This window comes from Aythya ferina (assembly GCF_964211825.1).
Source record: "Aythya ferina genome assembly, contig: HAP1_SCAFFOLD_225, whole genome shotgun sequence".
Taxonomy (NCBI): domain Eukaryota; kingdom Metazoa; phylum Chordata; class Aves; order Anseriformes; family Anatidae; genus Aythya; species Aythya ferina.
Window position 1 is genome coordinate 61,760 of NW_028181311.1, and position 60,741 is coordinate 122,500.

The following is a 60,741-nucleotide window of genomic DNA, read 5'->3' on the forward strand; positions in this document are numbered from 1 at the left end:
GTGTTGGAAAAAGGTGCCTTTGGTGGTCAGGAGCACAACAGCTCTGGTGAGGTGTTATTTAAGTGTGTTCTTACATCTGAGTTTCCTCATAGCAGTATGTAGCTGAGGGGGTCCAGGTTTCCCAGGTAAGATTGATGGTTTTTCTCCTACCAAGCACCAGCTCAGTATACAAAGCTCTGTTAATAACACCCAAGCGTGTAGATGTTAAACTGAAACTGCTTTTAAACCTATTTGTTGTTACGAAAATAGCTTAATACACCATCTTCACAGGGTAAAAATTCACATGGAAGGACAAAAAAACCCAGAAGCGCTTCCTGAGCTTCAGTTTACCAACAGCACCATCGGATTTAGATCCTGGCCTGGCAGCCAGGATGCAGGGTCTGTAAGCATTGCTGCGATGTGCAAGTGCCAAGGCAGGTTTCTGGCCTGCCCTGAATAAAATACCTTTTTTTTTTAATACAAACAGCGTGCCAGGTATGCTGTAATGCCAATGTGCCAGCTCAATAGAGGATGTCAAACAACAGAGGCGTTTATCCTAATTTCTGGCATGAAAACACTTTTAACAGCATTCTTTTCATGAAGAAAACCCTCTCTATCTTCTCCAATGCTCCAGGATCTGCTGCAGCTGCAGCAGCCGCGCTGGTACAACCCACATCTTTGCCAAATCTTTTCAATAATTGTGCTTTACCTCGGCAATGTTGAGGTCACTCCTCTTCCTCCTCCAGCTGAGCAAGCAGCTCGCTGGCTCTGCCACACCGCAGGTGCGGAAGCGAAAGCTGGGAACACAGGAGTCAAACTCTCAGTGCTCACGAAGCCACCAGGGCAGAGGGCTGACACAGAGGCACCCCGGATCCGCTCTCCCTCCCCGCTGCGAGGCTCGCAGCAGCCCCAACCCGAAGCACACACAATGCTTCGCATGGTGATGTCACCGCTGATTCTGAGTCCCCACGTGAGGATCTGCTTCACCACTCTCAACGCTGGTGTTGGTTTTTGATTTTTTTTTTTTTTTTTTCTTTTAAACATTCTCAGCTTATGGGAAACCATCAGGTAAACCACAGATCGCTAGGGAAGAAGGCCCACACGAGGGAAGTCCGTGCTTTTCTTCCAGGCAGTGGCACGTGCTTTAACACGCCGCGTTCGACAAAGCAGCTCTCCCCGTTTTGCTCAGTGGCAACAGGCACGACTGCAACGCACACAGGTGTAGGCAGCACCTGCAGGTCCCAAACCCTTAACCCGTTTTTAGAGAGCACCAATTTTTTAAGTAGTGCTTTTCCCTTAATCCATGACCCCTTCTTTCCTTTATTTCTATCGGGTGGCTCTCCTCCATTTTCCTCCTCAGTGTCTGAGCAGACACTGGGAATCGTTTCCGGAGGAAGGGCACTGCTGAAGCTCCTCCATCTACTCTCCGAGAAAAGAGAGTAGGTTAAAGAATACATCTTTCCTTTCTTTTCCCCTTTTTAAATACAATTTCTGAAATCAACGCTGCGGCCTGGCAGCAAATACCTACGGGACTAAAGATGATTCCTCATCCTCACTGTAACGTTGTAGTTAACCTCCCAACGAACCCATCTCCCCAGGAAGCGGCCATTTGAGATGGGAAGGGGCAGAGCAAGAGGAAGCTCTCCTTAGCCTAGCTCTTCCCCCAACACCACCTCGCCACCCAGCACCAAATTCAACTCACCTGCTCCGCCTGATCACTCGAACGGGCGTCCGACGCTGGCACACGCCGCAGCGGTGGTTCTGACGTGCCTTAAATCACCTCTCCGCAGAATATCTCGGGTCTGTACGCTCAAATAACGCAGTATTTGAGAAATAACGCCCAGAGCTCACACTCTGAGTGCAGCCCAACAGCACCGAAGCACCGGTAGGCTAAACATTCCGAACCTGGCAACAAGGCTGACCCAAGCAACAGCACGGAACCCTTCTGCACCTTCAGCGTGGACATCAGCGTAAGGAAACACAGACCTCCTCGATCCAAATTTTAAGCGAGAAACGCAAAAGGTCACCCAACCGGCTTGTTTTCAGCAAGCTAAAGGAGAAATTAAGGCGACAACCGGGTGCATCCAGAGTTAGTCAGATCCTGAAGGCAGTTCCTTGGGGGAACGGAGGAGCAACGCGCCAGATGAGGGCTGCCTTACAGCGCACCCCTTAGAGGCACTGCTACGGAAGGAAGGCAGAAGGTTGGAACTCGAAAGAACTCGCAAGGTGCCCGTTAAGGGGGAAATCTTTCATTTTTTTCTCAGCAGAACCTCCCCTCTCCCCCCCCCTCATGAAGGCAGACCGGGGACTCTTTGCTTCCTTAGGGAGAGGGCAGGGACGGGGCAGGGTGGTGGGACAGAAGGCCAGAGGTTCGGATGGACAGACAGACAGCCGAACAGAGGGCCCAGCAAGGCCTGACGAAGGGCTCAGGAGCGGGAGGGAAGGGCAGGGCGAGGGGAAGGGCGGCCCCGGGCCTGACAGGAGACCTTGGGCCTAACCCCGGGCAGCAGCTCCGCGTCTCACAGGGCCCAGAAGGGGCTGATACAGGGGGAGGGAACACCCCAGCCCCCAGCCCTGCCTCCAGGCCCTGCGGCCTTCACCCCCCCCCCTCCCCAAAGGGCACCCCGACCCACAGGGCCCGCGACACGGGCTGCTCCCCCTCAGGGCAGCAGAGGGGAGCCCGGCCGGGCAGGAGGCCTTTCCCCTGCCCCCCGCTGGTCTATGAAGGGCTCTAGTTACCGGCGAGCAGGGATTTTTACTGATCCTGGCCGGACAACAAAGACTACTTATTAGAGAAGTACAATTCTTTTTTTCCTTGTGATAACTTTTCTTGACCAAAAAACACGATTGTGAATGAGGGAAATGAAAGATGTAACATGGGAACGTGCGGATACTCACGATGATGCAGCCTTCTATCCGCATGTTCGCTGCGCTGCTGGGATAGCAGCTGCGGGAGCCTGGCAGCAGAGGGCAGTGAAGCCAAGCAGCTGGGATCCTGTCTGGGGAAGGGGGCACTGAGAAAGCGCTTGCAAACGGGGCACAAGCCCTCAGCCTCTGGAGGCGGCGCCTGTCAGGCGTGAAGGAAAGGGATCCCTTCACGGAAGATGCTGTGGGCTTGCTGAGGCTCGAACAACAGACGGTGCTGGCTGCTACCAGCGTGCTGCAGCAGCGGCAAGACAGAGCCGTGGTGGTTTTCCTCAGCTGGGCAGCCGAGCTCCAGCACAAGCGCTCTCTCCCTGCCCCTCCTCCAACGCCAAGGGGAGAAAAGAGGCTGGCAAGGGCTCAAGGGCTGCCAGAAGGACAGGGAGATTGTTATAAATTAGACCACACAATTTACTGGTCTATTGAAATTATTTTATTAATCAAGTAAGCAGACACAAGCAAAACAGCGCTGGGCGGCTGGGGAGTCTCCGCTCCGCAACAGCACGCACCTTCCCTTTCCAGGGTAGCTATTTTATAGCAGTCGAGTTCCAGCTTATCGAGACCTATTGAACTGGCTGAGGCTGCGCAGTTTATTGTTGAGAGGGGGGGTCGTTGTTCCTCTGCTGGTGTTCACACGTTGTGCTCGTATTCAGGTGGGGGTAATGAAGCGGCAGACAGGATGTCTGGTTTCACTCAAGGATGTGTATCCAATACTCCCTCCTGTTATCTGCTTGCTTTAATCCTCCCCTTTACCAAGGCCGTTAATTTGTACAACCTTATCTCTTCAGCAGTTTCTCCAAATTCCTCAAAGACAATGAACAAACCCCCCACTAATTTATCACAATCCCTCCTTTTTCTTTTTCTAACATATTTTGTTCATTGAATTTTTGCAATATTTGCTTGCTGAGCATTAAAGTTTCTGTGTCTTCCTTCTCCTGCTCAAGAAATTCATACTCAGCACGCACGAGCATAAGATGAGCTGCCTCTAATCGGCTTTTCACAATCGCGATTACTCGATTGAATATACATGGTCCAAAAGTCAGTGCTAATATTAATAACAACAAGGGCCCCGCTATGGTTGATAGCAGGGTAGTAAGCCAAGGTGAGTAATTAAACCAGGATTCATACCAATTCTGATGAGCCTCATTTTCCCTTTTGCATTTTTCTAATCCTTCCCTCAATTTAGTCATTGTATCTCTTACCACCCCAGTATGATCTGCATATACACAACATTCTTCACGTAGGGCTGCACACAGTCCTCCTTGTTGTAAGAAAATCAAATCCAACCCTCTACGGTTTTGGAGTACCACTTCGGATAATGACCTAACCGATTTTTCCAGAGCTGTTATTGATTGCTCTATACGGGCCAGATCCTCATCTACGGCAATGCGTAGAGAAGTAAATTCCTGGCTTTGTTTTATCAGGGAAGCAATTCCAGTTCCTGCACCTGCAGCCCCAAGGGCCATTAAAGTGGCTAAGGTGACAGCTGTAATAGGCTCCCTCTTTACCAGATGGTATTCAGCCACTGTGTGATGGGTATACATATACTCTTCAGTGTGGTATAGAATCCTTGGTATAATGACCACCTGTACACAAAAATCATGAGATGTGTTAAACAATTTTAAAGATAGGCAAGGAGTGACTCCCAACAATGAACATACCCACCTAGTGTTATTTGCAGGAATTAACCATTTATGTGTTTGGTCCATTCTTATTTTTATTATTATTTTTTTTTTTTCAGTGGCATGGCACAGATCATTTTTATCTCTTGGAACTGTGCCGATACATCTAACTTTTCCCGTAACTTGGGTCAAAGTTATCCCGATTTTCTGACTCCAATTGCACTTGGAAGAATTTGAATATGGGGGCTTAACACTTACACATAGCCAGTACCCTTCAGTTATCTCCTTGGGTACAACCCCTTTCTTTTTTTCACAATGCTTGGAAGCAGTGTGGGAAAGGATAACTCTGTCAACTTATTAGAAAACACTGTAGTAGGTTGGGCAGTCCCAGGTATATTTACAGTCTGGACAACCAAACCTTCCCCTAGTAACTCTTTATTAGGCCCGACTACCTTGGAAGTCTCGGGTTTTCCCTTCTTTATTAGGATGAGTCCTCCCCTATCTGTTCCGTGTTCGTAAAATCTGACATTTTTCCTAGTACCCAGCTAGTATCGTCCGAGTTTGTTATATTTATATATAGAACCTTGCAAATTTCTTTATTTCCGTGGAAGGTTCCTGTATACCCTATACCATGCCCTCACCACCTGTAACGGGGATCCAATTGTCGGTTACAACTTTGCAGCCCATATCCCACTTGTAAGAATTTATCCCGACCAGCCCCAAGTGTCCAGTCTGTAGCAATGGTTTCACACCCCCGGTATGCACAGTAATACACGTTCAGGCATTTACAGTACCCCTTTCCCGGGTTAGAACTTGGGCAGAAATAAAATCCCATATATTCCCAGCATCGGGGCCTCGAGATCAGCTGACATAGTGTAGAAGTAAAGCTTGGCCCCCCCCCGATGTTATCTGGGTTGCAATAACCTGTTGATCTTCGAATCAACTTAAAGTCCATTTAAAAGGTTGGTGGGAGTGGTGTTGAGTCGCTATGCAGGATGAAATCAGTGCGAGAACCCCCAAATACCGATAGGAATGGCTGAGGCCCATTTCTTTCCCCACTTATTCACTCCTCTGCCTCACTCGTCAGTTGGGTTGCAGCCAACTACGAGGTTTTAGTTCTTCTCAGCAGCAGTAGTGTTCTTCAGGGGAGAGCCTCTACCTTAACCCACGGTACCTATCGAGTTTGTCGCAATGTGAGCTCCAGGTCTTTGTTTCCTGGAGCGATCTCCCACTTCTCGTCACAGATGGGTCCTTTAACACGGCTGGCATGTGTCCATCCTTTCTCCGCAGTCCAAAGGGCTGTTTCTGTAGTAAGCAAAACAACATAGGGGCCTTCCCCATCGTGGTGTTAAAAAGAGTCTCTTTCAAAGTCTTCATTAGAATTGAGGGTGATCAAGTGGCAATTCCAAGTCATAGGGCATACCATATAGCATTTCAAAAGGAGAAATTCCTACATCAGTTCTGGGCTGCATCCATATGTTTAACAGTGCAAGGGGTAAGCATTTTACCCAAGAAGCCTTAATTTCCAGCATAAGTTTTGTTAGTTGTTTCTTAATTTCACCATTCATTCGCTCTACCTTTCCAGAAGAGGAGGGGTGCCAGGGGCTGTGAAAATCCCACTCAATCTCTAAGGCCTGCTTTAATCCTTGCAGTAAAACTTTACACTCATTCAGTCACATGGTCAATTAGGACAAACAAGTAACTCAGTAAAGTCTACCTGTATACTTTGGAAAGGTCAAAGCCCTGGCTCCTGTCCCCCTCTAGATAGGTTACAGAAGACCTTTTTTATTTACCTTTTGACATATAGTACATCCTCTGCATGTGTGCTTCCCTAAAGTATATATTTCTACACAGACATGCTTTCTTAGAACAACATCACACATTGCTTGCACCTCCCAATGACTCTTCTGATGTAAAACAGTTAATATTTGCCTCATTATCACTTTATTCAGCATTTCTCTCCCATTGGGGAGTATCGATTTTCCTTAAAATGATCCACATATTTGTAACATTAATACCTCCTTGGGAGGTTGTAATTGCTCCAAAACCTTTTTTAGAATTTACCCAAATAGATAGGTGGCCCTGTAAACCCCTGAGGTAAAATTGTCCACCTATATTGTTGCTTCCACCCCCATTTCAGAGTCTTTCCAGTCAGAGGTGAATATACGTTTGCTCTCAGGGCCTGAGAGCACTCCATTAATAACACTGTTATTCCAGTCTAACAATTTACTAGTTGAATGCCCAATTTAATCATCAAATCCCTTCCCAACAAGTTAGTTTCCGCCTTGGATACATACAATAATTGCCCAGTGATCATTTTATCCCCTGGTCTCAGCTTAGTATTCCCCAAAAGTGGCACTGTTATCCCAGTACCTTCTACCCCCATCACATTTAGGGTTTCATTAGTTAATTTAATCCCTGAAGCTTTACAAGTCAGTAATGACTTAGCTGCCCCAGTGTATTGGGTTTGCTGGCAAGGTTCGGGGGGGGGGGGGGGGGGGGGAGTGGGAAACTGCAGTGGCAGCCCCCGTGAGAAAAACCCAGAAACCTCCCCGTGGTAGGTAAGGGACAATTTCATCTGGCCCCAAAGGGGCCCACTGCTGCCCAGAGCCAAGCCATGAGCAACACAGTCCGTGCCTCTGTGAGAGCACATCCACGAAAACAAACAGACAAACAAACGAACAAAACCCTGCTGCTCAACAGCAGTTGGGAGAGCGAGAAACCCCCCCGCAGACACCAAAGTCAGTGCAGAAGGAGGGGGAGGAGGCGCTCCAGGCGCTGGAGCTGAAGCCCCCCTGCGGCTGCTGGAGAGGCCCCTGGTGGAGCAGGCTGTTCCCCCCCTCCCCGATGCTTGGGAAACTGAACAAACATCACAGCAAATATGCAAATATACCAAAACTTCTAGACTGTTACTTAGATAATGCCTACATCACCTTTCCCTGCTCATTCAATTTCAAACAGCTCTGTTAAATACTACATGCCACACCTTTAACACCTTCAGCAACCCTTTTAACACTTCCTTTATCTTTCTCAAGCCCGTACTTTTCTAATACCAACACCAAAGGCTCAGTCAGAGTCCAACTTAATTCCATACCTTTTCCCTCCAAGATACTGAAACAACATATCAATCAATATACCATATTTCATCCCATTTTCCTTCTTTCCACAAAAAAACAACATTAACTGTAATATGGTGTTATAATTAATAGTTCCATTTAGGGGCCACTCCGCTCCATCCTCTAGTTTATAAAGTGGCCACCATTGATTACAATATTTGATAAGAGTTCTTTTACTTTCTATACCCTCTCACCCCACTATATCCCTCCAATGTGTTAGTATACACCCTAGGGGGCTTTTCCTTGGGGTTTCTTTGCTTTGAACTTTTCCTATTGTAATCTACAGTGGTTAATATTCCACTGTTTTCCTAGAAGCTCTTTACTAGTCAATCCCAATCCCTCCAAAATTCACAATATATAGATACACAAATAAAATCAAACCACTGTAAATTAACTGCCTGTTGACAATTACACTGAGGACATTTAAACCTGATGAGCCGATAATATGTATGGGCAAATTTTGTTCCCTTAGACATACACCTCAATGGCAGTTCTTATATTTACATATTTACATATTAACATATGAATAAAAGAATACTTTAACAAAAATGCCCGGGCTTTTATATATACAATATACAATGTACAGTTATTATTCCAGTTAGAATTATTCCTCAGCAGCTGCAAACACTATGCCAGTTGCCATTAAAGCTTGCTTACCCTCCTCCTGTCCTTTTCTTAAAATCTCGGACATCCCCAGAGTTAATGGGGATGGCCACATATTCCATTCCTGGCTGGGGTCCCCCCATCGCTATTTCTCGTAGAGGATATAATCCCTCCCTTAAAGCAGATTTCTGATTTCTTGCCCTGCTTCTGGTTACTGGCCCCTGTGTTTCATGATCCGATTCCGATTCTCCTGGATTAGCTAATTCGGGGAGTCCATTAAGGACGGGAGCCGTTGGTGCGGGCAGTGGAATATAGGGCGGGGGCGGTGTTGGGACTTCTAAGTCCTTTCTCTTTTTATCCCGCCCTCCTTTTTCTTTTAGAGGATATAGATGCATCCTCGTATCTGAATTTATCCAGAGGTGCACATACTCACTTTCTTCTAGACTAAAGGGTTCCTTTGAGTTTACATAAATATTTAGGCCTGACAAACCCAATCTTCAAAAGACCCAAATACAGGCCAGTAAAGGTGGTCTCCTCGAATCTGTTTACCACCCCAAACTTCAACACAATAATGTATCATTTTTACTTTATTCCTTCCCCGCCTAAAAGGGGAATCATCCCAATTCTTAATCATTTGTCCTAACGGACTATCAGAAGGAACAGAGGGTATCCCTACAGCATTGGATCCCTCCCTCATGGGGCCAGAAGGCTTACTTTTCTTCTGTCCCATCTTCCGGAGCACCTTCACACACACACACACAACGCTTCCCCCTTTTCGTGGCCCAGTCCCTCGCGGGAGGTGGGAACCGCACTACCGAGGGGTCCGCACTCGCTTCGTCCGCACTTGGACGTCTCAAATGTCGTGCTCCGGGATACCCAACCCCAACCGAACGGAACACCGGCCTATACTTACCCACCCCGTGGGTCTTCGTTCGGGCTTCGTGCACAAAGGTTGCCTGGGGTTTACCGGTTTTATTTGCTTGTGACTAATTTTGGGTTCGTCGGTGAAGGGTTTGATTGAAAGTAGTCCTAGCGAAGGCCGCTGAAATCAGCGGGGCGCCCCCTCCGAAGGTCTTTCAATCAGATTTGCCTTCATCCGAGTCACGGCACCAAATTGTTATAAATTAGACCACACAATTTACTGGTCTATTGAAATTATTTTATTAATCAAGTAAGCAGACACAAGCAAAACAGCGCTGGGCGGCTGGGGAGTCTCCGCTCCGCAACAGCACGCACCTTCCCTTTCCAGGGTAGCTATTTTATAGCAGTCGAGTTCCAGCTTATCGAGACCTATTGAACTGGCTGAGGCTGCGCAGTTTATTGTTGAGAGGGGGGGTCGTTGTTCCTCTGCTGGTGTTCACACGTTGTGCTCGTATTCAGGTGGGGGTAATGAAGCGGCAGACAGGATGTCTGGTTTCACTCAAGGATGTGTATCCAATACTCCCTCCTGTTATCTGCTTGCTTTAATCCTCCCCTTTACCAAGGCCGTTAATTTGTACAACCTTATCTCTTCAGCAGTTTCTCCAAATTCCTCAAAGACAATGAACAAACCCCCCACTAATTTATCACAGAGATCACTCCACAAGGAGCGTCACGGGCAAAGCAGGCTCAGCACAGCCTGTTCCAGTCCAGCCCGGGGCCTGCTCCTGCGGGGGCTCTCCACAGGCCGCGGCCTCCTCCAGGCCACAGCCACCTGCTCCACTGGGGGCTCCTCCAGCCACAGGGGGGCTGCAGCGTGGAGATCTGCTCCACGGGGGACCCATGGGCTGCAGGGGGACAGCCTGCTCCACCAGGGGCCTCTCCCTGCACAGGCCGCAGGGGAACTGCTGCTGGGAGCCTGGAGCACCTCCTGCCTCCTGCTGCACGGACCTTGGGGGCTGCACAGAGCTTTCTCACTCCTCCCTGAGCCAGACGCTGCTGGGCAGCAGCTTTTGTTCCCTTTCTTAGATGCAAGATCTTCTTAAATTCAGTCCAGCCAAGTAGGAAATGTAAATGTGGACAGCTGTATCTTGGCAAAGAAGATAGTAGGGAGCAAGGAGGTTCAGCAGTCAAGATGGAAGGTGATGCCATGAGGCTTACAGGCTAGTAATGTTCTAGTGAAACCCAGCCTTCCTAAAGAAACCTGCCTGACTACTTGATGTGAATAACAGACTCTGTTCAGCTCTTTCCTAACATAGAAACGGTGCTGACTGCTTCTTCAGAGTAACAGAAGTTCGCGATACTACTGAAATAGTTGTGGTTCAGATGTAGATCTGATTTCTCCTAAGCACACTGAATTCACAACTGTTGATCCTCCAGAGGAGGCTTTGCAATTGAACACCTGGAGAATAGGTAAATTTCCCGCTGTTGTTCTCCTCTCCTCTTGTTTTGTTTTGTTTTGTTTTGTTCCTAGTAGCATAGGCTTAAGACTCTGAAGAAACAAGCTGCTTTTTTTCATTTCCAGCACTGGCTGTTTCTCCTGAGCCCCGCCTTCTATTTTTGCAGTCATAGGATATGTGGATGTAAATTCGTGGAGAGAGGTAGAAAACTCTTTCAACTGGTGTTTTTTCGGCTATGTGGGGAGAACAAATAGAGTGGCTTTGAATATTCTGGCTCTTATTCAGAGCAGCATGTGGAGGGAGACAGATGCGTTTGCTTTTTTAGTGCAATGGCTTCAGAAGCAAGAGGGGAAAAAGCACTTTCTCTGGGAGCTGAAGAAGGTGTCCTAATCACAGGAGAGGTTTCTAAATGGCATATCTTTGCGAGGGTTCCTGTAGTTCGGAGGTTTTTGTTTGTTTGTTCGACGTTGGAAGGTTTTACTCTTAATATTCATGTCCTTCAGCAGAAGTGAGAAATGTGATTTTATTTTGTGCAGTGTCGTGGACCCTCCGAAATCTCCTGGGAATGATGAATACCTCGCCCAGTACCAATGTGATGACCGTGGAGACAAGGAGAAAGCAAGAAGATCGAAAGAACGTGACCTCATTTCAAAAGAAACCGTTTTGTATGGCAAAGAGTCTTGTGAGCCTGGTGAGAAATTGCGGCAAACTTCCTCTCTCAAGTCTGACACTGAATGTAGCTCTAAAAACCTTTCCTCCTCAGCTGTTACAGAGAGATGCCAAGATACAAAGGACAAGACTAAAACCACTGAGAAAGAGCATTACGAATGCAAGAGGGAACATGCTCCTAGTGAAGAGAAGGAGAGTCAAAAAGCAGGTCCTTCCAGCAAGAGAAGGGTAAAGTTGAATACAAAGAATACAAACTTGAGCTCCTGATTGGCTTCATGCTGAACTCTGTGCTGTTCTTGTCCTAATCTTGGTCTCTCCATAGATAATATGGTTTAAATCGAAATAGAATCGTGCGATGAGGAAGATCTCACTGCAACAAATTCAACATCTAAAATCAAAGTTGACATTTTCCGTGATTTTCTTCCTGAGCAGAAGTGTGCAGTACTCCTTTTATATTAACGTAGAGATTATTTCAAACAGTCTTGAAGTGCTTGATGACTTAACAGTCTGCAGATTTATTATCAAATCAAAAAAACCCCGACTTGGTAGACTATTTTTTTCCCAGTTTTGAATGACCACTAGGAAGAAGGTTATTCCGGCATCAAAAAAGTCATGTGGAATGTAACAAAATTTACTGAACCAGTAAGTAAAAATTATATTTTTCTATTAGTTCCATTGTTGCAACTCTTCAGACGCTTATGGATGGCATAGATAACAGAGGGGAGATCATGGTAATCGGAGCTACCAACAGACTGGATTCTATAGATCCTGCTTTATGAAGACCAGGACGCTTTGGCAGACACTTCCTCTTCAACTTGCCAAATTAAGAGGTGAGAACTTAAATTCAACGTTAGTGCTACCATGGCAAAGTCCAACTTTATAGGAAAAAAAAATAATTGACAACTTGAACAAAAGAGTGACACGTGGAGACACTGCGTTGTTCCATGGAGGGCAAATCTGGTACTGGATATATATGGTCAGGATGATACCACCAAGTAGTTAGTTCTATAATCAAACCTTTCATTCCCAAAGTTGTACCTGTTTGCTTAATTATTTAGTCCACTTGGGCGCTTTCATCATGAAGTTGTGTTTTTGGTCTCAATCCTTCACTTATGAGTGAATAGGGGACGTGTTTGCATTTGATTGTGCCCCGGATCAGTGGTAGTAGTTTGAGTCATAATTCTTTTCTTCTTTATAGTAATTGTAGCAATTGGAAGCATTGTGCCAGAAGTGCTTTCTGCGAATTTACTGACTGGAAAGCAAATGTGATGAAGTAATGAGACTGTCCCAATGAAAGCTTGCTAAGTTTTAGAGAAGTTTTTTGGACAGCAAAGAAATGTTTCTGGATAAATTTTTCATTACAGTATTTTCCTCTGGGTCCTTAGGTCTCATAGTTTGGAAACTTGTTATTGAAGCTATAAATGCCTTTTCTTTCATTGTAGGTTCCTAGAAAAAGTTCAGTATAACAAATAAGAAATATTCAATTTCCTGGTTGAAAATGCAGAGCGTATATTAAATAACTGTAAAATACTTGAAAGTTGAGCAAGTAAGAAAAGTGTATTAATAGATGAGGGGTTTTGAGGGAGGACTGTTTTTTTTTGTCTGTTTGTTTGCCTTTTGGTTTGTTTGTTTCTTGTTGGTATTTTTAAGGAAAACTTGGGACAAGCTAAAATGCAATGATTTTGCTTCCAGGCTAGAAAAGAAATTTTCAAGATTCATACTTGTGACTGGACCCCTCAGCCACCGGACATGTTGCATGATGAACTAGCTGAGAAATGCATTGGTAAGACTGAAACAGAAACGGATTCTTGCTTGTGACCAAGTTGTAAAGAACCTTAGCTTGTACCAGGCAGTACCCATGCTCTTGTGCCTTGCTGCACAACTAGTCAACGAGGCAGCTGGCACACCTTCATAGCAATCTGAGTGAGATGCTTTCATCTATTTACTCTTTGTTATCGTTCCTCTTGTTGTCTGAGAACATTAAATGGTTCTGGGGCATCTTCCTCGAGAGTATAGTTTTTGATGAGGAGTCTGCTTCAGCTGCATAAGCGCAGGATATCAGGCAGTGAGCAACATGAAACTTCCCTGCAGAGCGATAGCACTTTGAATTCCCTGTTAAGCTGTTTGGTTTTGGCATTACAAATTCTTTAAATGTTGCATGTTGTAAACCTGGGCCTTGACCGATGTAACGTTTGATTTTTGTTTGTTAGGATACTGTGGTGCAGATATCAAATCTTTATGTACTGAAGCTGCGCTGTGCTCTCTACGCCGATGCTATCCTCAGATTTATGCAAGTAGGGAGAAGTTGCTACTAGACGTTAATTCTATTAAAATAAAAGCAAAGGACTTTTTCATGGCTATGAAGAAGGTTGTTCCAGCTTCAAACCGGATCAAGGCTTCACCCGTATAAGCACTATCACCCATTTTCAAGCCACTTTTTAAAAGATCAGTAGAGAATATTTTACAAGTTGTGCAGAAGATCTTCCCGCATGCACAGCTTGCGCTAAAGAAGGACCGACAGCAAGGTATAACCACAGCATCCACTTCTTTATAATTCTGCTAAAGCAAAAACTTGCGGTTTGTGCAATCAACTTAAACCTTTCAGACATAATGGTGGTAGAATTTTATTATTTCCATGTGCATGTCTTTTTTTTGGGCAACTCTGGAATACAACGCATAGGTTTTATTGTGGATTTGAAACTGAAATGCCAAATGGAAGCTCTGAATGACTCAATACACAGTAAAGGACGATGCGTTCTCTACTGAAGCATCCTGCTTCTGAGGGCAGCTAAGATAATTAGCATTTGTAGAGGTTGACTTGAGGTTTGAAGTATAAGGCACCTATTTTTCTTTAAAAAATCAAAACTCAGATCTTTGGAGGGGAAGCATTTCTAGGTCAATGTTTCTAATTCCTTTCTGAAGAATGTCAGGACCAGGATACAAGTATAACTGGTCTAAGCTAAATATTGTTTTAGCTATCATCATTTTTAACCAGTCTCCTAATTTAAATGTTTGTGGATCGTACTATACACGTGAGATCAATTAGCATTGATATTTACTAGATGAATGGAATTCTGTGGCCATCACATCCTTTATCCCCGTGCTTTCATTGTGGGAACCTCCTCCAGAAAGAAATGGTCTTGTTTGTTTTTGTTTTATTTTAGCTATTTAGCAACTGCAGAAATTGTTCGTAATCTCCTTTATTCTAAGGGGGAGAAAAAAATCACCAAGAGTAGCATACCTTACACGTATGTTGCGAAGCACGGACGAAAGCACGACAGACACCAGCAGAGTCAGATCATGCTTCACCATTTTATTGCCCGAATAGTCCAACTTTTATAGTGAATTTTACAGGGGTGGACAGTGTTTCACACAAGATTATTGGTCAAAAGCACTCAGACAAACCGTTAAGAAAATAACACCACCTGCAAGAAAAGAACCCCCCTTTTGATTAGAAGTTAGGAAAACAACCCCCTTTGTGCTTAACGGCCACGTAGGCCTAGTCCTTGAGGCCAGCTGCTGATAACAATATTATCTGAGTTCCTTAATTGGGTGATGTGGGAGTCATTGCAGTGGGAGCTTCTCACAGTTACTCTGGCAGCTTGGTTTGCTCAGCTACAGCAGGCCCTGAGATTTCTAAGGCCTACCCTGGTTGCTTAAAGCAAGCTTAGATCGAACAATTATGCCAATTCCCAACAATTCCCCCGTTTTCTTTTAGTACAGGCAGTACTTGGTTTTACAGTAGGTGTCAAATATACAATATAACACAACTATATAACTTTACCCTAATAATACTATAATTACTGTAAGCATTTAATGGTAACACAATCTAATAGTAACACACTTAAACCTAATCACTTGATGGTGATCAAAGGGTGTCACAGCCCACGTCATTGTCAGAATGATTATCAGGAACCTCTTCATGGTCGTCTTCAGCGTGTGCAGATTCTAAAACTGCTTCAGTCCACTTTGCAGTGATCCACTGGGTACCTGTTCCCGGCACCACTTCAAAATCCCTATAACATTTTGCAAGTAACCCTTTAACCACATTTAACATAATACTATGTGTAATGATGATTGACACCACAATGAACAGAATCCTTAATCCCCCTTTGACTAATCCCAGTAACCATCTATGCATTGTTTCAAACAAATCAGTGAACCATTGATTGAAAGGATTGATACCATATTGACTCTTTCTCATGTGCTCTTTCAGGAAAGTAATGAATTTGTGAGTTGAAAAGGTCTAAACAGTACATTCCCTTAAATTTCTCCAAGTGGCTACTTCAAACAATGACTCCGTACTAGTGAAACTTGATTTTGCTCAACCGATCACAACTAGCCCTGCTAGTTGCTTACAATTGACTCCCCGTTTTTCTAACAGCGCTGTAATAAATCCATTTCTTCTGATTTTTGCCGGCACCAATTTCCTATGCTTTTAGCCTGCCCTATGGTTATATCCCGGGATCCTGCACTGTGGCAACAATAACCTGTACTAAGGCTATATTCCGGAATCCTGCACTATGGCAACAATAACCTGTACTATGGTTATATTCCGGAATCCTGCACTATGGCAACAATAACCTGAACTATGGCTATATTCCGGAATCCTGCACTATGGCAACGATAACCTGTACTAGGGCCATATTCCAGAATCCTGCACTATGGCAATAACCTGCACTAAGGCAATAATCTGCACTGTGGCAAACCTGCACTAAGGCAATAACCTGCACTATGGCAAACCTGCACTATGGCAATAACCTGCACTATGGCAAAAGTGCGCTCTCATTCACACAGTACAATCACACATACAGAGCACAATCGCACACCCAGAGGCCTCTGGCACATCTCACTCTCAATCATACCACAAGAACATAATTTAGAATGATAAGCAAACAAACAAGCATTGTCTCTCATTGTGTTCCTCGTGAAATGACTTGCAACACTTTGTTTTAAAACCTTACCCTTACACAAATACTTTCAACACAAAATACCTGGACATTTAAGAATAACACACACAATTATTAACACTCCAGTTAGTATCCCTCCAGCAGCTGAAAACATACTGTTTGTCTGCAGCTTCAGGAGATCTTTGTCTGCTCCTGCGGTGAGCAGCTGAGAGTGGAGTCCCCTCCGAACAAAACGCTCAGGGTGCACCTAGGGGCGTCCACACCACAGCCGATCCCCACAGCCAAGCAGTTGTTACGTGCGGCTGCAGATGCCACTCCAGGCACTAAAATTGCCAATGCCGCTCTAGCTGCAACCCCACACAATTCAACATTATCATTGCAATCCAATGCAAGCAATGCCCATTTATGTCTGGTGATCTCACACAACTGTAACAAGCTAGGAGCAAATACAATGAGTTTATCTAAGTAACATGGACATCTGATAGCATTTGCAGCAATACCTTGCCAGGCCCTATCACCACAAATCAGAAAAACATCAGGAGGTAAGGCCAAAGCTGTACAATTGTTCCAAACACTGTAGTTGTTACCCCTTGTCTCCATGCTATAAGCCCCTAAACCCTGCTTAGCAGCGTCATTGTAATCACAGGTGTTATTTGTATTTCTATACCTGTATGGCCCTTTCCAGGTTCCTGTAGCAGAATTCATCTGATATCCACGGCTACATTCACATTCGTAGCCACCTTTCAGGTTGATACAGATTTGACTACAGATACCAGGGTTTTGACATTCATCAATATCTCCACAGTTTCTCTTGTCTACAAACTCAAACCCAGCTGGACAGTCACATTCATTTATGATGCATTCCTTCAGGGGCTCATCACCCCAGTCCTTGCAGTCTCTCTGCTGGTTACACACTTTATTGATATCTATGCATTCTCCACTTCTGCACTTGAATTTGCCAGGTCCAGAGCACTGAATAACATTGTTACAGTTTGCTTCATCAGTGCTATCCAGACAGTCTCTCACACCACTGCACTGCCTACTCCCATGGACACAGTTCCCATCTTCACATCTGAACTGGTCTGGCCTGCAGGTCCGAGAAGGGCAGTTAATTTCATCACTTCCATCCTTGCAATCAGGATCTCTGTCACAGTCTTTTTCACCATCACATTTCCAGGACACTGGGATACACTGGGTTGACTGAGGACCACAGCTGATTTCATTTACCCGGCATGCTCTCATATGACACAGCTCAGAACTTTCGTCAGACCTATCTTCACAGTCTGGATCCCCATCACACTGTCATCTGTTTGGCACACACTGACCACTGTTGCACACAAAGTCAGATTCAGCACACGTCTTCTTCACACGAGCACTCTCATCACTGCCATCTGAGCAGTCTTCACATTTTGCTCTAACACTGTTGGCGGCAGTGCACAGTCAGGTGAGGGCAAGCAGCAGGCAAAGCGCCCCACAGCACGGCAGCGCCCGCCGCCGCCCTGCACCTGTGTCACTTATACTACTCCTATTACCCGTGCTGTTAGTGTCAGTGGCATCCTCCTGGTACCGTTTCTGTCTTTGTCGCCCCTTACTCTCCCCCTTTTCTTTTTGCCACTGACCATTCACCACAAATGGATGAGACACATGATTACTAGTTAGGAAAGAGAGTGTAACGTCCGCTATACGGCTGCAGGCAGTGCCAGCTGCAACCTTAGAAGCTGTTTGTGAAAGAGCCTGCTGGTGGTCATTTGGCAGTGTAATCTGCGTCTCTGCACTCCTGCCCCGCAATAGAGCTAAGTCGTCATTAGTAATCCGTAGAATGTGGCAACCCCACGGAATGTTATCCAGAAACATAGTTATAACACCGATCTGGGGAGAAATAGTCTTTTTTGCAGTGCAAGATAACCCTCTTATACAAAGAATGCCAGAGAGAAGCAGCACAGCCGCTGCTGCCTCCATGGTTACGTCAGACAGGCTGCAGGGTCCTGATGTCCGCCCCTCTGCTCTGTGCCGACTCGCCACACGGTGAGAGTCGACTACCGTTGTCCACTGACGCCTCTGGTCTCCCGTAGCAACTCCATCTCGGATGTCCCGCATCGCACCGCGATTATTTCAATGTCCCGCGTTTTCCGCGGCTCCTTTTCCCGCGTCCCTGCGCGGTTCCGTTTCCCGCGCTTCCCCGCGGATCTTTTCCCACGCTCCCCACGGTTTCCTTTCCCCGTGTCTTACCGTGAGTCCTTTGTACAGTGTTTGCGGCTCGGTGTCTGGTCAGGTGCAGCGCCGGTGCGATGTCCGCTCCGATGTCCACTCCGATGTCCCGCGCCGCTCCGATGTCTCAGTCTCGGCGCTGTGATGTCGCGGCGCCGCTGGTCCCCGGCGGCACTGGTCCCGGCGCCGCGCCGATGTCCCGGCGCCCGGCGCCGCTGGTCCCAACGCCGCTGGTCTCCTGCTCTACCTGCGTTCGGATGTGCCGGCGCCGCTGGTGTCCCGCTGCGCTGGTGTCCCGCTGCGCTGCGATGTTCGCCCCGGCGCCGCTGCGATGTCCGTGCTCGGCTGCGATGTCTGCTCCGGTGCTGCGATGTCCTGCTCCGGTGCGATGTCTGTCCCGCTGCGATGTCCTGTTCAGGCCCTGTTCAGGTCTCCCGCTGCGATGTCCTGTTCAGGTCCAGTTCAGGTCTCAGCCTGTTCGGGCGCCATTTGTTGCGAAGCACGGACGAAAGCACGACAGACACCAGCAGAGTCAGATCATGCTTCACCATTTTATTGCCCGAATAGTCCAACTTTTATAGTGAATTTTACAGGGGTGGACAGTGTTTCACACAAGATTATTGGTCAAAAGCACTCAGACAAACAGTTATAAGAAAATAACACCACCTGCAAGAAAAGAGCCCCCCTTTTTGATTAGAAGTTAGGAAAACAACCCCCTTTGTGCTTAACGGTCACGTAGGCCTAGTCCTTGAGGCCAGCTGCTGATAACAATATTTTCTGAGTTCCTTAATTGGGTGATGTGGGAGTCATTGCCGTGGGAGCTTCTCACAGTTACTCTGGCAGCCTGGTTTGCTCAGCTACAGCAGGCCCTGAGATTTCTAAGGCCTACCCTGGTTGCTTAAAGCAAGCTTAGATCGAACAATTATGCCAATTCCCAACACACGTACACATCAGTGGGACTTAGTAGAGCTTTGTAGGGCCTTGTGCCATCTCCTTAGATCTGTGGTGGGCTGAACTCTAGGAAATAGCTTTCAGTGTGTGCTCTCAAATGAAGAAAGGGTTTTGGCACTGATTTAGAAGCTGTATTAATGGAAGAGAAAAAGAGACAAAGGCTATTCAGGAAAGTTAACAAACCTCTTTTGCCTTTCAGACCATTTCAATCCTATTTTACAAGATGATATGTTTGACAGTGATGACGATGCATCCTTGGTTTCTGGAGATGAATTAAAAGATGGAATGCCTGACGGACCAGAGAAAAATTGCCTCTGTTTCAGCAGGTAAAGAAAGATAGATCCCTGTTACGTTTAAATTCTCAGGTCTGCTGAGTCTTTGTAAACAGTTCCAGCTGTTAAAAGTGCGAGGGGTGGTAGACGAAGGGGCAACATCAAGTTTGTGTGTTGAAGGGGTGCTTGGTATTCACAAGAAGAAAGGGTGGAGGGACTAAAGTTGTAATGAAGTTGCTCTGAATGACCAAATTGAAAAGCCCAGGCTTCTCTTCGTAAGCCAAAGTGATCCGTAGACTACCAGAACACGTTGACTTAATCCATGGCATTCTTTGAAAGACTCAAGACCACATAAATGTGCTGTCTGTCCTTTTAGCTAAAAATACCCCAGCTTTATGGGTTTGTGTTGCCACCTTTTGCCCTTCTGTTTTCCAGGATTGTTAAACCAGTAGTGAATTATGTAGCAGAAAGAAAACCGAGAAAGGGCTTGTTAAAACACCTTGAGAAAAAATTGAATGGTGTCTTTATTTGTTAAGCCACCAAGTTGTGTTAATCTTGTGATATTTTAGTATGGAAGTCATGCAAGCCCACAGTTGGAAAGTTAGATCATGTTGTCACAGCTGGATCAGTTATTTTTCTCAGTTTCTATTGCTGTGCTGTCCAGAAGATTTTCTGTGCTTTAGAGCAAGGCTAAGTCTCTAGCATCTTTGATTTAAGCCAGCAAAGGTACAGCCTGATTGTAGTGGGGAAACAAATGCTCCTCACCAATTTATTTTTAAATAAAAATAAATTTATAATAAAGTAAATAATAAATATATAATAAATAATAAATTTATAATAAAGTAAAGCAAGATTGCAGGGATATTAATTTGCAGTCTTGGTTTAGTAAAGAATAGGAAACACAAGGGAAGAAGGTGAAACAATTGGAATGACTGAATAACTTAACTGGAAATCTTACATGTATTTAATGTACCGCTGCCATTTGGATTATTTGGGGAGGGAAAAGAAAGTCTATAGGAAAATTACTTGGAACATCTGTGTGTCTATTCAGCACCTCATTTATAAACTTGTTTTCTTAACTCCTGTTCTAGGAGTGCTTTCTGTGAACCAACATCATGCCAGCCCCGTCTGCTAATAGTAGGAAAAGAGGGGTACGGCCAGGTTTCTTACGTGGCACCCGCGGTGTTGCACGCTTTGGAGAAGTTTCCCGTTCACACCCTGGACCTTTCTGTTCTGCTTACAAACGTTGCATCGCCAGAAGAAATCTGCGGACAGGTACCTTTTTTCTTTTTCTTCTCATCGGATTCACTGACTGTATGTAAAGGATCAATGGAGTTGCAAGTAAGGTGAACAAAATTCATTGGTAATGGAGGTGGCCTTGTTTTAATGTGCTGGGATGTTTGCTTCTGTCTGAAAATCCCCTTTTGTTTTAGACAGCACCACAAACAATCTGGATGTTGTACATGTCGACATTTTCCATACCCAGTTTTACAGTGAGGCTGTTGCTAGCAGCTCAGGAAGCTGGGCGGTGTTGCTAATGAACATCTCTTTGTGGAAAGAAATGCTGCTCATGTCACTGGGATCCAGAAAGTAGTTCTCATTGCCTCCTAAGACTGTGTGCTCCCAGTAGATGGCTCTGTATCAGACTGCATGTCGGCTACTTTTTGTAGCCTTCTTCTAAATTATATTAGTAAGGCAACCAAGGTTTGGGGCTTCTGTTTATTTTGTTTTCGCACGGACGTACACAACTTGTGCTGTTGCAGTATGTGCAATAAAAGCATTAACATTCAGAAAACACTTCATTTGCACGGTGATGTGGTTTTAGCTAGAAAAAATGAACAGATTTGGTGTTTTTACTTTTAGGCAGGAAATCCATTTTCTTGTTTGGCATCACTACCTTAAAATATTTTTACTTTTAGTGGAAACATTTGAGAGCCATACAAGTAAGGACAGACATGTTACACGACTGAATACTGATGTGTCCCTTAAGAGGGACATTTCCTTTCTTTGTTATGCGATGATTGTGGCTGTGGCCATATAGCTACGGTGTCTAGCCACTGCCTGAATATATCCTTCCCATCTTCTGACTAGAGTTCTCCGAATACTGATAATCTGAAAGGGTGCACAGAGAAATTCCTTATGTGAAAGGATGCTTGCCACTCTGTTCACGCAGTTTCATTTCATGGGGCAGTCAGATGGCTATGTAGCTATGTATTAACAGGTTCTTGTACGTGTTTTAGTTTTCTTACCCAAGCTTTCCTTTTCACTAGCTGATCCGAAATGCTCAGAAGACAGCACCAAGCACAATTTATGTCCCAGATATCCATTTATGGTGGGACAACGCTGGACCTGCCTTGAAACTTACTTTTCTAACTCTACTACGTAACATTCCAGCATTTTCGCCAGTTTTGCTGCTTGCTCCGTCTGATGTACGTCACTCAGATCTCCCAGAAGAGGTATTTGTCAATACTTTTCTTACTATTTCTTCAGTGTCTTGTAATTTATATATGCTTTCAGCATCAAAATGCTGTGCTTTCTTAAATGCATGCTGTTATTACTCAGGCACCCTAACAAATCACTTAAAATTTGCTTAGAGAAAAAGAATACTGTGAAAGCATCTGCTTCAGGTTTTTTCTGAGTCAAGCAAGTGACTTTCACCCCCTTCTCACACATGCAAATAATAAATTAATACAATAATTCTGGTGGCTACAAAGTGGTTCAGTCAAGAATATGAAGTGCTTGAAATTACAAGAGGATGTTCTTACTGAAGAGATTTCTTCTGACAGTCTGCCATTCCATGCTATGTTGGGTAAACTGCTAATAATGCAATTTAGTAGAGAATTGAAACACTTTGATTAAAAAAATAAATAAATAAATCAGTTTCTTTCTTCATATAGGCCAAAGCTTTCCAAGCTGGAAAGCTGAGTTCCAATTTCTGCTAAAGTAACTTTGGAATCGAATTCTAGTTGTATTCCTAAATAAACTGTAGTAAAAGTACGTGCAGAACTTCATTGACTTCTGAGAGTTTACATTAAGGGAAGGTGCCCAAAACAGGACCACGCTGTTGTCATTCTGATGATTTGGTCTCAGTCATTGGGGGAAGAGAACGGGTCTTACCTAGACGTGTTTATTATCAACTGCTTTGAAAGTGCTTGAGTTCCCACAGAAGTTTTTGTACAGGCTGTAAATTCCTTCTAAAATAAGTAGTGAAATTCCTTACCTACCTTTTAATACTAGAACTTGAAAATGGAGGAAGACGTAGAGGTACTAGCTACTTCAGACACCTTTTGGGAGAGAAATAAAAACTCAGCAAAAAGCCCTCACTTGTCTGCTGAAGCCTTTCTCTTCCCTCTATAGCCATAAAGGTTCTAAGTAAAGGCTGCAGCAAGGCAAGTAAATACAAAGGAGGCGCTGTTGGATGTGGTGAAAGCCATTACTTTATCAGTGTAGCGTACAATCCCTTCACCGAGCATTAATTCTATAGGTGATTCTTAAAGGTGATATTTGAATTTGCTGTGCCAGCCTGTGAAAATGTAGCCTTTTAAGGCCAGGAAGATAACTTTTTTCAGTTTGTGTTCTTCAGGTTATTATTAATTTGAAAAGGTACTCGTCTTTTTGGAATAGAAGATGAGTTTTTTGTGGCCTTAAATCTGAAATGTCTCTCGTCCTTCTGCTTTAGATCCAAAAATTATTTAATAAGGAATTTGGAGAAGTGTGCAATATTGAGTTGCCTGGTAGGGCAGAGAGAGCATCTTTTTTTGAGGACCTAATTCTAAATGAAGTGGCTAAGCCTCCTGTAAAGAAAAGAGGTGAGGAGGATATGAGAAGTACATCTAAAACTTTCCTATCGAAGTTACTAGCTCGTTGGGCTTTGCTTTGGTGGTCATTTTCTGTCAGTAATTTGTCATATGCTTGTATTTGAGTACTGTAAATTGGCTAATTTTTCCTGATTAATTGAAGTTGATTGGACATTGGAAGTCGTGCCTGTAGCACCACCAGCTGAGCCTCAGAAGCCACAAGAATGATCCCCACAAAAGTAGGGATGTTGGAGGAGGAAGAGGAGGATACCTTGCGTGACCTTAGAATTTTCTTGAGGGACGTTACTCACAGACTTGCCACTGACAGACGTTTCAGGGAATTTGCAAAGCCCGTTGACCCACAGAAGGTAAAGTAGTGCTGATCTGTGTGTGTCTGTAACTTCTCAGTGTTCGTATTTCTCAGCGTTTTGGGTGAGGTTCAACTTTGTTTTTAGGGCTGCACTGTAAGGATTTTGCAAGAAGCAGAGGCAGTGCTTTTACTTCTGCCGACTCTCAAATGTCTCTTATGGGATTATTCGCTGAAAGCCCTGGTTTCATTCTAAAAAGCCAGTCCAAATGCCAACACAGTTTGCTCGTGAAAAGGCTTTGATATGTAGGCGTGTCACAGCACTGAAAAGCACAGAGATCTTTCCTTATAATTACAAACAGTATTTACAGGACTACTTTAATGAAGTCTGAAGCCCTTTCTTGGACTGTCAGTTCCTGTGGGAACAGGAATAAGAGCAGCAGTTTGTAAAAATAAGTTTTGAGATCCTGTTCTCTGTTTCATCTGGAACTCCTCAATAGGAATCAACCATAAGTGCAGTGTGTTTTCTTTTTCCTCCAATTGGCTGCTTAGATGCCTTTTTCTCCTTAATTTATGAGATAAGCCTAAACTAGGGGCGTATATTTCAAAGACAGATGTAACTTGAATATACCTGCGGATCAGCAAAGTCCTCTTCTTGTGGGCATTCACTGGCTTTTCTTCCCCTTTTCTCCTAGGTTCTTGAGCTGTGAAAAATCTAGACAGATACATATGTCCTCATCTGAACTGGTCATTAGTCTCCTCTTCTGGTCTGAGGGAAGAAATGAGCACCTCAGGGCCCAGTTATCTCATTCTAAAGTAGATGCCTGCAATAGGTACTTCACAGGTGCAATTCATGCACCTTTTCCTCAATGTCGACAACGAAGAGAATGCCGGATGGTTTGCTCAGCTTTCACTGTTGTGATTTTCTGAAGCAAAGTGAAATGAATCTCCCACCCTCAGTGTTTCTTCTCTACCATGCATGTGCTTCTGACCTCCCTACTTCTTGTTGTCCTCTCCTAGCCGCTCTAATGAAAAATGAAAGAGCCCTTCCATTTTTGAGAAGCAAACTGGTTAATTTCAGCGTCTTCTGATGCATCGCAAATGTTCAGGGTTTTTAGGAAGTCGTTTATTTAAAGTTTTCAGAATAATTTTGGTAGACAGTGTGCAAGGTTATGAAAACCTCTGAATGCTTGTATTTGATCTGCAGGTACCTGACTATGCCACAAGGATTAAAGAGCCGATGGATCTTTCAACAGTTCTGACTCAAATTGACTCGTGCCAGTACCTCGCTGCAGGAGACTAGCTGAAGGACATCGATCTAATCTGTGACAATGCCTTAGAGTACTACCCGGATCAAAGATCTACAGGTGAGGATGTGCTTTTTAGCCCTAGTTTAAAAAATCTGTCAAACGTATAGATGGAGAAATGCTGTGTGCGGACAATAGACTTCGGATGGATTAGATTATTTTGGACGTCCAGACTGTAAATATTTTATCATTTTGCTACTTGGGCATGGAATTGTGATATAAGTGTTCCCAAGGAACTAGTGCTTTTGTTTTAATTAACTTCGATGTTGTTATGCTGAAAATATTCACTGAGAGAACCTTTCGGAACCAACCTATGAAGAAAGCAATTTTTCTGTGATCAAAACAGTTTCATTGGTTGGTAGACAACATTCAGTTAAAGTGTGTAAAATTTCAGATCGTCACAGCGCCTATGTTTTGCAAGACACTGCATATTCAATGGTGAGGAACGAAACGGATACAGAGTTTGGACGACTTTGTGAACAAATTAAAGAATCTCGTGAGAAAAGAGGTACGTGCTTTAACGCTAAGGATTTGAAGACTTGTCTCTGCATTTGTAACTGAAAATGCACGACGAAGATCTTTGGTATCTATTCTTTCTTGCAAGGTCGCACCTCTGCAGCGTGTGCTCCATGCGACAGCTCCAAGTCACCACAGCAGAACCCTGCTACTGAAGACGAGAAACCAGATGAAGAGAGTAATGAAAATGAGGAGATGCCAGCGGCACCTGTAGATGCCAGTACACCCATTTCTAATGGCAAGTTGCATTTTATTCAGCTGCTCTTGTCGTTAATACCTTCTCTGTTCTTGAGGCGCAACAGGTGTCTCTGATGCCTGGCTCTTTATGGCAGAGGTATTTTGTTTTCAAATTGACTTCCAAATGGGAGAGAGAAATCCAGAGGTCATTCATTCAATATAGTGATGAATTAAAGTTCAAAGAAAGTTGGTTCATTTGATGTACTCTTACTGGAACTTCATTTTGTAAACAGAACGACCCCCCACTCAAGGATATCACAGCTTCCCTCCCGTACTAAAAATGATAGTACTCACCCTTGTAGGAGCAGCAATGTGAAGAAGGTCAAGGGCAGTAAGAAGGGTTCGAAGCTTTGATATAACAAGCCTTACACTTTTTTTGACAGAGCTCCTAATAAGCATCTTTAGCAAGGTCTGGAGATGGGAGAAAAACTCAAACTAGATTTTAATTCTAGGATGTATAATGTCAAGCTTGACTGTTCCTCTGAACAGTCAATTGAATTTATTTTTTTTTAATTTAAATTAATTAGTTTCGTTTTTTTAATTTAAATTCAATTGAATTTAAAGTTTTGAATTTAAATTCCAATTGAATTTATTGAAAAAAATTCCAATTGAATTTAAAGTTTTTGTTGTTGTTTTTCACGAAACACTAAGTTTATGTGAAAGGTTTTGCTGCAATATCTTTTTGCCAAGGATATTAAGCTTAAGTTATCCACAAGAAAATGGTGGGGAGAGGGAAGCTTTAGTTTTGAAAGCTTTTTTTTTTTTTTTTTTTTTTTTTTCTCTCCAGGTTTTTCTTGAGCACAGCAGCGTTTCAGTGTCTGCCTGCCATTAGTTGCCCCACTACCAAGTCAGGAGGGTCAATTAAACTTGCGTGAGGCAGAATTTCTTTATCTGAATCTACGTGGTTCACATAAATATATTCTTGTTTCCTTCTTTCCCTAGGATTATTCTTCTACCAGTATTGAATGTTTCAACGGACACCGTTTAAGATCAATGAGCAAAAGCATCCTGCGGTGTTCAGTCTCCAGCTTTGAAGAAAGTATGGCGATACTGAGGGGAAATGTCAAGAGAAGATGCTTTTCAAGGTACTGTATTTCTATATGTTCAATCTCTGTTCGATTTGTAGATTGAAAAGCAAGAGAGAAAGCATGTGCAGTGAGTTGTGACCTGATAAACCTCCGGCTAAAATCAGCAGAGGCCTATGAGCATGCTGATGGCGTACCAGTACCTTAAAACTAGAGTCCCTCTTCTCAGTGAAAGTCTCCCGCTTTTCTAAAAAAAAACTGTTTTTTTTTCCCAACCCCTTTGAGGTGTTCTTGTGGTTTAACCCGGCCGGCAGCTAAACACCACACAGCCCTTCTGCAACCCTCCCACCTCCCTCTCTGGAATGGGGGAGAGAAATGGGAAAGTGAAGCCCACGAGTTGAGATAAAGACAGTTTATTAAGACAGGAAAATAATAATGATGATGATGATGATGATAGTACTGCTACTAGTAATGTGTACAAAACAAGTGATGTACAATGCAGTTGCTCACTACCCGCTGACCAGTGCCCAGCGTAACCCCTAGCAGCCCGGCTGCCCCGCCCTATCCATGGTGCAGCGTGTTGCCATAAGGCATAGAATTCTTTGGCCAGTTGGGGTCGGCCATCCTGAGTCTGTCCCCTCGCAGCTGTTGCTGTGCGCCGATTCTGATCGCTAGTAGGACAGTGAGACACCGAAAGGTCCTTGGCTTGTTGTAAGTACTGCTCTGCAGCAATTGAAACATCGGGGTGGTATCAGCACTCTTCTAAACATCCTTTCACACATTCTAAGCCAAAACATAGCAACCTACCCACTACTAGGAGGAGAACTAACTCTGTCCTAATTGAAACCAGGACATGTATCTTTTCCACTTGGGTGCTATTGCTCATAATTTTGAGAATTCAACATGAGCAAGCTAGGAAATGTGGGTACATACAGAACCGCGTGTATATGGCACGCAACAGACTTGGGATGTGGATCCTGCGTGAGGCCTACAGGCTTCTCTTTGTATACCATGGAGCACTGGCTTGTAAACATGGTGAAATTTCCCATCCTTGATGGGTCTAATACAACAAGTCTTTTCTCCCTTCTCTGCCCTGTCCTCTTTCTTAATGTAGGCAGTTGAGAAAGCCAAAATTGGAACGAAAAAAAGAATATAACACAGGTAAGTGGCTGTAAGTCCCCGGGATACCTATTTGTGCTGGTTACTGAAGAGGATGGCACTTGGTCACTCCATCGCTTTCATTTGGCCCCAAAGCCTTCTGTAGTCATCTGAATTCACTCCTCAGTGACTTTTCTGTGAAGAGAGGTAGGTGCAAATAGGAGATTTTATGAATTCCTTGGGGAGGGAGCAGTGTGAATTGCAGCTTGGTAGGCACAAAGCAAACTGTTCTAATTGTGCAAAGTAAATCGATACTTGATAAGTTCAAACTTAGTTTTATAGCTGGCAACCACAAAAGTAAACCTTAGCTGTGATCCTAGCAGCACAGTGGTGTAGCTCTTCCCTTCCCCTTGTCCTCTTGTCTCTTTTAATGACAGTGCAAGCAACAAACCTGTGCCAAAGGGTGCTGTATGGTAAACAATGGGCAGGCTTTTTTCTAAAAAGCACGAGTTTGAGTTATGTGGTGTTTGGGTGTTTCTCTTGAAACGATTCTTACCTCCTTGAGCTGTTAGATCATAATGCAGGAAATGGAAGTGCTGCATGCATAAACAGAGTAATCAAACATACACCTCTTAGGAAGAGGCTTGCAATGTCATAGTGTTTGTTTTGAGCACTGTTAGATACAGTTTTACATGAATGGAGTGAAAACACCTTAGAGAAAGGTGTTGATTGTTCTCACTTTTCCAAGACAGAAATAACTGGAGTAGATTTCCCTCCTGCATGGAACAAAAGTTGCACGTTTGTTTTTGTCTGGCTAGCTTTCAGTCTCTTTAAAAATTTCCCTACAGGTCCCAGTTTTAAGTAGACAGTTTAAACGTGCAGAGCGATAAAGAAGTGGAATGCAGTGGTTGTGACAACAACTTCTGATCTGAAATGTAAAGAAAACTCAATCCACTTCAGGGTGCCTTTTTTGTTTGTCTGTTTCCATTTTACAAGAGCAATGGTGAAATAAGGAGAATCCCATCTTCACTGTTTCAAAATACTTTGTTTCTGCGTTTCAGTCAGCAGAACATTGAGGAGTAGAGCTGGTGCAAAAACTGTGAGACGAGTCCACGGAGAAAACAGGGACTTGGAGCTGCGCCGCAGCTGTAGAGTCGGACACAGTCGGTACTCGACTACTAACTCGTCCATTCTATTTGACAAACTTATGACAAAGTAAGTCATCTTTTCTTGCAGACCTCTTAGAATGATCTTTCTTAGCAAGCCTTTGCACTATGGCATGATGTTGGCCTCGACTTGCTCTTTATTTTGACAGCAAAGAGTTATGGCTGCTCCTGGCATTTCCTTCATGTTTACAGGGAGACACCGTTACCTGGCTAGATAAACAGATTTTCTTGAAGGTGCTATTTCAGCATATAAGAATTGATTTAAAAAACAACAACAACAACAACAACAAAAGTGCTTCATGGCTTACTAGTTTTGTAATCTCACATTTCTCCAGGAATACTTGATTTGCTGCATTTCACCATTACACTCGTCAGCGCCACTGATTCTGGTTTATCACTATTTGCATTGCAAATATCCTTGTCCAAAGCTGAAACTGATGTATGCACTGCTTGAAAACAAAACCTGAAGTTGCAGAGCAGAAGACTCAAGTCATTATGTTAGCAGCTGTGTAACCATACTGCTTTCCAAGCATAAGATGTCCAGCTTATTTTGTTTCTATGAAGAGTTTAAACGGCTCCTGTTAAGCAAAGATGTCCCCACACTGATACTTACTATTAAGCAAGGATTCCACCTCCTTTGGCTGAGGTCTGCTCCCTTACTCATATTCGAACATTCATCCAAGTAGCCTGCAATTCCACCCTCTCGGGGGAAAGTCCATAGAATAGAAAAGGTTCCTCCAGTCTCTTCCTCAGCCTTTTTTTTTGAAGCATGCAATAAAGCAAAACATTCACAGGCTGCTCTTCCATGCAAAACAAGGCAAATTAGTAAGACAGGAGCCACAAAACTGATTGTCCTTTAAAGTTAAAATGAGATTTGAAATAGATCGAGTTAGCAAGTGTTGTAAGTCTGTAGCTAAGTCTGGTTTTGCCAATGCAGCACAATTCCCTATCACGTAGCCAGAGCTGCTTCTGTAGCTCCAAGAAGCAAAACTGCTTTGACAAAATACTGTGTCATCAAAGCATTCGTTGGCTCAGTAGGCACGGCTCAGGTTCAACAAGTTTGTGAAAAAATGAGTACTAACAGAAGCAGCAGGGTCCAAAGAAACACTTAAGGGGCTTTACCTTGAGTGTTATGCACCCTGTCAATAGAAAAGCACTGTAACAGAATCTGCCACGGCAGTCTGCATGTTACTGAAAGACCATCGGAGTAGGACTGCAGCAAGATCGTTCCGAAGTTACAAAAAAAACGTATGGGGGTGGGAGTTTAGTTGCGTTAGATAACACAATCTTAGATAAAGATTTTGGTCTTAACGTAAAAGTAAGGATGTCTACTGATCTCTTCAACTCCAACAACTGAAGCCCAAGTCTGAAAAATCGCCTTTAAGAATGCAAAGAAAATATTTAACTCTTCTGTATGTTCATACTTTGCTATCAAGCAAAGGAATGAATGCTGATGCCTTAACTATGTAGGGCTGTAGCTTACAGAGAGACTACACCTTCCTGTTTTTTTCACTTTAAAAACGTTAAATGCACGTGAAATTATTTCGGGGTGTTTTCACATGCAAAGCCTAATGCAGTGCATGCAAGCCCTGTCATCTTCTTCCTCTAGTAGTGTCGCATTAAGGGGTGTAGCCGATTGACCGTCACGGGTCCCGTCAGATTCAGGGTGCTGAACTATCACGGTCACGGACTCACCAACAACGCAGTACGGCCTCGCTCTAGTCGCATTCAAGGAGAACTCTCACAGCTAGGAAGAATGCAATTAAGTGCAATTTCTTACGGCGACAGGTACACAGGTTCTTTGGATTGTCAGTGATAAATTCACTGTCTGCAAAAGCAAGCTAGCATGCATGAAATGCACAGGCACACAGCCTAGGTATTAAGACACTAAAAAGCATCAAAACTCTACAGATTTCTAAGATTCCACAGAGACGCCTGGTATAAGCAAGCGTTCAGATCTTACCCCACGGCGTCCCAATGGAGTGGGGGTGGGGGAGTGAGAGGCTCAGCCTGTCGAGTGATGTCAGAAGGAATCCTTCCTGATAGTATCTTCCCTAACATCCCCTTTCTCTTAAAGCAATTGATATTATTTTCTATCTTTAAGGTGGAGCTTGAGTGACTCTAGTCATGCATATCTTGGTTGTGCTTGGTAGAAATGATCTCACTTGCGTTTAAAGGTACAGGCTCTGAGAAATTCCGAGGGCGTGCTCAGTGAGGGGTGGTTGCACCTTGGAGGCGGGTAGCTTTTGGGATGGAGGTGTGCTTATGATGCCTAGTCGCTTAAGGCGATTACTCCACAAGTAGTAACTTAGTGTTGATTTAACTACAGCATATCTAAAACATAAGAAGGATGTTAGTATGGAAGAAGCCGATGAAACCAGTCCTTAAATCTTACTACTTATTGTGCGTGAGCAGACTGGCGTGAGTTTTAGCTATACTGGCAAATATCAAACCACACCTGTGTCGTCCCAGAGCTGGGAAAAAAAAAAAAAAAAAAAAAAAAACAAGGAAATGTTGAAGCAAATAGGGAGGCCTGTAGCTTGTGCAGTCTTTTAGCTGAGAAAATAAAGAAGGAGAGAGACAGGTAGCCTTGAGCTAGCAGAAGCAAGGAAGAGAAGGGCTAAAAGGGAAAAAACAGGAAGGAGAACACCAGCTCCAGACTGACCTATAGTAACCTTTTTCTCATTAAGGGTCATTAGCACATTAAAAATCACACCTGTCAAAATGCTAATCTATGCTAATGTGGGATTCGGTGTGTGTCCCCCCTCTCCTGTTCCCCCTCCCCCCCGGTATTCCTCTGTAATGCACAAGCTCAGTGGAGATAAGTTAGGTGAGCTGTAATAACCAATCCAAAGGAGCCAAAGAGAGAGTTTTCACAAGTTTCCTGTGTATAAATGACGGCGATTTGAGTCAGAGGTGTGCTTGCTTTGCGAAAGATTGCCTAGTACCTGACTCTGCAGAGTTCTATAAGTAATTATATAATTAAAAGACCTTCATGTGCATTCCGACTCTGGGTGCTTATTGGCGTGGTGCACTCTGCACGAACCTGCAGACAACATCTGTACTCAGTGTCATGCCTACAGACAACCCTTTACTGTTGGGACCTGCATATTTTTCTGTGCATTCAACACAACCCCTTTGGCACAACTAGTTAACCACGTAGCTGCCAGTCCACCACTCAGTTGCACTTGTGAAGAGGAAAAGCTATTTCCATCTACTGTAGGAGCACATCCTCTAAATGCAAGCTTCACTCACCTGGTCATTTACTGCAGGACAAGATTTGAAAACTGTTGTTGAGTTCTGGGTTTCCTGCTTACAGGAAAAATTAAGTGCTAGATCACCCTCTACTCCGCTTTGTCTGCTGCATTTAATGGAGATTAAACTGATTTCGTTTGCTCCTCCGTTTATGGACAATGAGCTGAAGGAACAGGTACAGCACATTAGCCTGGAATGCCTTCCCTCCCAACCAAAGTAAACTGGAGCTGTAACTAACACAAGCAAAAGCAAGGCTTCTGTGTTTTCAGCTGAATAAAGTTCCAACAAAATCATCCTCTGGGATTTGAAGCTTACTTCACATGACATGCCAACGACTCTTTTCCCTCTATTGTAAAGCGGATCCCTGCTGTTAGTTGCTCTAGAAGCAAAGGAATCGTCGGTTTGGTTACCAAATAGCCGCTTCTGCAAACGAGAAGTGTTGTGCTCTCTCTTCCCTTTGAATGACTCCACACTTCTCATCAGCTACTGGATTGCTGACCTAGAATCAGAGAACATCCCAAGGTGGAAAGGACTCCCAATAATCACCAAGTCCAACTCGTGGCTCCACACAGGACCACCCCAAAGTGAGACCCGATGTCTGAGAGCATTGTTCAACACTTGTTGACCTCCGTCAGGCTCGGTGCCATGAGCAGTGCCCTGGGCAGCTGTCTCAGTAGCCAGCCACCCCCTCAGCGCAGCACCTGAGGCGCACGGGGCTCGGCGGGGCGGCCCGGGAGGGGAGGACGGCAGGGCGAAGTGCCAGCTCCCTCAGAGCCGTCTCCCCGCCGCCTCGGCCGCATGCCGTGGCTTTTTCGTGTCGGGGCTTTTTCATGTCGTGCCCTCAGGCTCTCACCGTGGGTGAGATGCTGCTCCCCAGCGCGGACCCCTTGCGCGCGGGGCCTGCCCGCGGCGGCGGCGGGAGGGAAACCCCAACCCCAAAGCCCTCCCGGCAGGGAGAGCTCGGGGTGAGGGCCGATCCGGCACCGACAGTAAACACACGCCGGAGGAAACGCTCTGGTTTTAGCCATGAGCAGCGCGGCCAGGTTCAAAAGGCGTCACGCTGGAGCTCCGAGTTCGGCGGCGTTCCGAGGCCGTTGTGGCGGTTGTGGAGACGGCCCCGGCTGAGGTGGCTGCTGCTGTCGCTGCTGTCCCCTCTGTCCCTGCTGTTGCCGCTGTTCCCGGACCTTGGAGACCCCCGGCGGCTCCCTGTGCCAGGCCCTGTGGCCCCGGGGAGCTGCCCGCCGCCTCGTCGGCCAGCCCGGCAGCAATCCTGCCAGCACAGAATAGCCCACTGCGTTTCAGGGTAAAGTGACGATTAATTTCTATTTCCTGGCCTGGGTGCTGCTTTCTTCTTTAAGGAAGCTTCAAGGTTAAAGGTTCAACTCAGTTATGTCAGGGTTCAACTCCGTTTCGTGAAGGGGCTCTTGTACGAAAGCTTAAGCTGGGTTTGACTCTCTGCTAAGCGGAGGCCAAACGTGGACCTACTGAGAAGCAGGTCCTAAGTGATAACATTTTCTAAAGAGACTGCTAAACACATCTGAAGAGTGCTGCTGCAGAACTCTGAATGGGGGGATAGCAACTGTCTTAACTGATCTGGAATCTTGAATTTACTTTTCAATGGACAAGAGGTGTGTCTCTCAAGGCAAACAAAGAGAGGAGTAACACCCTCTCTTGTCACTCATGTCAACATAAATTTATGCTCAGAGCGTAGGTGTAGGAACAGCATCGGTATGCATATGGAACATCGGGAGAGGAAGCTCTATCGGTATTTACAGTTTTTCTACTACCTTGTCAGAGAGACGTCATCTCCAAATGAGAAATGGATGTATTTTGAAACAGTGGTGGTGGATCGGATTTCTTCTTTCTAGTGTTAATATTTGCTCTTGAATCGTACTTAATACCTGGTAACACCTCAATCAGTTGTCAAAAATAAACTTAAAAATGTGTAAGGCTTATCTCATTGGTCAGTATAAAGATCAAGGTCTTCCCTTCCCTTCCCTTCCCTTCCCTTCCCTTCCCTTCCCTTCCCTTCCCTTCCCTTCCCTTCCCTTCCCTTCCCTTCCCTTCCCTTCCCTTCCCTTCCCTTCCCTTCCCTTCCCTTCCCTTCCCTTCCCTTCCCTTCCCTTCCCTTCCCTTCCCTTCCCTTCCCTTCCCTTCCCTTCCCTTCCCTTCCCTTCCCTTCCCTTCCCTTCCCTTCCCTTCCCTTCCCTTCCCTTCCCTTCCCTTCCCCCCCAGTATTGTTTTTCTGTTCTCCTTCTCACTGCAGTCTTGATTTTGTTTCTTGTCCCTTAAGTATGTTTCCAATGTGTTGCTGAAACATTTTCCCTTTCAATCCTACAAAAGGAGCTGTCACTGGTGAAGATCAGAGCTTATCCCTGAGCCCAGGCGCTGTCACTTTAGTCTTCCAATCGGACAAGGACGACTTCATTTCTCATGTAAATGCATTTTTCAGGTTTGCGTATTGTTTTTTCAGGAATGGAAAGTGTGTATAGAATGGATTTAAAATCAATTTTAAATGTAAAACGTCAAGGCAAAAAAAGTTCTAATTACAACCTCTGCACACAATTTGCCAGCTGTGGGACTAGGAGTTTTCTTATTTACTGTGTTTTGTTTAACGTGTCTGAAGTTTAATGGACAGCAATCAAGGCGTGCTAGAAATCTGAAAGCACTTTATGCTTTGTTCTCTCCGTCATTTTGGTATAACAAACTAGCTTATGTTTTAAACCCTCCATGAGGTTAGTGGTTTCCCTAAAGGTAACAAGTCCCTGTGTGCTACAGTAAGACAGTAACAAAACATGAAGTATAGAAGTTCATCCTGTCATTATTCAGCTTCTGCCTATGGACACACAGCTATGCTTATTTAAAGCGGTATCACCTTGAAATCTAATCAGCATTTTAAAAAGGACTTTGTAGCAGTTATTGGCTTTTGTCCTGGAGGGCTGAGGTTTGTTTTGTTTTGTTTTACATTCAGCATTTCCGTTTCTAGCTTACATTCCCCTGTTGTTTTGCATGAGGAAAACGTGCAGCTTTACAAAGTAGAACGGAAAGAGCTGCTTTTTAGTCTAACTTTTCAGTTTGTTGTAGGAGTTTTAAATGTGGTAGGAGTAAAACAGCAGAAGTACTGCTGCCAAAGTTATATTCAAACTCGTCTTTCTTGGAGAAGCAGAAGAAGCCCAGGGAGAAATAAATTTGCAAACATGCTCTTCATGCTCTCCTTTCCCAAGATTTCTCTGAGATATAGCCCATCCTCTGTGGGTTTTGAGGTATATGGCTCCCAGGAGTGAAAAGGAGGGCCAAACATCTCTCCTCTTGGATCTCAACATGCCAGGGCTTTAGTGTACTGCCACTTACGGCTCCGCTTTTTCACCTGGAAAAAGCGACCACATGATGTAGACTGAGGAGCCCTCAGAAATTAACTTGCTATCACCAAGTGACGCCCATGAAAGGTGTATTTAAAAGCTAGGCTCATTATAGAATCATAACAAACCCCTCATGACTGGTGCAGTAGACAGTGAGGTAGAGGGCGAGCCCTGGAAAGACAGAAGAAAAGTAGCAGTGAGTTCTGGGTACCTTTGTGCAGACGAAACAGAAAAACGCAGGCAGTGAAGTAATAGTGTTCCGTTACTCATGTCAGCAATAGATAATTGCAACAATTATCTATTAGATCATAGGTACTAATTAACAGATAATTGCGCAACTCCGGAAATCAATAAATAACTGATTCCCCTCAGAGAATGTCTTCTACATTTTTATATTAAAAAGACTCCAGAGTTGTAATGGATTAAAATCCTACGGAAGGGAAAGAAATGGCATCAGCCACTAGTTCTGCAGAAGCTAGAAGTAATACTGATAGAGTTTAGATGGAAATTTTCACTTTGTGTGTTTAGTTTGGGGATTCTTTTTAAATCATTCATACCAGCGATTTAGTTCTTAAGGCTGTTTCTTTGAGATTAAGTGACAGGACTTCTGCTACTCTTTTCTTCTTGGAATGCTTCTTGATATTCTTACGTCAACCAGAACTTCTGTCTCTGTCGCAGATGTGAACAATGACTGTAGCTAAGAAGCCCAAATCTTCAAAGCCTAAAAAGCCCTCTTCAAGGCGGTCTGGCAAATCCAAGAAACCAAGTACTAAAATACTGATGTCACGCACCGCCAACTGGGGCCGGATAGTGCCTGCAGAAGATTCAAGCCAAGTCTCTGTGGCCCAAGGACGTGGAGGTGCTATTTACTGTAGATCATCTGAAAAATCTAAGGCTTTTGCCCCAAGAGATCTAAGTAAGTGTGCGTTTTATCCTGCCTCCATTTTCTTCAAAGCAAAAGTAGAAAATGCAGTTCTTACTTGTTGCACTGATAGAGAAGGGGACTACTGTGAACAAAGACTTGAAAAGCGAATCCCCTAAGGCAACTGAAGTGACTGATGTTACAGAAATTAATTTTGATATATTTACAGTCAACAGAGAAATATGGGGAGCTTTTTGTAATGCACAGATTCCTCCATGTCTTTTCTGTTTTGCAAAGAAAAGTGTTTGATGGTTGCTATTCACAGCTTCCATTCTTCACAGGTTTTTTGAATGATAACATTGCTCAGGAAAAAATCTGGTATCTGTAGGGGTACCGTCATTCCTAGTTCCTAGTTTTTACGTGTTTACCGTATAATTTCAAGTCTAAGTTTGTGGTTTAAGTTATAATAAGGAAAAAAACAGTAGTTGAGTTAATCAGGTTAAAGATTATAGATGGAGAGGAACTTGGCATTAGGTGCTACAAACAGAATGGCAGTTAGCCTTGCCTTAGAAAAATTAAAATGGTTGACTAAAGTTGTTTGTTTTTTTTTCCCCAAAACATTGTGTTGACCAGCCAATTTGAATTTGGTGGTATTAAAGCTGTCTGCAATAAGTTTTTCTGGTTTGGATTGTAGCTAGCTCCTCTAGGTGCTCCTGCAGAATAGTATTTTTTTAAATACCTTTCTTAGAAACAAACAAACAAGATCTCTTTTTAAATTTAACTTTCTTGCAGTCGTTAATGATGGAATTGCTCCACCACAGAGCATTCTTTTTCCACCTGAGAAGATTTGTATGGATTGGCGAGAAACACAAAGTGTTGGAGTTGGCCTGTACAATCTTGGCAACACATGTTTTCTTAATGCTACTCTACAGTGTTTGACCTACACACCCCCACTTGCCAATTACATGCTTTCTCTTGAGCACAGCCAGTCATGTGAGTACTTTCTAACAGTATTTTGAATCTGTTGGATAGCTCTGAAGGTGAAAGAACAGCAGTGATTCTGTGAGATAAGCTTATTTGCCTGATTTTACCTGTAGAAGCTGGCTTTGAGCACCGTATTAGCAGTGGGCTCCGAATAGCATATGGAGTGCAATTAATGCACCATGTTTTATTTATTTAGTTATTTGTTTGTTTGTTTGTTTGTTTATTAAAGGATCATTTATTGCTTCATGGGAATAATGAAGTGCATTGGACAGTAATGCATTTAGTAGTAATTTTGGAGAGTAATACATTTTGCAGCCTGTGGAGTTCACATTCCTGTCAGCCTTTACAACTGCGACTTTGCAGTAGTCTTTTAGATTTCTCATCACAAAATGCATTTGAATACAGGCTTAGTGGATATTTTTCTTCTGTAAAGTTGTGTGAAATGAAATGTTACAAGACTGTTGGGACATTGGCATCTTGGGAGAATAGAATGTAGCAAGGAGAGTGGATATTGTATCTGTAGTTTAAATTGTACTTAGATGTTTGTAGTTATGGATATTTCGCTGGACTGGGATGCTTTGTTCTTTCACTCTTCAGGTCGTGAACAAGATTTTTGCATGATGTGCACGATGGAGACTCACATTAACCAGGCCCTGCGTTGCACTGTTGATGCCATCAAGCCTACGCATGTTATCAGTAATCTCAGTCGTAAGTGGCTTCAGATGTGTTTCTTTTCGATAGCTTGTAATCTTCAAATAATTATTTGATGTGTATAAGTGGTTTTAACACTCAAATGAAGAGAGATTTTAGAAATACAAGATTGATTTCATTTTTAAATGGGGTCAATACTATCATCTTATTTAGGAATAGGATAACATTTCCATTTTGGCAGTCAAGAAGACGCACACGAGTTCTTGCGCTATACTGTTGATGCTATGCAGGAAGCGTGCTTGAACGGAAGCACCGAGTAAGCATAAACAAGTTCACTTTCATACATTCTCTAGCACCTTCTAGTCCTTTATTTACTCTCAGAAATGATCTCTAGCACTTTTTAGTGCCTTATTTACTATCAGCAACGAAAGTCTACATCATCCTTGGTTTTCATCAAACTCTTTGAAGAGTTAACTCCGTGCCTTAAATCTTCTGAGGTCTGATTATAATTTATTTCCAGATTGGACAGATCTTCTCAAGCTACCACCATCATTCATCAAATATTTGGAGGATTTCTAAGATCGAGAGGTACTTGAAAAAATATTCCTGTCCTTAGAACTGATCTGTGTCTTTTGTCAGTAGTAAAGCAGTCTGTAGTTTGTCTAAAGTAGTATCTGTCAACAACTTGAATTTGGACAGTTAGTCTCCTTCACATAATGTTAAGCATTTATATTTTGCTTCCAGTGAAGTGCTTGAATTGCAAAGCAGTTTCGGATACGTATGAGGCATTTCTTGATATCACTTTGGATATAAAGGTAAGATGTTTTCTAAATATAATTCATGATGTTTAAGTACATGCATAACTTTCTAAATTAAACTTGTTTAACTTAAAAAAACAAACCACATATAATGTTAAAACATAAGAGCTTGGTGGTGCTAAGGAAGTGGATTGGACTTTGTCCTTCCGTGGAACCCATGTAAATAGTCTCCACATTTGCATTGGGTTTAAGGGGAAGGAATTCTCCTTCTGCAAAAATGATAATGCTGTCATACTTCTTTGTTGTTCTACCTCAATATACATCTAATTGTTAGACTGATGAATTTGTCCCCAGTATTGATGACAAAGCACACTATAGATGCTGTCTAGGCTACTGGAAAAGTATTTGTTCCAAAGTCAAATGCCTTCCAGGTGAGGTCAATGCTGAGCATGCTCTTTCTGCCTCCTTCTTCACAGTGCTCCTAGTAGATCGCTTGAGTATGTTAGTAAGATTCTCTTATAAACTACTAGTATGTCTCTGGAATTTTGAATTACGGTGACTTTACGCTCTTCTTTCTCGCTGCTCTAGGCGGTTTCGTCTGTTAGCAGAGCTCTGGAACTCTTTGTGAAACCTGAAGAGCTGGATGGAGAGAATTGCTATAAATGTAGCGAGTAAGATTTTGACGGATTAGGTCTTAATCCTAGATGTCAGTTTTCTATGTTGCATGACTCTGTTGGACTACCTCTAAACTTTGGATCTACTTACAAGTTTTGTGGAAGTTTATAAAAGACTTGGATTTTTGTTTCTTTGGAGGGGGGAAGTCTTGTTCATAGGCATTCCCTATGGGTTTGCAATTCTCTGGCTTGTATTTTGCCATCAGAATTCAAAAAGAGCTACTTTTGTTCTTTCTATTTATTAGCTCTCAACAGTACTTTTCTTGATGTAAACTGCCCAGTTTCCGTTGTTCTCTGGGCTAGTGGCTAATTTTCACTGCTTACGCCGTAGGTCCTACCTTGGAGCGGGCAATGTGTCAAACTGAACTATTTTGTTTCAAAGGATGGCAGATGGTTTCAGTGTCTTTCCAGACAAGCTCAGTACATGAAGACTTCCTACTGTTAAATGTCTCCCTCCTGTAGAATGACCATGTGCTTCTGTTGTATTTTTGATGTTGATAGTCGACCTATGTCGGAGATTATTTGCAATTTCTAGTCCTGGGGACCAAGTCTCTCTCGTTCCGCTTTCAGTATTTGTATTTCCCTTGAAAGCTGAAAGAATGTTTCCAGGATTGGAGTTCAAATAGCCACTTTTGTAGACCAAGAAATGGTACCTTGCCATCCAACCTGGTAATACCCTTTCGTGAGAGATTCCTGTTCCCGCTATGCTCTGAGTTGTTGGGAAAATTGACCTTCTTCTCTGTATTAACAAACCTGACACGCAGTGCATGGGTTTATGAAAAGAAAAAAGACCAACCTATTATGCAAGTAAATATCATTCAAATAGCATAGGCATGCGTGAGACATTAAAAGGAGTTTGTTTTGGGGGCGAAAAAAGAAGATGCCTTCAAACACTTATCTCTGCTTGTTTTTAAGGTGTAAAAAGATGGTTCCTGCGTCCAAGAGATTTACCATACACCGTTCTTCCCAGGTTCTCACAATATCACTGAAAAGATTTGCAGATTTCACAGGTGGAAAGATCAACAAGGTATATTTACCACTGTAATGCAACTATATCATTGTGTAATGGGACATCCCCCAAAGCTGAAAGTTGTTAATATTTTCAGACAATAATTGTAGACTAACGACTATGGCTTATTCTTTCTCTTAATATCAATAAAGTTCCCGCTTGACAAGAAGCATATGCTTTCCTCTGAGAAGGCTGATTCATCAGGAAACAGTTCTCTGCAACTTCTAGTCTTAACCATTGTTTATGGGAAGACTTATTTGTAGTGAATCAAGAAATATATTCTAGAAATATATTCTAGAAATAAATTCTAGTCTGTGTTTTTTGGAAGTGTTTTTCTCTGGCTAGTCCACGAAGTACTCTGGGATAATTTTTCTGTCTTCTTGGTGTCTCTTTAGGAGGTGAAATATCCGGAGTATTTGGACCTGAGAGCCTACATGTCGCAGTCAATGGGAGAACCACTGCTCTATGCCTTATATGCGGTGCTGGTACATCACGGTGTCAGCTGTCACTCAGGACACTATATATGCTATGTAAAGGTAGAAGTCAACAGCATTTCTAACAGGGTAAAGGTTGTGCTGGCAAACCAATTAAAGCATGTCTAGCAGCTACTGTTTCTAGGGAAAAAGATTTCATTATATTTTTATTTGACGTGTGTGTATTTTGTTCCTATCCGTGATTTCATTTGGAAAACGTGCAATTCACCTAAAGAAATCGTTGTCTTTATTTGCAGGCTGGTAATGGACTTTGGTATCAGATGAATGATGCTAAAGTAGTGCGTACTGACATTAGAAGAGTTCTTGGTCAGCAAGCTTACATACTTTTTTATATCAGGTAATAACAAATCTTAAAATGTGTTCAGAAGAGATTTACTTTCCCGTTATTGATATTTTTCTGTTTTGCAAGTGTTTTTCTTGCTATCCGGGGAGAAGATTATTATTTGTCTAATTCAGTTCTGTCTAACCTGAAATTCTCTGTGTCATTTATTATCTTTTGTTGCTTGGCCTTAAACTGCAGCACTTGTGTAAATTGCTATCTATGTGTTATCTGTAGCTGGCTAATTTAGAGAAGGAGAGAAATGAAGGTCATCTGTGGTGTAAGAATGAATTATTGCTGTGCAAGTGATAGTCTTAGTAGGAAGACTGTTCTCTACTTTTCAGTTTGTAGTCTTGGCGAAGCCTTCTGTAGAGAAGGCTTCCATATCGTATGAGCTGTTCCTCTAAAATGATAGGATGGGATTTAATCCAAGAGTAGGCTGAAAGAAAAACTAAACTACGATCACTGCTCTTTTCTGAAGGCGCTATGATTTGACACTTGGAGAACGTGCGTTTTACTTGCCAGCACCATCTTATCCCTGTTCATTCCCTCCTGGTCAGCAGGGGGCTAATAGTAAGCAGGCTGGATTTATGGGACCACGACTTCTTCCTCATATGATTAAGGTAATTCAGGGAAGCGGGAGGGCAGATAACGGCACCAAACTGCTAGTGGGTTTGGGGTTTGGTGTGGGGTTTTTTGTTTGGTTTTCGGCATCTTAGTTTTGTTTTCCTTCCCACGCTGCAGCTTTCTTCACAGCCCTCATGCTACAGCCAGAGTCATTCAAACAGTGGTTACTGCTAAATTGTGCAGCCATGCGACTCCATTACTTTATACCTCCAAGACAGCTTTCTAAAGCACAGAGAGCTACGCTCTTTGACAATTTAAGCAGAGTGTACTAATCCTCAAATCATTTAAAAGAGGACTTGTTTTTCCTATCCTCGTCACTTTAGCTAAGACAGGGAAAACTAATTGTCTTATTCCTGAGCACCAGAACAATTATTTCAGGCTTTTCAGGGTATGTTTAAAGGGAAAAATAAATATATTTGGGAATAGCAGCAGGTAATGTTAAGTTGCTTGGCTGGTTTTCAAAGATGATGTTAATTTGATACCAATCTGCAGTAAACCAAAAGCAGGAATTGAATACGCTTATTGGACTTGCATTTATCCTTAAAGGGCAGTGTGTTTTTCTTTTTAGGTGTTAAGACCATTTGTAGAAACACTCAGTAGGAGAGTTTTGTGCTTCAAAATGTTACATGCAGTGTTTGCGTTAATCCATCTTGCAATTTCTTCTTTTTAAATACAGAATTCAAGCCGTTTAAATGGAAATGGATCCATAAAAGAGGACGCAAAGACCACTGGTGTCACCCTAAAAAGGCCATCTTCAGCACCACCAATGGCCTGTGTTCAAAACCAGGCAATTACCAGGCCTTCAATTACTGATACGTCAAGAAAACAGAAGATCACCATCGGTATTCACAATAAATTGCCTGCTCGTCAGACTGTGTCACAGCCTGACTGTCTTAGCAGTGCTGTGGAGGATGAAGATCTCTACCAGGCTGTTCCTTCATCCACAATTACAAATTCGGTAATGCAAATGAAGCAAATGCAAACAAACAAAAAAGTTTCTGATTAAATTTTTGTGGAGCCAACAGTGAATGAAAATCCTAAACTCAGCTCTGATAACACAGTCCCTTATGGTGCAGAATCTTCAGGAAAATCTGAGGAGGAGTCAAAGGGCTTATCTCAAAGGAATTGCAATGCAATGTCCTCTAATGGAATTTTGGTTGGAAAGGTAGTCCGTACATTGCAGCATTCCAACTCTTCCTGTCAGAATGCTGACAAAGGAAGATCCCAGCATGAGCTGCCAAAAACAGATTCACTAAATGGTGCTATTAGGTTAGTTACTGAATCTAAAGAAAACGGACTGAAACTTGATGATTCCACTTGCCGAGTTGAACCTGTTAAACCTTCTGAGATATTCTTTTCTAAAACAAATGGATCGCTTGAAACATAGATTTGCTCCATCGAGAATTTCTCACCTACGATGTATCCGGAAGTGTTTATTGTGTTCCTAATTCAGGTGAAATACTGAGAAAACACAGCACAAATGTGATCATAAGACTTTGTCGTATTATCCCATTAGAATTTGCAGACCTGAGCTTACATTAGAACTTGTCAACTTAAGCTCAGCTGAGATAAAAATTCCTAATTTCATAAAGTAGATTTTGGGGGGTGAGTTGGGGTTATCTTTGAAGTGTAGATAATGCATACAACTCACAGCGGTCTTGCTTACTATTTAATGGAGACATTCTGACAAGACTAGTCCTCAGTACTACTACAAATAGTATTTTTTTGTCTGCTGACTTGTGCGTTTTAATTGCAGATGCCTGGAGCTATGCCTTCAGTCAATCGAGAAGTCATCACGGAGTCCCTCACAGCCAGCCAGCTGAACAGCTTGTCAGAGGAAATGAGGTAAAATGAGCACAGTCTTATTAAGACAAGACTTTATGGAAGTTCATTACAGTTTTATCTGTCTACTAATAGTACTTAATGGAAGGATTTAAATTAGTACAATTCCATACTGTGTGTCCAGTGTCACGAACAGAACTAATGATCGGCACTGAGCATATCACTCTGATGCAGGTTGGTGCCTCAGGGAGAACTTGTGTTCCTTTATAGAATGTTTTTCCGTTTTTCTCCACTGTCTGGAGAAACATTGGCTGTTCCCCACTCGCCCTTATGCCTTTTTTCTCAGAGCAGCAGGTGGAAGGAGACAGATGCGTTTGCTTTTTTAGTGCAATGGCTTCAGAAGCAAGAGGGGAAAAAACACTTTCTCTGGGAGCTGGAGAAGGTGTCCTAATCACAGGAGAGGTTTCTAAATGGCATATCTTTGCGAGCGGTCCTGTAGTCTGGAGGTTTTTGTTTGTTTGTTTGCCTTTGGAAGGTTTTACTCTTAATATTCACGTCCTTCAGCAGAAGTGAGAAATGGGTTTTTATTTTATGCAGTGTTGCGGAACCTCTGAAATCTCCTGGGAATGATGAATACCTTGCCCAGTACCAATGTGTATTCTAATCAGTACAAGATTTAATATACATACAATTAGCATCCAAAGGGTAGCTATGCCCTGATATGCTTCAAGTTCTTTTAAGCTTAACTTTCGGATCTCCAGAAGTAGACTCAACCTTCCAGGTTCCTGTTACGGGTCCCTTTAGTCGTGATGCATGTGTCCACCCCTTTTCCACCGTTCTTCTAGCCGTCTCTTTCGTAGTTCAGTAAAGTCCACCTGTATTCTCTCAAATGGTCGATATGCAATTCGTCTTCCTCCAGCAGGTGCTTGCCTAATCACCTTCTTATTCACCTTTTGACATGTTAAGCATCCTTGGACGGTTTGTTTGGCTATCTCATATATTCCTACAGACCCATAAAATTTTAGAAATTGATCACTCAATGCTTTTGTTCCCCAGTGGGTTTGTAGGTGTAGCTGTAAAAGTAGACACCTAGTTTGTTCCTTTGGCAGTATTTCTCTTCCATCAGGCAGAATCCATTTTCCTTCTTTCAGTTCTGCTCCTATGGTCTTTATAATTTTTATTTCTGCTTCTGTATACTTTTTCTCTTGTGTCCCTTTTCCGTTATCCGTTTCTTGTAGGGTGAGGACTACATCATGCTTCCTAAGAGCTGCTTCCCTAGCTTCTCTATCCACTAGGTTATTCCCTCTTATGTGGAAGGCAGTTCCCTTTTGATGTCCTCTGACATGTACCACAGCAATCTCCCTAGGTCCTCTCAGTGCCTGCAATATTTGAGTAACTAAAGTTTGGTGAATCAGCCCTTTTCCCTGTGTGCCTATGAGTCCCCTTTCTTCCCAAATTTTCCCAAATGGGTGGACTATTCCATAAGCATATTTAGAGTCTGTATAAATAGTGCCACTTTTTCCTTTCAATAGTTCTAGGGCTCGTAATAATGCATAAAGTTCACGTGCTTGAGCGGACCAGGCAGCGCTGAGTGGTCCTGACTCTATTAGGACCATATCCCCATTTACAATGGCATACCCTGATCTTCTTTTTCCATCTACTACTTTGGATGATCCATCAATAAATAATTTTTCCCCTGTTTCTAATTCTGTCTCCTCGAGATCGGGTCGGATTTTGGTTTGCAATTCAATCACTTCCACGCAGTTATGTTGTAGTTCTGTTAGGGGTTCCCCATATCGAAATTGTGCAGGGCTCTGTGCAGCAGTTATTTTTCATTCTAAATCAGGGGAGTCGATCAGGATGGCCTCATCCTTCAGCATCCTACTATCAGTTAACCATTTTTCAGCCTTCTGCTGGAGTACTCCCCTAACATTATGTGGAGTATATATCTTCAGAGGTGCCCTACAAGTGACTTTTCTAGCTTCCTCAATCAGTAAGGCAGTAGCCACAAATAGCCTGGAAGCACACTGGCCACCCCCTCCTCACAGGGTCTAATAGTCTGGAACAATATTCGCCATTTGCCGAGGCGATCGGCTCCGGGGCAGACGCGTTCTGCAGCGGAGCGGGGGATCGGGCCAGGCAGGGCTAATTTTGTCCGGCATCGAGCCTACTTGAGGGAGCCGCCAGGACCCGGCAGCCCTCGTGAGGGAGGCTGACGAGGCAAAGGCGGAGCCAGCAGCGTCAGCGGTGGGCTATTTAAATCGGGACCCACCGCCATTTCACTGCCATTTGCCGAGGCGATCGGCTCCGGGGCAGACGCGTTCTGCAGCGGAGCGGGGGATCGGGCCAGGCAGGGCTAATTTTGTCCGGCATCGAGCCTACTTGAGGGAGCCGCCAGGACCCGGCAGCCCTCGTGAGGGAGGCTGACGAGGCGAAGGCGGAGCCAGCAGCGCCCCCTCCCCAGCCGTTCAAAAGCAGCCCCTAGGGAGCGCGAGCGACCAGGAGCGCGGCGAACAGGGCGGGCAAACAGGGCGTGGCGCGTCAGAAGGGAGTGGCGCGGCAGTTAGCGCGGCAGTTCGCGCAGGCAGGACGCGCAGGAAGGGCAGAGCGCTCCCCCTACACACAAACAACACCTCGTTAACAACAGCCGTAACTAGGCGATAATGGTCGCCACCAGGCACGGCGCGCTCTCCAGAAAGTCGGTACACACGCAGACCGACTACCCGTTAAAAAATGTCGCAGTTCAGGTCACCGGGTGCATGGAGTGTCTGAGCCTGTTGCTGCCATCGGCGGGAGGCAGAGAAACTGCGTGCGTGAGGTGCGAGCAGGTGGATGACCTGGTCCGCATGGTGGCGGAGCTCAAGGAGGAGGTGGAGAGGTTGAGGGCCATCAGGGAGTGTGAGCGGGAGATAGACTTCTGGAGTAACTCCCTGCAGGGCCTCAAGGGGAGGTGCCGAGGTGAGACTCCCCAAATGGGGGCGGACCCCCTGCCCTGTCCCCGTCGGGCAGAGGGAGGGGATCTGGGAGCTGAGGAGGAATGGAAACAGGTCCCTGCTCGACATCGCAGGCGATGCTCTCCCCTTCCGGCCCCACCTTCCCAGGTGCCCTTACACAACAGGTTTGAGGCCCTAGAGATTGAGAGGCCGGTGTGTGAGGAAGAGGTAGCAAATGTTCCCAGGAGGATGCCTGGGGCGAGGAGGTCGACTCCACGCCTCAGGACTGCCTCCACCAAAAAAGACAGGAGGGTTATTGTTGTTGGTGACTCGATTCTTAGGGGAACAGAGGGCCCTATTTGTCGGCCGGACCCTACCCGTAGGGAAGTCTGCTGTCTCCCTGGGGCCAGGGTCAGGGACGTTGCCAGGAAGCTTCCTAACCTGGTACGCCCCTCTGACTATTACCCCCTTTTGATAGTCCAGGCAGGCAGTGATAACATCGAAGAGAGAAGCCTCAAGGCTATCAAAAGGGACTTTAGGGGAATGGGTCGGTTAGTGGATGGAGCGGGAGTGCAGGTGGTGTTTTCGTCCATCCCTATGGTGGCAGGGAGGAGTTCAGAGAGGACACGGAAAGCCCACCTGTTAAACACGTGGCTCCGGGGCTGGTGCCAACGCAGAAATCTTGGGTTTTTTGATCATGGGGCACTTTACTCAGCACCTGGCCTGATGGCCGCAGACGGGTCCCTATCTTTTAGGGGAAAAAGGATCCTGGGCCAGGAACTGGCAGGGCTCATTGAGAGGGCTTTAAACTAGGTAGGAAGGGGGATGGGGCTGAGGCTAGGATTGTTGGGGCTGTGCCAGGGGGAACAATGGCAAGGCCGGAGGATAAGGCAATGGCCCAGCTGAAGTGCATCTACACCAATGCACGCAGCATGGGTAACAAACAGGAGGAGCTGGAAGCCATCGTGCGGCAGGCAGGCTACGACTTGGTTGCCATCACGGAGACGTGGTGGGACCAGTCTCATGACTGGAGTGCTGCAATGCCTGGCTATAAGCTTTATAGAAGGGACAGGCAGCATAGAAGGGGTGGTGGTGTGGCTCTCTATATTAGAGAGTCTTTCGAGGTTGTAGAACTCGAGGTTGGGAATGACAAGGTCGAGTCCCTTTGGGTTAGGATCGGCAGGGACAACAAGGCTAGTGTCCTGGTCGGGGTCTGCTATAGACCGCCGAACCAGGATGAGGAGACGGATGAGGAATTCTACAGGCAGCTGACAGAGGTTGCAAAATCATCAGCTCTTGTACTCGTGGGGGACTTCAACTTCCCTGACATATCCTGGAAGCACAACACAGCCCTGAGAAAGCAGTCTAGGAGGTTTCTGGAGAGCGTGGAAGATAGCTTCCTGACGCAGCTGGTTAGTGAGCCTACCAGGGGAGGTGCCCCGCTAGACCTTCTCTTCACAAACAGAGAAGGACTGGTGGAGGACGTGATCGTCGGGAGCTGTCTCGGGCAGAGTGACCACGCAATGGTGGAGTTCACTATTCTTGGCGAGGCCAGGAAGGGGACCAGTAAAACCGCTGTATTGGACTTTCGGAGGGCTGACTTTGAACTGCTCAGGGCACTGGTTGGTGGAGTCCCTTGGGAGGCGGTTCTGAAGGGCAGAGGGGTCCAGGAAGGCTGGGCGCTCTTCAAGAGGGAAGTCTTAATGGCGCAGGAACGGTCTGTTCCCACGTGCCCAAAGACGAGCTGGCGGGGAAGAAGACCGGCCTGGCTCAACAGAGAATTGTGGCTTGATCTTAGGAGGAAAAAGAGGGTTTATAAGCTTTGGAAAAGTGGGCAGGCCACTAAGGAGGACTTTAAAGAAGTAGCGAGGCTGTGCAGGGACAAAATTAGGAAGGCCAAAGCTCATCTGGAGCTCAATCTGGCTACTGCCGTTAAAGATAACAAAAAACGTTTCTATAAATACATCAACACAAAAAGGAGGACTAAGGAGAATCTCCATCCTTTACTGGATGCGGGGGGAAACTTAGTTACAAGAGATGAGGAAAAGGCGGAGGTGCTCAATGCCTTCTTTGCCTCAGTCTTTAGCGGCAATACCGGATGTTCTCTGGATACTCAGTACCCTGAGCTGGTGGAAGGGGATGGGGAGCAGGATATGGCCCTCATTATCCATGAAGAACTGGTTGGTGACCTGCTACGGCACTTAGATGTGCACAAGTCGATGGGGCCGGATGGGATCCACCCAAGGGTACTGAGGGAACTGGCAGAGGAGCTGGCCAAGCCACTGTCCATCATTTATCAACAGTCCTGGCTATCGGGGGAGGTCCCAATCGACTGGCGGCTAGCAAACGTGACGCCCATCTACAAGAAGGGCCGGAGGGCAGACCCAGGAAACTACAGGCCTGTCAGTTTGACCTCAGTGCCAGGAAAGCTCATGGAGCAGATCCTCCTGAGAGTCATCATGCAGCACTTGAAGGGGAAGCAGGCGATCAGGCCCAGTCAGCATGGCTTTATGAAAGGCAGGTCATGCCTGACGAACCTGATCTCCTTCTATGACAGAGTGACGCGCTGGGTGGATGAGGGAAAGGCTGTGGATGTGGTCTACCTTGACTTCAGCAAGGCTTTTGACACCGTCTCCCACAGCATTCTCCTCAAGAAACTGGCTGCTCTTGGCTTGGACTGGCGCACGCTTCGTTGGGTTAGAAACTGGATGGATAGCCGGGCCCAAAGAGTCGTGGTGAATGGAGCCAAGTCCAGTTGGAGGCCAGTCACTAGTGGCGTCCCCCAGGGCTCGGTGCTGGGGCCGGTCCTCTTTAATATCTTCATCGATGATCTGGACGAGGGCATCGAGTGCACCCTCAGTAAGTTCGCAGATGACACCAAGTTAGGTGCGTGTGTCGATCTGCTTGAGGGTAGGAAAGCTCTGCAGGAGGATCTGGATAGGCTGCACCGATGGGCTGAGGTCAACTGCATGAAGTTTAACAAGGCCAAGTGCCGGGTCCTCCACCTGGGGCGCAATAACCCCAAGCAGAGCTACAGGCTGGGAGAGGAATGGTTGGAGAGCTGCCAGGCAGAGAAGGACCTGGGAGTGATGGTGGACAGTCGGCTGAATATGAGCCAGCAGTGTGCTCAGGTGGCCAAGAAGGCCAACGGCATCCTGGCTTGTATTAGGAACAGCGTGACCAGCAGGGCTAGGGAGGTGATCGTCCCCCTGTACTCAGCTCTGGTGAGGCCGCACCTCGAGTACTGTGTTCAGTTTTGGGCCCCTCGCTACAAGAAGGACATCGAGGTGCTTGAGCGGGTGCAGAGAAGGGCGACGAAGCTGGTGAGGGGCCTGGAGAACAAGTCCTATGAGGAGCGGCTGAGGGAGCTGGGCTTGTTCAGCCTGGAGAAGAGGAGGCTCAGGGGCGACCTTATCGCTCTTTTTAGGTACCTCAAGGGAGGCTGTAGCGAGGTGGGGGTTGGCCTGTTCTCCCACGTGCCTGGTGACAGGACGAGGGGGAATGGGTTTAAGTTGAGCCAGGGGAGTTTTAGGCTAGATGTTAGGAAGAACTTCTTCACTGAAAGGGTTGTGAGGCACTGGAACAGGCTGCCCAGGGAAGTGGTGGAGTCACCATCCCTGGAAGTCTTCAAAAGACGTTTAGATGTAGAGCTTAGGGATATGGTTTAGTGGAGGGCTGTTAGCGTTAGGTTGGAGGTTGGACTCGATGACCTTGAGGTCTCTTCCAACCTAGAAAATTCTGTGATTCTGTGATTCTGTGAATATCCCACAGGTTTCTTGATTCCTGCCTATTCTTGACTTAGCTGTAATTGCAACTAACATATGCAGTTTGGTTAGAAACATTTACAAATAAATAAAAGGGTCTTTGTAAATCTGGGAAGCTCAGCACTGGAGCTTCTATTAACGTTTTCTTGATCAACCTCAACTTTTCCTCATCTTCCTCGTTCCACTTAATTTTTTCTCCAGTCAATTTTTCATATAAAAACTTTGCCTTTTCACTAAACCCTTCAATCCAGGGTCTACAATATCCCAAGAGCCCGAGCAGTTGCCTCACTTCCTTCTTCGTTTTGGGTGATGATAGGGCTAAAATCCCAGATACCCTGTCAGCATCCGATTTTTTCTTTCCTTGGCTAAGCCCATGTCCTAAGTACCTTACTTCTTTTTCCACGAATTGTAATTTAGATTTTGAGACCTTCAACCCTTTTTCCCTAAGAAATTAAGTAATTCGATAGTGGTTCTCCGTGTCTCTTTTTCAGTCTCCCCAGCTATTAATAGGTCATCCACATATTGCAACAATTTCACTTCCCCCTTTACCTCAAAAAGTTGTAATAATTTTTCTGAGGTTTGGCCAAATAACTTTGGGGATTCAGTAAATCCCTGAGGAAGTACAGTCCATCTAAGCTGTTGTCGCCTTCCTGTTTCGGGGTCTTCCCATTCAAAGGCGAAGTAATTCCAAGACCCTTCACTTAATGGGCAGGCCCAGAAAGCATCCTTCAAATCTATTACACTATACCATTTATGCAGAGGTGTTAGGTGGTTTAATAAAGTATATGGGTTAGCCGCCACTGGAAATTTGGTTATGGTTCGCTGATTCACAGCCCTAAGATCCTGAACCAACCTGTATGATCCATCAGCCTTTTTTACTGGCAAAATGGGGGTATTATGTGGGGACATACATGGTTCCAGCATCCCCTTTTGGAGCAACCTGTCTATAACTGGTGTTATAAATGGCTAAATCCCCAAATAGGATTATAATCAATTTTTACAATTTATTAAAGGAATAGAAGTAAGCAAACAGTGCTGGGTGTGCCAGGAGTCTCCGCTCCACCTAGATGCACACCCGTTACATCAAGATGATGATTTTTTTTTGCTCCTAGACTAATACATATTCATTACTACTTCTAAAAAAAGCAGGGTTGTTATAATTAGTTCCAGAATCTGAACCCCCCTACTGGAGCATGCGTATCAGTCTCTGGTGGTCCTTCTGGGGGTCTCTGGGGGTCTGCCATACTGAAGGCTCATAGTCTTCCTCTCAGGCTTTTTTTCTTGTCCTTCTTCTTTGTACTTCTTGGGTGCATGTCAAAAGCTTGCACAGCGTTCCCTGCAAGCTTTGTCTTTTAGCCGTCCTTCAGCTTTTCCCTTCTCCTTCATCTCCTGGTCAGATATCAGGGGCTCGCATAGTGTCCCATGCAAAAGTCATAATAGTTAGCAGTTGTTCTGAAACCCCCGGATATCAGAGACTTCAAGGAAAAAACTTACGAATACATTTTCCTTCAAGCTCTCTATTGACAAGAATTGTTCAAACATTCCTCACACTGGTTTGAGTCCTCTTTTCCCCTCCAATGGGATAGGATATTACCTAATCCTTATTGGCTGTTGTGGATCCACTATTTCTACTACCAAGGGTTCCATATCTAATTTTTCTGAATCTCCCTCTTGGTACCATACCTGTGGGTCTATTTCTCCCTCATCTTCTTGGGTTAGGGTATATAGCTGAATTTTAAATTCTCCCCCCTGGCTCTTGATTTCCAACCCTAATCTTATTATTAAGTCCCTTCCTAATAGATTGTGCTCAGCCTCAGGCACCAGCAATAGGTCATTGAGACATAGTTTCTTTTCTGATTCTATTTCTATATTTTCCAATATAGGAACCTTAAAGGGCTCACCTTTTGCTCCTACTACCATGGTATTCCCCTTTCCTTCCTTAACCCCTTTTGGTAATTTTCTCATAGGTGATTTCTCTGCTCCAGTATCTACCAAAAAATAACACCTCTTCCCTCTGGGGACCTATTAATAATTTTATCAAGGGCTCATTCGATGTTCGGGTCCCCAAAAGATATAGCCCCTGACACCCCTAGTCTTCCTTCAACATTTCTTCATCCTGTTTCTTTTTTCTACAGTTCCTATGAAGATGCCCCTTTTTGCCACAATAGTAACAGATAAGGATTCTATCTTGTCCATTCCATTTATCCATGGGTTCTCTTTCACCCTGTTTTTCTCCTGATCCTTTCCTGCTTTCCTGTCCACTTGGTTTTTGACTTTCCCTTATTGCTGCCACAAAAACTTGCTTTTGCCTTCTGTTTTTCCCCATCTCTCCTCACATAGACCTTTTGTTCTTCCCTCAATAATTCTTCTAATCCTTTTTCATGCCAATCGTCAAGTTTCTCCAATTTCTTTTGGATGTCTTCCCAGGATTTTGCTACCAACTGGGTTCTCAACAGTGCCCCTCCTGCAGGGGAATCAGGATCTATCCCCAAGTACATCTGAAGGCTTTTTCTCAGCCTGTCTAACCCTTCAGTTGGAGATTCGTCTCTGCACTGACACTCGTTAAAAGCTTTATTTATATTTTGTCCCCTTGGAACCAATTCCTTTATCTCTTGTATCATTATGGTCCTAAGATCCCTCATATTTTGCCTCCCCTGAGCAGCCTGATGATCCCACTTAGGGTTGGTATTTGGCCATTTCACATCCCCTGGAGGACCTCCCTGATTTTGTCTTTCCCACAGTCTCATTCCTGCTTGCCTGATCATTCCTCTTTCTTCTATAGTGAAGAGGATTCCTAATATGGACTGCATTTCTTCCCAGGTATACGTGTTTGGACCTAGGAACTGGTCCAATCTTTCGGCAACTCCTAAAGGGTCATCTAAAAGGTTTCCCATTTCCTTCTTAAAATTTCTTACATCTGACGTGTTCAAAGGAACCACTACAAACCCTATTTCCCCCTGGTGCCCCCCAAGGGGTACCTTCCTCAAAGGTGATTCAAAGATTGAAGCCGAAATTCCTTGAAGTGGTATATTCTTTATTGCAGCGCTGGATGCATGGGGGATCTCTCCACCTATCATGCATACCCAAAGCGGAAAGCAGTCTTGAATTTATACAATCAATCTATTAATGTTCTACAAGCGCCTATACATATTCATCACCTATCCCCACCTTCCCTCGTTTCTCATGCTAATTAGCTTTTTGGCACCTTGCACCTGTGTATAGCCTCCCAAGAATTGCAGGCAGGGGTCTTTGGGATGTGGGCAGTGGTCTTTGGGAGGAAGAGCCCGAGTCCTCCTCACAGTGTACTTTTCACCATTGGTCAGGATTCTGCTGAGTTGGCATGTTTCTGAATTGCAAGAGCTGGCTTTTGCTGATTCTTCTGTTTGTTGTATCTTAATCATGAATTCCAATGTTCTGTTTTGAGATTTATAGTCCTTACATCTGTTTCTCTGTCTGTCTGCCGCTTCCTTATCGGGGGATTGTCCTTGCCTCCCCAATGTCTATTGCCCTTGCCTCCCCAATGTCTCCTTAATCAATCCCCCCTTTTCTTTTCCCATGCAAATTCTTTTGCATCAGATTTATTATTCGCAGTAACACAACAAAGCAGGCATCTAAACAACATGTACACAAATATTCCTAACACCACTAGTGCAATTAGAGCAATGAAAACTCGTTTCAACCATTGGAAATTGGGCAACCAGGAGGTTAACTTATTCCATATTTCACTAAAATTCCATGAAAGATCATCTTTACTGATTTCATGTATGATCTTTGTTTGCTTCCCTATTTCTTCCAGGTCAGCAGAGATTCTTCCGCTCTGATCTACATACAGACAACAACTTGTGTTTATTACTGTACAGACTCCCCCTTGAATGGCCAATAACAAGTCTAGGGCCATCCGATTTTGTAACGCTACCTGTGATAAGCTAGATATCTCTTCTTGTTGAGCCTTTATAGCATCCGGAGTTTTGTTTTCTAACTTCTCTATAATTGCAGAAATATTAACTATTGCCTTTTCCAATTCACTCACTCCTAACCATGGGATAAACCATCGAACAAAACTATGAAAAGCGGTGGGTCTCTCTATCAACGGATTGTTAATTTGTCGTCTGATTCTCCTGATATGATCACTCAAGTAACCATCATATTGGGGACTGCTGCTCCAAGAGTGCAAGTTCCCTTCCAATTCTCGGGCAAGACCTTATGGGCTGTATCATTGCATAGCCAATACCACCCTTTTCCTTCTGGAACCAGCCAGCTGGTTGAATTTGCCCAACCGCTAGTCGTACTAATATCAATTGTTCGATCACAAGATGTCTGATTTCCCACATAAGTAGTATTCGTATTTATACAATCCTGTTTTCCCATGCCCTTAGGCAGGTTACACCTTTGTACACATGCATAGTAAGATTCCAACGGCAGGAAGCTACTCACTTCTAGTTCCAAAACTTCTTCATATTTTCGACCCCAAGATGTGTTTTCCCACAAATTAGTCCAAGATAAATCTGCAGGCAAGGGAATCCCGATTAACGATACACTCTTATTCCCATGCTCTGGCAGATGGGTGCATACCCAACATCTCGTCTTATTAATTACTTGAGATATTGTTTGTATCAGGGACAGGTGTAAGTTCTCATCCCAAGTTGCCCACCCCAAATCCGAGAACATCACCCCCGCAATCATTAGGATCTGGAAAACCGCAGTTTTGCTGGTCCAATTGGAGTGGTGGTCCATATCCTCGCCGGGGCCTTCTTCACCCTTGAATAGTGGATCCAAGCTGCTTGCTCCTTAATCTTAATGGCAGCGTGTGTTGTCAGTAATACCTGGTATGGTCCCCTCCACTTCCCTTCCATTTTTCCTCTAGGGGTTGTCCTGAAAAAGTCTTTATATAATCCCCGAGCTTAAAGGGGTGGATTGGTTGATCCAACCCTCTAGCCCTGGTCCCTAAAACAAATTTATGTACTTTCTTTAATTGTTTCTGAAGTTCAGATATATAAGCATATAAATATTCTGATCCTAACTGCGTTAGGTCCTCTCCACTAAATAGAAATTGATACGGCCTTCCATATAAGATTTCAAAGGGACTCATATTCCCTTTTATTTTAGGTTTCACTCTGATTCTAAGTAATGCTAAAGGGAGGGATTGAGGCCATGACAAATTAGCCGATTTTAGCTATTTGTTGTTTAATTAAACGGTTCATTTTTTTCTACCTGTCCACTTGCCTGCGGTCTATAAGGAGTATGCAGCTGCCAATCTATCTTTAGAATCTTACTTATCTGTTGTACCACTTGCACACAAAAATGTGAACCTCTATCAGAAGACATTGCTACTGGAATCCCAGAGCGTGGTATTACTTCATTTAACAAGACTTTAACCACTTCTCTTGCTTTGTTTGTTCGACAGGGAAAGGCTTCAGGCCATCCTGAAAACGTGTCAGTCAGAACCAGTAAATCACGATACCCCCCCTTTTCTAGGGAGTTCTGAAAAATCAATTTGCCACTGTTGCCCCAGATAATTTCCTTTATTGATTATTCCAAATTTTATTCTATTCTTGGTATTGGGGTTATTGTGTAAGCAAATGCTCCATTGTTGAGTTACTTGTTTTATCATTGTATATAAATTTCGTCCCACTAATGTCTGACTCAGGCTCTTATGCAATATGTCAGCCCCCGGTGTGTTTTATTGTGTTCTGTAAGAACTATGGGCCATGTCAAATTAGAGGGTATTATTACGCAGTTATCTTTTAAATATACCCATCCATCTGGTTTCATTTTACCTTTCAAATCTTCAATTAATTTTAAGTCTTCTTTTGTATAATTTGGCTTTTGGTTCATGTATATAGTTTGGATTTTACCATCTGGTATCAAAGACCATACCTTCACTTCAGTTATTTCAGCTGCCCGCTTAGCCTCCTGATCTGCCAATCGATTTCCAATTTCAAAATCGGCATTCCCCTTTTGGTGTCCCCGACAATGCATGATAGCTACCTTTTCTGGTTGTTTTATAGCCCCTAACAATTTTAAAATTTCTTCAGCATGTTTTATCTGTTTTCCCTGAGCGGTCAGCAATCCACGTTCTTTCCAAATCGCTCCATGAGCATGTACCACGCTGAATGCATATTTAGAATCTGTCCAAATATTGATTTTCCTTCCTGCTGCTAGTTCCAGCGCTTGCGTAAGAGCAATTGTCTCTGCTTTCTGGATGGATGTCCCAGGGGGTAATGGTTTGGACGCGATTACCTGTTGAGTGGTTGTAACGGCGTACCCTGCCTTACGTTGTCCTTGTTTCACAAAGCTGCTTCCATCAGTATACCAAGATTCGTCAGCATCTTCTAAAGGTTCTTCCTTAAGATCGGGTCGACTAGAATACACAGTCTCCATTGTTTCTATACAATCATGGGTTATGGGTTCATCCAGAGTTCCACTAAGGAAAGAAGCTGGATTTACGATGTTAGTGAGCACAATTTCCACATCATCTTGTTCTACTAATATTGCTTGATATTTTAAAACCTCTGAGGTGAAAGCCAATGGTTTCCTTTTTGTTCCAAAAGTGCTGAGGCCATATGGGAGACTAACACTGTCATTTTCTGTCCCATTGTAAACTTCCGAGCTTCTTGTATATTGATAACAACAGCTGCAACAGCCCAAAGGCATCCAGGTTATCCTTTACTTACTCCATCTAATTGTTTAGAGAAGTAAGCTACTGCTCGTTTATAGGGACACAATCTTTGTGCTAGTACTCCCAAAGCTATCCCTTGTCTCTCATGAGAGAACAATCAAAAGGGTTTTGAGAGATCCAGTAATCCCAAAGCCGGAGCTTGCATCAATTCTCGTTTAAGTTGTTTAAAGGCTTTTCGTGCTTCTCCAGTCCAGACTAACTTTGACTGGTTAATCTTTATCAATTCATATAGAGGCTTTACCATTAGCCCATAATTATAAATCCAAAGGCGACACCAACCTGTCATTCCTAAAAAGGTTCGTAGCTCCTTTACAGTTTGAGGTTCTGGAGTCCGGCAAATGACTTCCTTACGTTCAGGTCCTAGTTCTCGTGGTCCTCCCGAAATTTCAAATCCCAAATAGGTCACTGTCCTGGTTTCAGTTAGAACAGAATTAATTTTCTTCCTGGTAGCTGGTGGAATGCTGTGTTTTGGCTTAGGATGAGAAGAGTGCTGATAACACCCCGATGTTTTAATTGTTGCAGAGCAGTGCTTATACCAAGCCAAGGACATCTCAGCCTTTTGCTCTGTCCTGCCAACAGGCAGGCTGGGGGTGCAGTAAGAGCTGGGAAGGGACAGACCCAGGACAGGTGACCCAAACTAGCCAAAGGGGTATTCCATACCATCTGACGTCATGCTAAACAATACATAGGGGTGGCTAGCCGGGGGGAGGGGGCCGGACTGCTCGGGGTTAGGCTGGGCATCGGTCAGCGGGTGGTGAGCAATTGCATTGTGCATCACTTGTTTGTACATATTAGTAGTAGTAGTACTATTATCATCATTGTATTATTATTATTATTATTATTGTTATTATTATTTTCCTGTCTTATTAAGCTGTCTTTATCTCAACTCACGGGCTTCACTTTCCATTTCTCTCCCCCGTCCCAGAGAGGGAGGGGGGAGGGTGAGCGAACGGCTACATGGTGTTTAGCTGCCGGCCGGGTTAAACCACGACAGGTCTGCATCTAGAGATGTCTTTTATATTTATCGTGCTGTTGTGGAGATGGGTCCTCTGGCTTTGGTCATGTTTTTTCATGTTCTGCAATTCTCTCCCAAGAAGAAGCCCTTGCTGGGCAGAGAGGTAGAGGTGTGCTCCAGAAACACAGTGATGGCAAGGAGTCCTCCACTTCATTCTTCCAATTTTTTCCAGCTGGAAGCATTCATAGTTGTCAACTGAATTGGTTTAGAGGAGTAGGAAACACAGCATTGCTGGATTTCTGCTTTCTCCTAGATCTTAGCAGACCACATGATGATAGTTGTTCTTGTTTTATGTTCTTATGGTACATTATGTTATTATACATTTTTTCTCTGTTATGTTATTTTATGTTCTTATGTTATGTTCTTATGTTCACAACAGAACTCATTTCCAATACTGCCTCAGAGACACCTGGGCCAAAGAGCAGGGCCTTGAGCGGGTAGCTCACCTTGAGCGAGCTCATTTCCTTCCCAGTAGCTGAAATGTGCCGTTTTGGGGGCATTTGGGGGCTACAGCGTGCTGCTGAGAGGGATGTTGGAGCTCCTGCAGGGCAGTGCTTCCACTAAGGCAAGGCCTTTTCTGCATCTTCTACTGCCCTGCAAGCGAGGATGCTTGGGGCACACAAGAAGCTGGCAGGGGACACAGCTGCAGGGATTGCAGGGATTCCTAAAGTCATAGCCAAATACAAGAAAGACAGGAGGACGTGGTGCTTCCGAGAGAAAGGAGCTCTCTTTTGGGTCAAAATCCATCCATTTTTCAGGGCAGAAAGAGATGCTGTGCATTTGTCTCATCCCCCTGAGACAGCCACTGGGTGACGATGGTGCCAAGTGTCTTGAAAGAGACCTTGCTTTCTCAGGCCCAGGTGTCCAGCTGCACACCAAGGCTGTCCCTGGCTTCCAGGCGCAGTTGCCAGGCCCAAGGCCGAGCTCCCCTGCGAACCCCCAGCCCAGCAGACCTTGCTCCTGGCATTGTGGAGCAGCCATTTCACGGCAGCCTTTTCTCCTGGCAGTCTGCTTAGAGCCGAGAGCTCTGCCACCGGGACGCCTGAGAGCACAGGAAACACACACACAAAGAAAACAACAACAAGAACAAAAAAACACCATTGGGTGACTTCTTGTGAACGCAGCGATCATTTAATCCCTTTGTTTTCCCAGGTGGTGTGGATGATACTGGCTGCACTGTTGGAGTTTGGATTTGGAGAGGAACACGTGAGCACAATCGTATGTTGCATCAGAAGTAGTCAGCATTGTGGAGAAGGTGGGCGTCATTGCCGGCGTCCTAGTGAATGCTGATACTCTTTTTGCAGCTGATGATGAACCTGGCACTTGACTAAGATGACAATCAGTGCCTGTGCGTTTCTTGAGGTGGAGGGACTTTACCATCCAGCAACCTGAGAGCTAAGTTGGGTGGCACCTGGTATTTGCATATCTGGGGTGGCTAATGGGAGCTGGGAGTCAGAGCAGCGTGGAGCCAGCTGGCTGAATAGACTTGGTGCCACGGTGAGGGTGGTTCAGGCTGGGTCATGTTCAGGCTGCTTGTGGCTGGGTCACCAGCCTAATAGAAGCAGCGGGATTATTTTGTAGCTTGAGTGCGTGTGCCAGGCATGACAGTTTCCTTCTGTTCGTCTGTCCTGTAGTGTTGCTTCTGCAATGTCTGTTCTGTGCTTCTCAGGTCTTGATATCCTCCTAGCTTTTTACACTGGACTGACTAGACATGCGACTTGATAGCGGTGCTGAAGGGCCTCAATGCTTGTTTTGTCATCATGACTCTGATCTGAGCACTTCTTGTCTTGCAGTCACTGCTTGAAGTACAGATCTCTTTCAGGTCTTGTGCATCGTATTCAGTTTGAGATCACATCTGTTTCCATCCTCACTCTTGAAGAAGTCAACTGGGCTGCATCAGGAGCTCTTGCTTGGGAATTGATTTCCTAAGCGTCTTCCTATGGAGTTTTCACTCCCCATCCTTCTGGTCTCTTGTCTTGAAGGCAGGCTTTTTATGCATCCATCTTCACAGTTCTGGCAGTTGCTTCCAGTCACATGTCGTGACATTTGAGTCTCTCCTTGGGTCTGTTGTAGAGCACCTGTTCTGACTTGCTGTTGCCACAGGGCTTCCCTCTGGGGGTCGCTTTTTCTTGTGCCTTGTGTTGTGTGTTTTGTTTGTAGTGTTTGTGGTGTGCCTGTGTGTATGTGTTTGGTCTGGAACTGTCCTGCCTGGCAGTTAGTGATGATAGCTAATGTCCATGGGTGTACTAATATATTGTCCGGACTGTTTTGGCAAAGACATCCGGTCTGCCTCTGGGCATGTACTGAAGGGCAGCTGGCACAGTCATCTCTGTGGTGTTTGGCAAATGCGGAGGTGGGAGAGTATATCTTGTTGCGAGCAGCTGCTCGCATAGCGCTTGAATGGTGTGCTTGAGGAGGTCTTTTGAATCTTGAAAGCTTACAGATACGGGGTTTTGAAATTCTTATTTTTATTTCTTTCCTGTCCCCAGTAGAGTGTAAAGCTTTGGAGGAACCTGTCACAGGGAAGAGCTCCTTCTGGAACTGTCCAGCATT

At 44.5% G+C, this 60,741-nt stretch overlaps 1 protein-coding gene and 3 long non-coding RNA genes across 4 annotated transcripts; 3 read left to right on the forward strand and 1 right to left on the reverse strand.

Annotated features, from left to right (window-relative positions):
* Positions 1-14,522: 14,522 nt before the first annotated feature.
* LOC311428971 (uncharacterized protein) lies at positions 14,523-17,387 on the reverse strand. The gene is made up of 2 exons (XM_084540165.1): positions 15,905-17,387; positions 14,523-15,839 (listed from the first exon to the last, which is right to left on the reverse strand). Exon 1 carries the CDS (start codon positions 17,379-17,381, stop codon positions 16,311-16,313), a length of 1,071 nt encoding a protein of 356 aa, XP_084396291.1. The 5' UTR covers positions 17,382-17,387; the 3' UTR covers positions 14,523-15,839; positions 15,905-16,310.
* Positions 17,388-21,900: 4,513 nt separating this feature from the next.
* On the forward strand, positions 21,901-24,986 carry LOC311428975. The gene is made up of 3 exons (XR_014687979.1): positions 21,901-22,026; positions 23,250-23,735; positions 24,882-24,986. It is a non-coding gene; the product is annotated as an uncharacterized lncRNA (long non-coding RNA).
* Positions 24,987-26,680: 1,694 nt separating this feature from the next.
* LOC311428972 lies at positions 26,681-34,663 on the forward strand. Its single transcript, XR_014687977.1, has 4 exons — positions 26,681-26,819; positions 27,874-27,920; positions 28,919-29,072; positions 34,622-34,663. It is a non-coding gene; the product is annotated as an uncharacterized lncRNA (long non-coding RNA).
* Positions 34,664-41,366: 6,703 nt separating this feature from the next.
* Positions 41,367-42,816, forward strand: LOC311428973. The gene is made up of 3 exons (XR_014687978.1): positions 41,367-41,406; positions 41,870-42,011; positions 42,692-42,816. It is a non-coding gene; the product is annotated as an uncharacterized lncRNA (long non-coding RNA).
* Positions 42,817-60,741: the final 17,925 nt, after the last annotated feature.

Bases quoted from the DNA above. Each gene is read 5' to 3' on its own strand.
- LOC311428971 (XM_084540165.1), bottom strand. From the start codon at position 17,381: ATGAGAGCATGCCGGGTAAATGAAATCAGCTGTGGTCCTCAGTCAACC.